The sequence below is a fragment of the Cibotium barometz genome, chromosome 3 (assembly GCF_041138505.1).
Source record: "Cibotium barometz isolate CiBa-2024 chromosome 3, ASM4113850v1, whole genome shotgun sequence".
NCBI lineage: Eukaryota > Viridiplantae > Streptophyta > Polypodiopsida > Cyatheales > Cibotiaceae > Cibotium > Cibotium barometz.
In genome coordinates, this window is record NC_141048.1 from 45,307,896 (window position 1) to 45,374,047 (window position 66,152).

At 41.1% G+C, this 66,152-nt stretch overlaps 1 protein-coding gene across 2 annotated transcripts; it reads left to right on the forward strand.

Annotated features, from left to right (window-relative positions):
• The first annotated feature begins 32,362 nt into the window (after positions 1–32,362).
• Positions 32,363–49,055, forward strand: LOC147640130 (putative pentatricopeptide repeat-containing protein At3g15130). Of its 2 annotated transcripts, none has more exons than XM_086777461.1 (3): positions 32,363–32,621; positions 32,721–32,854; positions 46,217–49,055. In XM_086777461.1, exons 1-3 carry the CDS (start codon positions 32,580–32,582, stop codon positions 48,183–48,185), a joined length of 2,145 nt encoding a protein of 714 aa, XP_086633587.1. In that variant the 5' UTR covers positions 32,363–32,579; the 3' UTR covers positions 48,186–49,055. The 2 variants fall into 2 exon arrangements, with proteins under 2 accessions (XP_086633587.1, XP_086633596.1); XM_086777470.1 differs by having other exon boundaries at positions 32,398–32,614; positions 32,720–32,854.
• The last annotated feature ends 17,097 nt before the right edge of the window (positions 49,056–66,152 follow it).

Genomic DNA, 66,152 nt, shown 5'->3' on the forward strand with positions numbered 1-66,152 from the left:
ACATATGTTATGGCTCACCCTAACCCCCCTTGAAACACATCCAACATGAGATTACTTGGTGAATCGCAATTGTCGTGAGAATCTTTCCAATGGGTTGTCACACCGCCGCGTTACACTACGGGTACTCGTACCTCCTCTCACCTCACTTCACTCACACACACTCACTAGCATGCATTAGGGAGGCAGATTAGCAAGAGAATTAGCAGGAGCGAGACTCAATTGCACAATGGGAGATTATCTTGTATTATGAGAGAAATTCACTTATATACATGGCCATGAGTGTTCACGCTCACTTAAACCGTGGCCGGTCAGGCACTTAATGCTATTACAATGACTACTCAAATAATATATCCATAAAGTACATCACTTGGGACTTCATCCTACATGCTACCACATGCTCTTGAAAGCAGGAATCACCATAAATACTCCTTCACACCATTACGGGCACCCGTCCAAGTTGTGGCTTTGAACACCATTGCTTCATATCTTAAATGTATGACCCTTTGGTGTATCTACCTTGACTCCTTGATGTAAGATAATGGTGGTAGTCCTTGTTAACCCTAGGAATGGGTTAACATTCTCCCCTTCCTAATGGCGATCGCGTCCTTGTGACCAGGTTGTTGAAGACGTTTGTGTGGGGAGAATTGACATGCTTCTAGATTGCTTTGATGTTGATTAGCGTTCAGTGGTCTTTTGTTCCTTCGGAAGGAATAAGAAAAGATAGTTAGTGAATGAAAAGGTTAGTGGTTTATTGGGAATTCCTAATGGGGTGGGGGGTGGGATTTTTTGTAAGTTATTGTATTTTTATATTTGTGTGAGCATGTTTTATTTTTTATTTTTTACTCACTTTATTTTTGGCAATCATAAGCAAGGTTACATATGATTTGTGTTAGTGGGGATGCTAAAAGATGTTAATAATGGGAGAGAAGATAGGGAAGGATCCGGAAGAAAGTAGACATAATCATCAGAATGAGATGGTGATTCTCAATTCCCCATTTGATTCATTGAAGCGACATTCATCATTTGAAGAAATTGGCCTTCGATGATGTCTCTTTGTGTGGCAGGGTTCTTGTCAAATGTTGTTGAGTAGGACCTTTTCCTGCATGCTTCTTCCCATGTACTTTTTATGCTTTTATGTATATTTAAGTGTTCAGATGTACATAAAGTACAAGAAGTGAGTCATATGGACTTTTATTAAGCTGCTGCTTTTGTCGTCGAAGTAGCCACTTGTTGGTGAGGATTGAAAGAATTACGTTGACTTGCGAGGCTAGGATATCTTCACTAAGGATTGGAGATTATTGATTTGTGAAGATGGTAGTATCGTTTGGAGAGGTTTTTAATTTGAAGGAAAATTCTAGGCGATGGGTTGGATGATGAGGCTTTGGTGCAAATGTCCTCCAGTGCATGAGTATGGATATATACTCATGGAGCAGCTGCTATATTAACATAGCTAAAAGAATAGAAAGCTATAAGCTTAACAAAATATAATGTCTATTGAAGATCCTTGGGAGCTGCTTGTGATATTCTACCACTTCTAGGTAGGCCATATGTGTGACTCCCTTGTGTTTGTGTTTTTTTTTTTGACTACTGCCTTGTGAGCAACAGGTTCTTGTGGCTACTCTCCTTTTTGAGAGGATAGGTTCTTATGACTTCCAAGTAGCTTTTGCACTTACGCTTCATATCAAGAGGGGTGAAAAGAGCATTGTGAGTTTGTCTTTGATGCAGTCATAAGTCTCTGTTTGCAGACGTGGGAATTGATTCTTGAACTTTTGGCTCAAATGTTGTTGAGTCGGTAGATAAGACTACTGGTTGGTTACCATTGGGGTTCCTTGAACACACAAGCTTTTGTGTAGGTGTTGAATGCATGAGAGTGGCTGAGTGACTTGCTTGGGTTTCTATTCTTGTCGAACTTTAGGTGAAGCTATTGGGGTTGAAGTCGATGGTGAGGCTTTCTTCACGTTGTTCAACTTTGGTAACCATATGATGGGATTACCATCATAGTATCCTTGTTGTTGGAGCACGTGTACAGGCACCCACCTTTGATTATAAATTGGTAAAGACTGATGCTTTTAGTGCTAAGGTTTGTTTCTTTGAACAGATTTAGGGGACGTTTTGATGCGCTTGGGAATTCAAGCTTCAGTATTATCTTGGTAGTACCCTTGTGCTAATAATATTTTTGGTATCCACACTTGTTGACTTGGTGGAGTTCTTTGAGGAACACACATAGGCTTTTGTGGAGTACTTTTCTTTTTCCTTGGCCTCTGAGTGATGTGTTGAGGAAGAGGCGTTGAATGTCGAGGCACCCAAATTTGATTAGCACCTTCATAGTAGCCTTAAGCTACAACTAGCTGCTTTTCAATCCACATTTTGATACCAGTTTGGAAACTTGTGAATCCTCATAGTCCTGTTCTATGGAGCTCTTTATGTCTTGGTATAACTCATGTTTAGTCTTTAAAGGTGCAAGTGTTGACGCTATGCTGGCTTCACCATGAGTGAAGAGCATTCCTCAAAATGATGTTTTAAGAGACTCCTTTAGTTTTTTAAGGGATTCATCAAATTCCTCACGTGCTTTCTCAACCACAGAATTCATGCAATCTGTCTCTAATGACTCTTCTGTAGAGAGTATGTCCTCCTCTTGAAAGGGAAAGAGGTATAAAAATATGGTATTAAAATAGACATAGGTTTATATATATTTTAAGTACAATAATAAACATAAGTATAAATTGCATCCATCCAACTTCACGAAACCCAAAGTCATGACCCACCACTACCTTCATTGAGTGCCATCACCATTGAAGGGGTGGAGTACCTCCTCATGCAGGATGTGTTGGAGCTCTTGGAGTTTTAAAGAAATAAATATTACTCCATTAAAATTTTAATAAAATATATATTACTTTATTAAAGTTTTAATGAAATAATATATAAATTTATATTTATATATTATTTATAAGTATATTTATAAGTATAAGTAAGGGTTATTTTCATTCACTTCTATTGCATTCTCTATCTCTCACTTTCTATCCACCTTGCTTGTTGCTCCCTTTTTACGCCTTCACCATGGCTTCTCATCACATGATGTGTTCACACATTGGATGAGTGAAACCCTACAGTCAGATGTGGGACCAAATTTACCCTAGGTTTTGTTATAGGGTTGAGCAAATGTAAAAATTGCATCATTGAGTGCCATCACTATAGATGGTGTTGAGTACTTGCTCATGCAGGATGTCCTTGAGGTCTTGGATTTGAGGGAGGAAGAGCTGTACTGCCACCTTGTCCGGGATGTTCATGAAGACCTCATTGACTTTGACACTGTGGATGTCCCTCCACAAGTAACTGAGATTGGCCGCCGATACAATGGCACAAGCATGGATGATGTCTCTACAATCATCCACATCCAAAGAAGTGCTACAGAAGTTGCTCCTCCTGACTATGATATCTCAGATGCAAAATTTGAGAGGTTGCAGGAGGAGCTCTTTGGACCTCGACCACGCATTGACCTCTCAGATCCTTTGCATGGTGATAGAGCGATCACTGGGGCAAATCTAGATGCACCGGTCGAGAAACAGAATGATGAGGCTGAGAAGGTACGTACATGTTTTTTTTAATCTTCCTGAAAATTTCGGTGCGGGGCCTCAGGGGCTTAGGGACCCCACACATGTAATTTGGCATGCGCATCAGGGCCCTCCAAGCATGCCAACCAAAGGCTAGCTAGGATGGCCCAGCCCTCCAAGCATGACAACCGAAGGCTGGCTAGGATGGCCCTGATTCTGCAAAATCAGGGCCATCCTAGCCAGCCTTTGGTTGGCATGCCTTGAGGGCCCCGATGCATGCCATATTACATGTGTGGGGTCCCTAGGCCCCTGAGGCCCCGCACAGACAACTTCAACTCATTTGAAAATATTTTTTTTCATGCAATTGTATTTTGGAATAATTTTTGATATTTTATTTTTGCATGCAAATATTTTCTTCACAGGAAATTGTCTATGTCAATGAGTTTGCATCAAGAGCTGGTGGAACAAGGGGTGGTAGAGGAAGAGTCTAGGATGCAGCTTTAAAGAAGTATAGAGGAAGAGTCTAGGATGCAGCTTTAAAGAAGTATATTGGCAAGATATTCCAAGACATCATTGTCTTTCACAAAGTATGCTCCCTTGATGGACAAGTCTCTCTCATGAAGATCAAGGCTTTAATAAAGGGTGCTGCATTCACGTCCATGCCTGTGAAATCAAACTTAGAGAAGGTGGTGCTTGTGAAGCGCTCCAAGCTCCTATATTGTTCGGAGCTCAACGTGGAGGAAAGATTCATTCACTTGTTGGCCTAGGCCTTACTACTGGGAAGATTGATCTTTATGCTATCCAACTCGATGGAAATTTTATTGTAATTCCTTTGCTTAAAGCTCCTACTGACTGCTGAGCCTAGTACTAAGAGGCGTAGAGTTTAGGGTTTTTGTACTTGCTTCTATGTCATGATGTAATAGTTTCTATATTAATAAAAATATATTTTTGAAGTTTTGTTGTATTTATGCGATCAACAAATAATATTTAATCATTAATTTGAAATTGAAATCACAATACAATTATGATTACTAGATATAATCAAATAGACATTTGGCAAGGATCAAAAAAAAAATCATTAAGTAAAGCATTTACATGATGATCACATGAGATTACATTGTGGCATATACATGAGATTACAAGATCTCCCTAAAACTGCGGCTCATCACACCATAATCTTCCCTCCACTTTCACATGCATAGAACTAGTCGCATATCTTTGTTAATGATGGTGACTCTCTTGGCATGGACTGCTGCGTAGATTGTGTCACCATACATGTCCACCAAAAGAGCTTCAGCAACCTCTTGAGAGCTTCCAAAGCTACTATTGTCCATCATGTGGGAGCCTCACTATTGTCAACCTGACGATGCCATTGAGATATCCGGCTCTTGTTCAAATCATCCATGATCTCCCTAACAAGGTGATGAAAAGGTCTCCTCGGGATCAGAAGGTCTGTTGTCTTCTAATACTTTCTTATTTCTCGAAGAGCGACGGTGCCAGGTCTCCACCGACATTTGCAATGTGTGGGGGTGCTGGGGGCTTGACCTTCACGGGATCAACCCTCCTGGCAGTTTGCTTGGTGAGCCATGTTCTTGAAGAAGATAAAACATGAACAGAATGAAAATAAAAGACTCTAAACTTATATTTATAACTTCAAAAACTGAAAATATAACTAATATTTATATTTTTATAGAATGAAAATAAATAACTCTTAAATTTTTTAGTAATTTTTATTATATTTAGTAATTTTCTTATTTATAAGACGCCCTCTGATGCAACATTTCACTAATTTTCTAGGGTTTCTAGAACTTCGTTCCATGTTTAAAATAATCCAATTTTTAGAGTAATTTTTACTATATTTTTTTTGTAAAGATAAATTTTTTAAATTTTCTAAATTCATTGAAATTTTATACACTATAGCCTTTCATGCATACATGTGTGAAAAATCCTAAATCCATATGAGGCCTGTTAACAAAAAAATAATGCTTTCAATAAACTTAAAATACTATACGAGAGAAAAGATAATAACATCCAAGATATTGAGAAAGAAACATCAAATTGTACTTGTATTAAAGACACTTCTCATAGATTACAAGTACATTGAAACACAGGTTTACAACGCATCGTATGATTTACTCAAATCATATTATCCATGTTCAAACTGAAGGCATTGCCATTATTATGAATCCTTCGTAGTACAAGTCTTAAATCCTTGTCCATAAGAGTGATGCGCTTCGCATGAATAGCTACCAACTGACCATCATGCATGAGGTCCACTGAATATGCCTCAACTGCTTCTTGAAGAGCTAGCAATGCTTGGGCTGACCATCGTTGCACATTGTTGACTGTAGAACTAAGTCTTGCATAGACCTATTACGAGACATTCGTTGGAGATCTTGTAATATCTCTCTCACCAGTCTTGCAAATGGCGCCCTCGATATGATGAAGTTTGTACTTTTATGATACTTCCTTATTTCTCGAAGAGCTGCAGTGCCTCGTCTCCTGATGAAGTCTCTCACCAGTCTTGCAAATGGCGCCCTCGATATGATGAAGTTTGTACTTTTCTAATACTTCCTTATTTCTCAAAGAGCAGCAGTGCCTCGTCTCCATCTACGCTTCTTGTGATGTGGTGGATGTGGATGCGTTGTACCTGTAGTAGTGCCTCCTGGATTGTCAGATTGAGTGCGCTCACTATCAGTCTCCATCTACGCTTCTTGTGATGTGGTGGATGTGGATGCGTTGTACCTGTAGTAGTGCCTCCTGGATTGTCAGATTGAGTGCACTCACTATCAGTCTCCATTGGTATATTGACCTGGGGCTGTGTTGGGTGAGTCTTAGTAGAGTTCCTCTTAGCACTTTGCTTGGTGTGTGCCATGCCTTAAAAGCTAGAAGACTATAAAATGTAAATGTCTCACCACTTATAAGTAATAGTTTAGTCAACTTTAAAAATAGCACAACTGTTCACACACAAGTATGCATATACTCACACATAAAATCATTTAATATGGTTATAGTTAGTGAGATTATGGGTGATATATCACATTGGTTTACAAGCTCTATGTGAAAGCCATTTTGGTTTAGTAGAGTAATACTTGCATCAACAAAAAATTACAGAGTTTCAACTTGCATTTGCTCATTTAAAACACTTAACTCTCAGGTTTTCCACTTGCTTCCCTCTCTTTCTTGAGTTCTCAACCATTCAGCATGTTTCTCTCTACCTGATGAATTCTCAAATCGTGCCTTTCAACCTCACATATGACTCTGTGTATTGCCTGTGATCCATTGGACATAGGTTTCTTCGCCTCTAACCTTATTACTATCTTTCTATACCACCATAGAAGTAATTGTTTCATTGGATTGACATCATAGATTCCACCTCCATGAGCAGTTATCTTTTGGAAAGCACATCGTGCTTGCCAATGAGATCGCTCCATGCCCTGTGTAGACCATATCGCTAAACTTCCTTCATTTGCAAAGTAAGGACCATGAGCATACAATATATGCTACATTAATAAACAACATAATCATAGTTAGTCTCTAAAACCATATAAATTAATTATAATGTCACACTTATTGTAATGCCACACTTACCATGTAATGTGTTTTCCCATTCTTACCTTTCTTTCTAGACTGTATACAATATATGCAAGGAAACTCTGCATTTTCTACATTTGTCACACCAAACATGCACTTCAAAGTTTTGAGATCTCCAGCAAGGTGCCATTCCACTTGATACTCACCATAACCTTCCACGTGGAAACTTTCACCATGATTTTGACATTGTATTATATTAGGTATTTTTGTCAAGTGAAAGAAAATCTTCAAAATCTCATGATCTTCCTTTGGTACTTCAAATGTAGCAAGCCACCAAATTTCATTCTCAGACTGTACACTAAAGTAATCAGGTTGACCAGGCAAGATGTTAGGATCCAATGCTTTATTCATCATGAGAGTTAGACTAACACATTCTAACTTCTGATCTTTGATAGCCTCACTTTTATCAAGCTTCAAAACAAATTTTAGCTTGCCTCCAAATTTTGCAACAAATATACTGTAAAATTTTACCATTAGAGATTGTAACTTGCATACATCTAATACAAAATTGTTATTTGTGTGCAAGAAAATAGCACTTCCTTTGACCCATACTTGCATACATGTCTGTGACATAAGTGCATTGGCTCACCAATTAATTGTTCCACCTTACTATTTAATGATTGTCGTGCTTACACTACATGAAATGGTTTAGGAAGATGCAATACCCTTTTCTTTTGCAACACTTTTTTAAACCTTGTATCTAAATGTTTGTATATCATGCCATAAGACTAAGAACTTATTCCTACCTTATCACATATTCCCTACATATCATTTGATGTGAAGGAATCACTTACCTCTTGTAAGCATTATATGATAACTTCATCACCACAACAACTGACTTAAACTTTGTGAAGCATGGACTTCACCATATCTTTAGTGAGTACCTTTTCAATTCCTTAATTCACTTCATTTTCTAGATTGCTAAACATCTTTTGCATGTGCATAGATCCTTCGCCTCCTGTATTGTCCACGTGTCTTTGCCAACATGTGCATAGGTTTATATGACCTTTGGCATTCACGTACCTCCGGTGTTGTTGTGCACCCATAAGTGACATTCTTCTCTAGCATTGTCTTCATCTTCTTATTACTAAGCCTGTAAATCATTAACCTGGTTAATCAAACTGGAATTTTGCATTACCATGTCATGCATAGCATCTTGCAAAACATTGTTCTCTTCTTGTTTTGCCAACAATGATCTATTAAGTTTCATGATCTGTTGTGCAGAAACATGGGCTTGGGTTGCAAGTCTCGAAGTATAACCCTGCATTACCCTCACAAACATACTTGACAAACGATGTTAGTCCTGAGAATTGGGGAGATTGTTGTTGTGTAATAGGATCAAGTGGATATATAGACCCATCAACCCAAAGATCTATATATTTTTTCCCTGCTATTCTATGTAATTGCATCACCGATGGATTCATCATTGTTGAAACCTCAATTCTCTTGTAGATTGGGGCATACTCTTCATCTAGTTGGAAGTGTATACTTCTCTTCTTAGAGCTTCTTTCTTCCTAAAACATCAAAAACTAGAAACACTTAGATACATCACTATCTCCGTTGAGTACAATCAATGCCTACAAGAAAACTCACACAAAATTTCATGATTATTAACACATATGTGTAACGTAACACCAACTTTAACACATTATTATTATTAACCAATAGTAATGTACATATTATTATTATTAACCAACAGTAAAACATATCTTACTATTAACTTTATTATTTACAAATAGTAATGCACATAACCAATAGGAAAACATAACTTATAGAACTCAATTGAGCATAACCAACATCAAAACATAACTTATAGAACTCAATTGAACATAACCAACATCAAAACATTGCTAACCTCCATTTTTGTTCTCTGTTGCTTCTCTATGTTGGCTCTGTGTTGTCTCTTTGTTGCTTCTTTCCTTGATAGCAAGATTAATAAAGAGGAAAATGGTTTGTTGGCTCTAAGAAAATGGCACCAAAAAATCAAATCACTCTTCATTCTCTAGCTTTATAGTGAACAAATGCAATAGAACAGGAGGGAAATACAAACTGTTTGGAGATGGAAACCACAAATTGTTTGGAGATGCAAATTTGAAAGTAGAAGAAGAAATGAGCTATGGAAAGAAGAAATGGCCTAAAGAGAAGAAGAAGCTCTATCATTAAAAAAAAGGAAAATTCATAATGCACTATTCTCTAAAATAATAAATCTAAACACATTCTTAAAATCTTAAAAAATGTCTATTCTCTTCAAATCTCTATAAAAAAACATAAAAGCGCACCAAAATGTAGATAAAGCATGGATCTACGTACTTGGAAAAAGATATTATGAAATACAAAGTACAAATCAAGATATTCCATTTTAAAGATAAAATCCTTCTAGAATCATGAAATGATTGTTTCTTTAGTCATAAATGAATCTGGGCATTTAAGAATGTCATCTTTTGAGATATTCGAAACCAGCTCAAATTAAAAATTTTTTTTTGAGAAATTCGAGTTTTGAGCAAGTCTGGTACAGTTCTTAACAGTCAATAAAATAATAAGTGAATCTATTATAAAATTAATATTTTGAGATGTACAAGATTCAAAAAGAGAAGAGAGAGGAGCAATATTATAACATTATTTTTGCACTTTTCCTTGATTCATGGAAGAGAGAGAAAGCCCTTAGAGGGTCAGTTTTTGTGAGTCCAAATTTTTCCTAATGAGAGAGAGAGAGAGAGAGAGAGAGAGAGAGAGAGAGATAGAGAGATGCAATCTCTTTGTTATATGCTCTCACCGTGTAAGAGAGAATAGTTTTGCCATTTTTTTAAAATATTTTATGGAATAAACCAAATAAGGCACCAAAACATTTCTTCATGTTGTATTAATTGAAAAGGGAGGGTTTTTTTGTATCATGCACTAATGTTGACAGTTGGGATTTTTGAAATGTCCCTTCTCGGCCAATCACCATCACCTTTAAAAACACCCTTTTCTGCACCCACAAATGATCGAGAGAGAGAGAGAGAGAGAGAGAGAGAGAGAGAGAGAGAGAGAGAGAGAGAGAGAGAGAGAGATGGCGTCTCCATATTTACCCACAAGAGATGTCCAATACACATATATGCATCTCATCAAGGGAGAGTGGAGAAAAGAAACCACTGCAGATTATGAAGGCAGGTACATATCATTACTGAAGCTAACATGCCTCTCTTCTTGACTGACATCACAAAGTCTCTCTCTCTCTCTCTCTCTTGTTAATCACGTAGGTAGTAAGAGGAGAGGTGATGTCAAGGAGGTGATGTAACAAGATGTTGTGGTGGAGAGGTTCACATTCACACATATAGATTTTCACATCTCTTGATTAACACAAGGCATTGAGATTCTGCCTCCATGGGAATTTTTGTTACATTGAGAAAACAAAACCTGTGGTGACGGATTGTCAATAGCCTTTGCCAATCAAAAGGAATGATTTTTTAAAGGTCCGGGAGCTAGCTAGGTTATTCTATGTGGCAATTAAAAAAAGCTTGTAGTTATGGTCCACCAAATCACAAATAAAATGGGACATGATCATTCTTGCCATTTGAGTGCCATAGCTATGATCTTTCAGGAAGCCATAACCAAGACCTTCAAAGCTTCAAAAGTCCTCATTTTGCTATGCTGCATGTCCATGTTAATTGGCTTAATCCTTCATCTTTCTTGCAGCATACTTCTTTGAGGTTTTCTCAATGGATCAAGCACTCTAATACCCTAGTTAGTACGGTGATTAGCTATGGATAATGATAAGACCAAAAAGGGGGAGTAATCTACATGTTGGTGTTAAAACACAGGAAGAAATGCTATTTTCTTGATAATAATTTGAACCTACTATCTTACTTTATTAAACTTTGAAAGAAAGTAATATCTAGGTTAGCCTTGGATTAGCCTAATTAGCCTACATTAGAGAAAACTTAAGAGATTGGCACTAAGGAATATGGAAAGTAAAGTGTAATGATAGTCCAAGGTTCAAAAGGGTATCAAAAGGTACAATAGTCCTAGAGCACATGTCTTTTATAGTCCCAAGGCCCACGTGCCTAGGCCCATCCCATGTGCATGTGCATCCTAAGAACACTTTGTTACAAACCAACCCCTCCTAACATGATTTCGTCCTCAAAATCTAAGGGTGGTCGTGCATGAAAAATACACATACAAGAGGCTATATACAAAAGACAAAAAAAAATGCACGATCAAAGACAGATCTCATGCCACCTGGGTCAAAAGGGTAGGTCATATCTCCCCTCACCACAAGTGTGCGGCCACCTGGATCAAACATGAAGTAATGCAGCTCCATCATTAAAAAGGTGATCTCTGACGATGCTTGGATTGAATGGAAAGGTCAGTGGACTCCTGTCGATGATGAGGCTAGATAAGCTTCCACCTGAATGAAACGAAAATCCAAGGCACTCTAGTGGTTCTGTGATGATCTGGTGTGAATGGAGAGGCTAAGGAACCACCGTCAATGGTGGCGAAGCTAGTCGTGTACCCTCCACGATCAGATGGATACATAAGGTACACATCAGGGATCCTCGATATCGATGTCGTGGTAGCATCAGGGTGAAGGGAGAACTTTTAGGCTCATCCACATGACCACGGTGTGAATCCAAAACCCGAGAATAGACTAACTCATCTAGCATTAGAAACATAGGTCTATGCTCCTCATTCACTATCGTATACTCATCAACAAGTGAAGTATCATCTAGCACAAGAAACTCAAGTCTATACACCTCATGCACTATCATATTCTTATCAACATGTGAAGTATCATCATCCCACATCCCACACACGCCAATGGATGCATCACTAATCAAGAGTTGATCCCCATGATAGTCTAATGCATCACTATCTCATGATGCATCACTATGATCTACTAGAAGAAGGTAAGTAGACATAAGCACATCACTAATCAAGAGTTGATCCCCATGATAGTCTAATGCATCACTATCTCATGATGCATCACTATGATCTACTAGAAGAAGGTAAGTAGACATAAGCACATCATAATGCTTAGATACTTGCTACCATCCCTCCCATCAAGATCATGCCCACATGATCTAACTCACACACATCACTCTCGCTATTATTATCACATACATCATCATCATGTTCATATGTGTTAGTGGCATCATATGCACGTGTATCACTATCATCATGTGTATGTGTGTGCGATACATCAATATCATCATGTGTATGTTTATGCAATACAACAATATCATCACATGTATGTGTGCATGATACATCATCATAGGTATGTGGGTGTCGATGTTGATGCGGTATACATCCTCAGGAACATAATAATGACTGCTCAAGAATTTAGGACACTCGAATAAGCGACCATACGAGGCATCCCAACTAAGAAAAACTAATCCATCTGCCTCCAAGAAATATCTCAATGACCAACAATCAAAGTTGTGCCTATCTCTCTCATCACATAGATGATGAACATGTATAGACAATAAACTCTACAACTCCATCCTCCATCTATGGCTTAATGGAAGATCTTCTCACCACGTGAAATAGATGATGAAGGATCCAATGGTCAAAGTCTAGATGTCCCAAATGTATGCACAAAATTGGCAAAAGTGATGTCTAATCTGATCATGTCACGGGTAACCCATGGTACTGCGTACAAAGAATCCTAACTAAGAATCTAGCATCACACATACATCCCCAATCATCAAGATTCACAAGATGATGTCATCTCCAAAGGAAGAAAGGACCATGGCAAGAAGCAGAGGGGTAATAGTAATAAACCATGGCTATGTGTGAACACTACTCAACACAACTCCAAGTGTGTGAGCAAAGTCTACAAAACCCAAAGTGTATGAATAAGACCAAAGTGCACTATGGCATGTGAACAAGGAATAGTAAAGCAAAATAAGCTTACACCACATGTGAATAAGCTCAAATGATGTGCCAATGCGTGTGATACACCTCTCACGCGACGTGAACAATCACTAATAAAGCCCAATGCATGTGAACAAAACCCACAATACCCCAATGCACGTGAACAACCCCCAAGGTGCCCAAATAAACACTAAATCACTCAATGTGTGAAGCGCGCGTGAACACCCTCCACCCACATCACAATGCATGTGAAATGACCCCAATGATAGGTGGTTGCATAACCATGTAAATGGAGTAAAGAAAGGAATGTGAAGAGGTGTGGGCAAAGAGTAAATGGGAAGAAAAGGGTAGGGGTGTTATGTGTAAATGGGCACAAAACTGGGTGTGGGATAAGTATGAAAAGGTCAAAGGAAAAACCCAGCTGGTGGATTGCTATAGCTCAATGAAGAAACTATGTGAGCTTGCTGCTGTTATCAAGAGCTGTTTGGTTATTTGTGATGATGTTAGGCTTTCCCTACTGTTGTCAAGACCCTTCAATGCTCCCTTGGCCAGTTAGGTTAGAAGACCCCTCCTATGCTGCCCCAGCTTGCAGTAAATCCTTGAAGGCTGCTAACCAATCAATGGTTGGTAGTCTCTCCCAATAACCAACACAACTCAAGCCTTATGGTGTATGGAGCATATTGGCTAGTCTCTCCCAATAACCAACACAACTCAAGCCTTATGGTGTATGGAGCATATTGGCTAGTGCCAATGGTCTGGATTTAACTCCCAATGAGGCTTTCTCGATTAACAATAAAGAGTTGCAGAGCAAGAATCCACCTCATAGGGCATACATTCATCAATCTTTGTTGTAAAAGTGTGTTTAGTATTAATATTTGAAAGATTAACACTAAACTATGATAAGACCTTGCTTTTGCACAAATCTAAAAAGATTTAACAATTTCTACAAACTTTCTTGCTCAAGAACTGCATCATTTCATTGTTATTTTCTGTAATTCACTGTTCTTAAAGCTTTCACAATTCCTTTACAATTGTTATGCAATCTTTATCAAAAGTTATCAAGATTCACTTAATCTTTCACCAAGTATCACTGTCTTTCAATTTGTTTCTTGTTGAGCAGTCCTTAGTTGCATAATATTCACCCAAAACACCTGTTCTCAATTCTAAGCTCATCCCTCTAAATCCTTGAAAGAGGTGGGGCTCCTGAGAAAGTGTTCTGAGGAAAGAGTCTTCCTTCACTTCTGAATTTCCCAGCATCTTGATTCTGAATAGGGCCTTGCTGCCTCTTTGGGGGTGGAAAGTTTGAAGCACTTCCTAGGGTTTGGAACCTTTTAAAGTTTGAGGGTGTAGGCTTCGGAGGGACCTTAACAACAAATGCTTTGGCAAAGCCCTTTTCCATTCTGACAGCTTCCGCAATTGAGACTGGTTTGGCATTTTTCACTAAAGTGTCCAATGGCTCGTTCATCCCTCGAATGAATCCGGTCATCAGCTGCTCTTCATCCAAAAGTGGAGAATATTTGAGGAGAAGGGCAAATGCCTGATGGTATTCTTCAATCATCCGGCTATCCTGCTTCAGTTCCAAGAACTCATTCATTTGGTTTCCAGGAAGCCCGGAGGACATAACCTCTTCCTGAGGTAAGCTTTAAGATCTGACCACCAGGTCTGGGTATTTCGGTCGAGACGATTTGTCTCGCAATGGTTACTCCATGCGACCCTGGCCGTTTCCATAATTTTTAATCAATTTAAATTATCATCAGATTTATGACTATTTAATTATTGAGATTTATTTCTTAAACAAATAAATATTCCATCATAATTCTTGAAAACAATATTCACAACCACGAAAATAATTTGGAATCTTTTGCAAAACATCATTTATTATCAAAAGTTTTTGATATATACATAGAGCGTCTCAGCTCCAAAAGTCACCGCCTCAATTGCGTACGCATAGAAAGGCAATACTGCTATGGAGACATGCTATGATATACACGATTCATCACTGATAATGGTGCTGTAATTCTGCTCCTAGGAATAAAGCAGCTAAGAAGTCTAAAAATACGACAAGAAATTCTAAAATTTCGGGGTGAGTGATTATAGAGTTGTACATAATGAACAACTCCTAGCCTTATCAAGATCATGGCTAGCGAGATATTCTGTCTGAGTCTCTATCGTTGATTGGTATTGACGCAAATACTTCGCCCTCCAGAGAACCACATATGCTGACGTCGCTATACTGGATCATCCTCAAAGTGACGAGCGAGTCTCACTCTGCTTTCTTGGATTGTAGCGGAGTTGATGAGATTATCGAAGGCAAAGGCGATGGGAGAGTCCAGGAATGCTAGATAGATTTGGGGTATCCATCTAAAAATCCAGTTCAATTTGGGGTATCCATCTAAAAATCCAGTTCAATTTATGAGTTTTCAATTTATGAAGTTCATTTCAAACATAATCTTAACAAGTGAAAACATTATTTTCCAGATTTACTTTAAAATTTTAGGCAGTTTCTGCTGCTATTTCGTAAGTTTACAACAGCGCTCTAATACCGGTTGTGAGACCCCTCTGCCCCCTCCGCGCACCGGATTCCTGGGTGATAGCAGCGGAAGTAGCTTCCTCTTGCGCAGGACAGGGTTTCCCACTCGGGCCTCGCCCTCGAATGTCTGGACACAAGACTCATCTAGTGGTCATTTCGAAACCAAAACCGGGAAAATTTCTCTTGCTCAAAAAACGGGGACGATTCTACCTTTTTTATTTTCTTAACGAATTTTCTAGCGGGGTCAAGAGACTAAACTATCCTTCACCTGATTAAACCAGATAGAAGGAAAACTATCACTGACTTATGTTTTAAGAAATCAATGCTTTTTTCCTAACGGAGATCAGGCACAGCCGTTTGAAAGAAAGTAACAGGGGTGGGTTAGTCCCTCACCAAGGGAGTGGCTCATGAAGGAGTCACCACTTAGCATCTCACGGGAGAAGCTCACCATTGATTCTTGGAACAAATAACATTATCATCAATGAGCCATAATCCCATTTACATTGGTATTTATACTCCACCCAAGAGTTCACACCTACTTACTAGTTGTCCATGGCCTTGGGCCCATAATGCTTTCTTACAAACCATCCCTTCCCCAATGGTTTCGTCCTCGAAACCTCAAATGAATACCCCAAATTCGGAGAAGAATGTTCCATGTGGCTGAATTTACACCAACCCGTATTGCTCTATCAATGCTTCATATCCCTCCAATGCTGAAATAGGTTGCCATGAAGCTTCTTCCTTAGGTAAACCTTTCCATTGAACAAGATACTCCACCAAGGTACGAGTGCGAAGTACCTTTTTCCTTGTACCCAAGATAGCTTCTGGAATGTATTCAATCATTCCCTCTTCATTCATTGGAGGTAACTCATCAACCATTTGATCGATCATACCCACATATCCTTTCAAGTGAGAGACATGAAACATATCATGAATCTTTGTTGTAGATGGAAGTAAGAGTTGATATGCAACCTCCCCAACTCTTCGTATCACTTGATAAGGACCATAATAGCGATGAGCTAGTTTGGTGTTGGTGCTTCCCTTCAAAGACGCATATCTTGACTTTGGTATTCTCAAAATAACCCAATCTCCCACTTTGAATTCCAATGGTCTTCGATGAACATTGGCATATTGTCTCATTTTCTCTTGTGCAACCTTCAAATTACTTTTGCATTGTTGCAACAAAGCTTGCATCCTTTCAGCTTCCTCCTTGGCATTATGGTTAGAAGTCTCATATGTACCCACCAACATAGGCAAATTGACCTTGTAACCATATAAAGCCTCAAAGGGTGACATGCCAATGCTCACATGATATGTTGAGTTGTAAGCAAACTCAGCCAAAGGTAACCAATCATCCCATGTGCTTTGAGTATCATGACAATAGTGGCGTAGATATGTTTCCACCCATTTGTTTACTCTTTCTGTTTGACCATCGGTTTCGGGATGATAGGCGGTGCTTGGAGTAAGCTTGGTTCCCATATATTCAAACAATGTTCTCCAAAAAGTGCTCATGAATTTGACATCGCGATCACTCACAATTTGTGATGGCATACCATGCAACTTGAAAACCCCATCAACAAATTGCTTGGCAACATTTTGGGCTGAATATGTGACCTTGGAAGGAATGAAATGGGCCACTTTGGTCAATCTATCCACCACAACATACAAGCTGTCCCACCCTTTCTTTGTGTGAGGAAGGTTAGTAATGAAATCCATTGATATATGACTCCATTTGCCTTCGGGAATGGGCAATGGCTGAAGCAAACCTCCCGGTTTATGTGTAGGATCCTTGTTCAATTGACATGACCGGCACCCACTTACATAAGCATGAATGCTCTTCCACATCCCCTTCCAAAAGAAACTTTTCCTTATTGCATCAAAGGTTTTGTAGACACCCAAATGACCAGCCATAGGAGTACAATGCATCTCTTCCATGATCTTCTTGATAAATGATGAAGTAGGAACCAAGTAGACTTTTCCTTTGTAGTAGAGGAGACCATTTTTCAGCTCATAATGGGGTAACTCTTCACATACACCTTGCTGTAATTTCTGCACTATTTGTGAGGTTTCTTCATCAAACAAGTACTCTTCTTGTATCTCCATGATCCAATCTTTATGCACCTCAGAAATAGTATACAATGAGCAGGCCCACATACGAGACAAGGAATCGGCAACCACATTTTCTTTGCCCTTTGTGTATGTGATTTCAAAATCATAGTTTTGTAGTGTTGCTACCCACCTTCTTTGCTTAGGAGACAAATTGGGTTGTGTGAGGAAATACTTCAGCACCCTATGATCACTTCTCACATAAAAATGACTCCCATATAAGTAATGGTGCCATTTCTTGATAGCATGGAGTATAGCAATAACATATAAAATAATCCATTGACAAACAGATATTGGTTACAGATGTCATAACTCAGAAAATTTTATCCAATCCCTTGTTTCGCAAAAAACTGTATCACTCTGGACTCTCCATTGAGACTAACTGGTCAGCAAAATGAGATCCAGTAACAAATTACAATAATCATTTCGTCCATCATACATATCTTCCATGACATACGCATGGGTGTCCTAGGCACCGCAAGCCCGTGCATCTCCTGGTCAGAACCCTCTAGGATCCTCCTTAGGTGTCCTGGCACTTCACTTAGGGACCACTTCCTCGGCCCTCACCCATCATACCGGCGGAAGCACACCATTTTTCAACCATATCGAGGCTGGTCAAGGCCTAGGCATGCTTTGCCGCGTGAGCCGTCCTTTGAATACTCCTTGCCAGCTGTTGCAACCGAACTTTCCTTAGAAAAACATATACCAAATGCTCCCTCCAGCATTGTGGCGTAAGACAGTCCTTTAAGAAAATAGGGTTTCTATGCAAGTTTTCAGTTTGATTTTCATTTGAATACAAGGAGTATTTCTTGAATCAATATCCCCAAAACTTCTTGATCGAAATTCAAAATTTCATACCAGAATTCCTCGAATTCTATAACCTTGATCCACATATCAATTCGAAGGGTCTCAAACTTAGTTTCAAATTTGGCGAGAGTTTTGAGTGTATTTTTCTAAACTGGGCGGCACACTTTCTTTCCTCGAAACTGACGAAAGAGTTTGGTCTTGGTCATAGCTTGATTCAAGGTTCGAGTCGGATAAGATTTTTCTCGAACTATCTTTCTCGAAAAGGTTTGATAATTCAGTTACTATTTTACTGAATTTCTTTCTTTGAATATTCACTTAACTGATTTCTAAACTAGTTACCAATTCCAATGAGGAATAAATTAATCATTTATCTGAATATTTCGATCTCGGTAGATTTCCTAAATTTTCTTTTTACAATCCGTGTGAATATTTATGCATAAAAATCAACTTCAATGAGAATAACACTTTTATAAAAAAATCCTTTTATGCATAAAATCAAATTTAATAGGAATAACACTTTTAAAATAAAAGAAATTTCTTTATGCATCTATTTATGCATAAAAATTAATTTTTATAAGAATAACGCTTTTATAATTTAAAAAATTTCTTTATGCATCTTTCTATGCATAAAAATCAAATTTAATAAGAATAACACTTTTATAATAATAAAAAATTCCTTTATGTATCTTTCTATGCATAGAAATCAATTTTAATAAGAATAACACTTTTATAATAAAAAAATTCCTTTATGCATCTTTCTATGCATAGAAATCAATTTTAATAAGAATAACACTTTTATAATAAAAAATTTCCTTTATGCATCTTTCTATGTGCATAGAAATCAATTTTAATAAGAAGAAGACTTTTATAATTAAAAAAACTCCTTTATGCATCTCTCTATGCATAGAAATCAAATTTAATAAGAATAACACTTTTATAATTAAAAAAATTCCTTTATGCATCTTTCTATGCTTAGAAATCAAATTTAATAAGAATAACACTTTTATAATTTAAAAAATTTCTTTATGCATCTTTCTATGCATAGAAATCAAATTTAATAATTAATATCAGTGATATCCATGCATATTCATAGGTGAATATGTTTAGAATTATAGAACTCTAATCTACACAATTTTCTAAATTCAAGAGAGTAAATAATAAAGAAGAGTTTAATTAATCACTTAGTTAATCTTTCTAGGATTAAGAAAGGTTGGAATGTAAAGAAGAGAAGGGGGTGCTCTTTTTATCAAAGGCATAACATTTGAATTTAATTCAATCATTTGTAAAACATAAAAATTAAGAAAACCATAGATTTTTCATTAAAATTCATAAACAAAGTAAGAAAATTAGCTTACATGGAGCTTGTAAACTCTCCTTTGGGTGGAGGGATTGAGGGTTCTACTCTTGTTTGAAGCAAGAGTGGCTTCTATTTATAAGAAAAAGTGAGCCTCTAACCAAGCAAACTGATTCTAGAATTTTTCAGATCAGTTTGGTCAATTTTTTACCATTTTTGGGTCAGTTCAGCTTACTTTTTGGATCTAGTTTTAAAACAGGAGAGAGGAGAGATGAAAATATCTCATTTTATTGATTAAAAATTGAGGGTAATAATGAGAGAAAAGGTGCCTACTTCATGAGGGGAGATCCCCACTCTGAGGTATCAAAATTCAGTTTTTTAATTGTTTTCTTTGGTCCTTAGTCCACTCTTCATCTTATGTGAGCATTTACTCATTTTTGAGGGGTTTTTCTTTTATTCTTCAATTTATCTCCTTCCTACATTTGGATTAATCTTATTGGTCCACACGAACCTTAATTGGACCATAATCCATACTTTTTTAGAAAATCTGGACCCTTAGGCTAAGGTCTTTTGTGCACATTATAATTTATTTCTAATGCACCTTATGAATTTCTTTTTAAACTTCTATTTTGGGAAAATTTATTTTAATAAGAAGGGATATTTTCCATCCAAAGATATCTAAAAACTAAATTATCTCTCTCTAGAATATTTTCTCTCTCTAGGTCAAAATAGGTAAAAATAAGATCTTTTATTATTCTGAAAAGGGGGATTGATTATAGGGGAAGAAACTGGACATCTTGAGGGGCTGGGGAGGAATCTTACAAAACTAGGGAGCCCCTTTTACATATATGCTTTGTTATCCTCATTTGCAAGGTTAGAAGAGTTAGAGAGAAGAGGAAGAAGAAAACTTTTGGCCTCCATCTCTATTTGTTAAAGAAGCCCTTCTCTATTCTTGCTTAGTTTGTGTGTGGTGAGAAGGTTGGTTTCAAGTACACATACTCCCATACCTTTTGGTATGGCAAAGTTCAACTTAATTTTTCAATCTCCCGTAGGTCTCTCTGTACAACCAATTTTTCCCTTTGCCATGTTTATCACTATTATTGGTGGGTGTAATTGCGATGTTTTTTTTTACGAAAATGAACATGCAAAAAAAAATCCGCAAGCGTCAATATGAAACCATCGAAATACTCGCCGAAAATAACAAATAAATAAACGTCAAAATATGTGTCGTTCAAGTAGTTAAAATAATATAGTATCTTGTGTGATAGTTTTTTTGACGCTTTAATTTGACGCGTATTTTGATCACTATATTGACGTGTATTTCAACGCATATATCGACGACGACTATTTTAACTAATACTTCGCCAGATGCAGGTTCTAAATTTTTTTTGCATAATGGTACATCCAGGTGTAGTCTTGCTTGTTGAATGCAAGTTTTAAATTTTTTTGGCATAATGGTGCATCCAAGTGCAACCCTACCAACTAAATGCACCACTATGCCAATATTAAAGACTGCTTACATCTGTACTCAAACGTCACAAAACATGAATTTTTATTACTAAGAAGAAGTTGCATAGTGTCTATTTATATATGTTTACAAAATATGCTCATGGAGCCGACAAAAAAGTATTTAAAGGCATTGCTCTTGTACATAGTTCCTTGGATGCAAGGCTGAACCTAATCATCGGTGGCCTCAGGGTTTGGCGTTGGTCCATACAAAGAATGATTATGTAAAGGCGCCAGTGTTTAGGGTTTAGGTTTGTAGCACATAAGCATGGGGCATCAACTTGGCCATGCTTATGCCACGACTCTAATAAGGAGAGGAGCATGGGCAACATCAAAATCAAGAAGATGCTTGTAAAAAAACCCAAAGACAATGACATTAGGGCACTTACCGGAGAGATTGTAAGCTAATTGGAGTCTTGAGGGAGGGCTTGAGTGGGAGAGACCAAGAGAGAGCTTGTGCCTCAAGAGAAAATGATTCATAAACACAAACAAGACATATAATCAAAAGTAAAGGCAAAGAAATCTTGCGTCTTAAGGGTTTAGGGTTCACAACATTATAGACCAAGGAGAACTTGTAAGCCTTCAAAACAAACAAAACACAACATGCTAGATATTTTGAAAGACCCATACACACCCCACACCACACACACATATAATCAAAAGCAAGGGAAAAGGAGAAGGGCTACCTACTACTTGGAGTCTCAAGGGTTTAGGGTTTACAACATGACACCAAGAAGCTACAAAACAAACAAAACATAGCATGTTAGCAATGAAGAAAGACCACACACACACACACACACACACACACACACACACACACACACACACACACACACAAAATCAGAAGCAAGAGTTGAGGAAAGGGCTTAGGTTTCAGTTTTAGGGATGGGGGAGGTGAGAGAAGAGAATACATGAAAAATTGGGACTTCCTCTGCAACTTGCAAAAAACAGCGAAAACGCTATAAGTGAGATGGCATGGTTTTACTAAAAATTTCCCAGAGTAAAAATAGGAGTTAAAAAATCTGTACTTCTATCAAAATTCGTGTTGATAATAGCGTCGAAATTGAAAATTGTGTTTGCGATGCTTATTTCAATGCCCGCTTCAGCTCACTTTTACATGCAAATTCTCATTCAAAATTTAATTTTTTTTGCGGCCCGACACCTTTCCATTTTAAATTAGAATATACCGACTAGGTCATGTATGAACTATAAAAGAAGCCCCACTTTCCCCTCATTTAAACCCAAATTTGCATACATATTCAACATACATGGAGCCCGTGAGTGTTATGAACATTTCAATTTTTATCAATTTAGAGGAGAAAACGTTGTGCCCATGCAAGTACCAAGTCACCTAACATTGAAGAATTTGCACAATGAGCATTTCAAAAAACTTATGAGGTATGTGATACGAGCGTTTCAAAACTTATAGGGCATGTGTCCCTTCCCCTCTCTATGTTTCACATGCTTGAATGCATGTCTTGTCTTTCTCCTTTACTATTCATTATGTTATATCATATAATTTATTGAAGGATCAAATTCTACCACAAGACAATGAGATGCCTTCGGACCATGCACGAGCAAAATAAATGTTGCACTCCATAGGGATGGACTATAACACACACTATACTTGTCCGAAGAATTGTATTCTCTTTCGGGCAAGAGTACACCACTCTTCACGATTGTCCACAGTGTGGTTCATCGACATATAGGCAAGATGTCCAAGGACAAAGAGTCCCTACTAAATTCTTATGACCCTTCCCCATCATTCCATGTATTGCCCGAATTCAAAAAACAACTCTTACTCCTTGTTCCAATCTCTTCCCCGACGCACGCGTGGGTATCATCGGTAACCCAGAGCCCGAGCACCATATGGTCAACACCCTCTAAGATCCTTGTAGAGGTGACCTAGCACTTCACTCATAGGCCGCTTCCTTGGTCCCTCATCCACCATATCGGAAGCTCACCATTTTAATCGAACCGAGACTAGTCTTTGGCAAGGTTGAGGACCCTAGCTCTCCAGAAGAGAGACTTACTTTACCAAAAGTGACTTAAGGTGCAAACTAGTAAGGCCCTTGCATTCTCCTCTCCTTCTCTCTATCTTGCAAAGCTCAGCTATTCTCTACCATGAACCATGAAACGATTTAACAATTCTTAGCCAACTCATCCATCCTCATGTCCTAAAGTAGGACTCTAGCTAGTGCTATGGTTGGGCATCGTTAGTGGCCGATACACCCCTTATCTCTTGGTTTGTGTGGATGACTTCTACATCCTTGTCTTGTAGGTTGTCTACTAGGTCTATTGCCTAACAGTAGTCATCAAAGACATAGTGCCTAGCCCTATAGAGATGGTCATGCGGCCTCTTTCTCTTAAGTCCAATCATAAATTGATCGATGAGTGATAAGTCATCCAATCTTTTACGATTGTTGCATCTCATGTGGAGATACTTGGTTCTAGTAAAATAGTCCCACATCATTTCTCCCTCCTCCTCCTGCATGAGGTTATATATCTATGCAATAGGGCTCCATTTGGCTCCATTGTGGGTGTGAAAGTGTGTCTCAAGACTTCATAGTTGGCCTTTTTAAGTGGGTTTAATGAGACCTAAACCACTTGCCTACCTTACCTTCAAGGTAAAAATCCAAATGAGTAGATCTTGGTGGCATTATCAATCTGTCTCACTAGCCTCACAAATTTGACCGAACTTCTCTAGGTATTGAATGGGATTTCCAGTTCCATCACGCTTAGTCATCATTCTTGAGTTGTGTGGATTCGCTGGTTTTACCCAACTCTGAGCCTTTAGGTTCTGTGTTGTTTACAAAACCCCTTCCCATTTCAAATGCCATCCTCAAAATGTCTTCTGCATATTCATGTGGCAGCAGAATGTAAATGAGTGGTGACACGAAGCCCTCTATTTCAGGGCACGAGATCTCTTGCCCTATGGGGCTAGGTTGTGTGGTCTCCAAGATCTCTTGCCCTATGGGGCTAGGTTGTGTGGTCTCCAAGGGCACTTGTCCTCCATCAACTTGGCTTTGCGGTTGTTTTGTGAATGCCCTTATGGTTCCCTTGACATTGGTTCCTTACCCCTTCCCATGTTCCCTATTTCTATAGTGGGCTCCTATGGAGAGTGGAACTCTTGCTTCTTAAGCTATATACGCTTACTGTTGGGTGTATTTTGGAACATTTATCCTAGGTAGTATGGCAAAAGAGACATGTCTCGATGATTGATGTACAAGAGTTGTTGGATTGTTTGCTAGTCATGGTCGGCTTAGGATAGATCCAACCGTAGATTGAAACCAATGTTGAGATTGTGGCACTTGACATGGTTTGATTCCTATCGGAGTAAACCTTAAGGTTCCTAGTCTTGCTTATGCTCCTTCACTAGACCTACACCAAAAGATAGGGCAATTGAATGCCTTCTTCATAAAATTTAAGGTGTTATTATAGAGCTAGTTGGTGAATTTAGAATTTGGAGGACTGTGGCGGCTCTTGTTTCTAGATGTTCCACTGTTCCTCCACTTATGTCTATGTTTGTTGGCTCATTTCTTCCAAAGCTCCTCGCTTAAGGTTGATCCAAAGGTGTCTAGCCTTCTTCACTCAAGATCACTCTAATGAGTGCTAGTCATTTGGTGGGATCAATTGAGGAGGTCTCATTTGATGTGCTACAACTGATTGTATTCTCGTTTCCAACAATTAGTCTAGATTGGGTTTTTATCAAAGGTCCCTGGGGTTTCTGAATCAGGTCTGAGAATTGTTTTAGACAAGTTTTTTTTTTTAATTTGGGTGGTTCTAAGCTCATGTGTCCAAGTTCATGCCTCTAGACTCATGTCTCTAGGCTCACGTCTATATAGGTTTACATGTCTGGACTCACGTATGCAGGTTCACTTCTCTAGGCTCATGTCTATTTGCTCACATATGCAGGTTGATGTCTCCAAGTTCTCGTGTCTCCAGGTTCATACCTTCTAGCTTAAGTCTATTAGCTCATGTGTCTAGGTTCGTGTTTACAAGCTCATGTATGTAGGATCATGCCTTTTTTCTATGAACTCAGCTCACGTACTTGCGTAGTGAAAATAGGCCTATCTAGGGCACAAAAATCTAGGAACGGGACATATGGCAAGGTTGTTGTGCACTTATTGGGTGGGTAATAAGTGTACATAATTCGCTAATAATTATGAAGACCAAGAATTTTCCTTGGAATTTATAGCTAATACAGATTACATGATAAGAATATCTTCCAAGGACATGGGTAGGTGTGTCCATGCAGGTCTTCATAGCTATAATAATTGATCTGTACTATATTAGCTATACCTACCTTTAGACTCACCAATGTAGGTTCATGTGTCCAGGCTAATAGCTCACGTGTCCAGGCTCACGACTTATATGTCCAAGCTCACAACTCACGTCTACAAGCTCACATGTCCAAGTTCACGTCTTTTTGTCCGTGGACTCGACCCTAGTTTTTAGTGGTTTTTATAATTCTTTGGACTTGATGGGATGTGATTAAGGGTGTTAATCATAGTTACTGGTTGTAATGTAGCTAATTAAGTGTTTTTTCATTGCTTTTAGATGATTTTGTATGCTTTTGCTCTACCAATTTAATAATGCATGAATAAACTATGAAAAATTATGAAATGTATGAATAAAAATTGATAATTACACTCCAACCTTATGGTGTTCAATGCTCATGTTTTTAGAGTGGACTCCACTCCTATTCACAATTGCTAAGCTAATTCTTGGATCAAAGCAATGAAATCTAAGCCTCTTGGGCTCCAATTTCATGCAAATCACCAAAAATTAGGATTTTGCCCTACCAATGGATGAAATAGAATGTCTTAATGCAAAATAAACTCAATTAAAATCAAACACAAAAAAAAACACATCCAATGCTCCAAAACTATATGTTTTTTAGAGTGTAACCTTCTCATCTCAACATCGGGAAATATTAGGTGTTTCCAATAGCTGGAATGGACAAAAAATGAAGCTAAGTCCTAGGCTTATCCCTGGTAGCAAATATGTTCTTCAAGTCAAGACTTACCTTAGCCTTACTGAAGCATTTGTTATTAGGTTTTACCTTAGAGGTGCAATATGTAACTTTCTAATATGGGTGCACTAGCTAGTGTTACATCATCACTCCATTGTTACACTAGAATGCTCCTTGCCAAAGGAGCGAAGGGAGATTTCTCAATGCCTAGATGAAGGTAAGAAGAGATTGTCCTTCACGATGGTTCTTTCTCATAAAAAGTAGGGGAAGAAGAATCTAATTGAAGAGGGAAGCCTACAGTCAAATCTATTTAAGTATGCATCAAAAAGCAAGCAAAAATCATCGTGGGAAACTTACCTTGTCTCTGAGCTTGTGTCTCTTGAAGCCATCCAAACTCGACTAGAAGTTGCTAATTCCTCTCTCTTCCAAGCTGTCACCAAGGAATCACCTCCTATGCAGAGATGCACTCTCCTCTTTCTCTCTCACACTAAGCATAGATAGGAACATGTACTAGAATTAATCTAGCTTCGACCCTTAACTCTCTCTCTCTCTTTCTCTCTCTCACACACACACACACACACACACACAAACAAACAAAAGTAAAGAGCAAATAATTAACTAGAGAACTCAATTAGCCCAAAGGGGTATTGTATCCTTTCATTATGAGAAAATGGTTTATTTACAAGTGGCCCTTATTCACACTTGGTTTCCCAAACTCATAAGTTAACTAATTGAGCTAGGTCATGCCCAGCTTTCTCATAAACATTACAAATTTTAGAGTGCCTTTTCATGACACTTATTACTACTCTCACGTGTAGTGGAGAGCATCTACCTTTCCCTCCTACGTCTTTTTAAAACTAGAGTCTATACCCTCCATATCTCTTAGATGTTATAAAAAAAAACATCACAAATTTCAAATATTATCTTTTTGGCCTCTCTTATTTTGTATCCAACCAACCGTGCTACAATGACTATTACCAAAGCTTTAGCTTCAAAAGTACTGCAGTGACTCCTTCTACATAGTCTATGTCATAGTTAAATATCTATTGCATATGAACTCAAAAAATGATGCCCAATAGCTCATTATAAATATCCTCATTACAAGGCATTCTAAAATACTTATTTAGCTTATAAAGGTTCAAATTCTAAGATATATTAATTTTATTTCCTTCTAATTTTGATTAAAAGGACTTTTCATTGGTTTATGATGACAATTAACAACAACCTTTCTTATTATACATGAAAAAGATCATCTTAAAGAAGCACATGATAAACAAAGATGATATGATCAATCTATTCAAAATATACACAAGTTAACTAATTGAGCTAGATCATGGTAAGCTTTCTCATCATAAATGTCACAAATTTTAGAGTGCCTTTTCATGACACTTATTACTACTGTCACGAGTGGTTGAAAATATCTAGCTAACCCAAAATGGACTTTACACACCTTTCACTCCTATGTTCTAGAGTCCATACCGTCCATATCTATTTAATTTTGTTAAAAAACACCACACAACTTTCAAATCTTATCTTTTTGGCATCTCTTCTTTTATACCCAACCAACTACACTATAGTGTCTATTAACAAAGTATTAGCTCCAAAAATACTATAGTGACTCCTTCTACATATTCAGTCTTATATTTAAACATCTATTGCATATGAACTCAAAAAATGATGCCCGATAGCTCATTACAAATATCCTCATTTAGAAGGCATTCTAAAATGCTTTTTTGGCTGATAGAGGTTCAAATTCTAAAACATAAATGTTCTTTCCTTCTAATTTCAACTAAAAGGACTTTTTATTGGTTTATGTCAATGATAATTAAACAACAACCTTGCTTATTATATATGAAAAATATCATCTTAAAGAAGCACATGACAAACAAAGATGATGTGATCAATCTATTCAAAATATTACAATGACTCCAAGGGTATGTAGAGTTATTTTTAAAATCTATTAGCAGTAATTTGAACTCTAACTCACTACTTATTGAAAACTTTTTGCCCCATCATACTTTGAGAAGGGCCTTAAAAAGTTTAAGAAGGGATTAACGTCTTTAATACCTTAACCAAACTTTAAAATTAAATGATCATAGTTTTACATTGGTTAGGGTGCTAATAAGAAGGAAAAGATAAAAGAGGAAAAGAATTGATAGTATAAGAAACAATAAAAGTCATATTTTGTCAATATTTAGTGGTGTACATATTGTATGAATGAAGAGCATGTATAGCATTATTATTTGAATCAACAATGTTGACATCATCAATCACAACACATATGAATATTTCTACACAAAAGGTGAACAACATGGAAAAAGAGGAGCATCATCAATCATCATAACACATGATGTTTTCTATAAAAGAGAAGCAAGATGGCAAAAAGTGGTCCAAGGCTAGTTACAATAGTGAACCATACCACTAATTGGTCCAAGTAGTCCTTGACCATGTAGTAATCAAGGATAATTTAATAAAAAAATGAATGTTATTACCAAGGAGGAACATATATAAAACTTTAGAAAAACATGTCCAATGAAGCGTTGTTATTTTGTAAGCAAGGAGAGCATAGGAGAATTAAATGTCCAAGCATTATGAGGCATTAATGTGAGATCCAAAATCCCACAAGTGCAGAGCCTACCAAAAAACATGTTATTAGAAGTTATATTATTCACCTTATCACAAAAAACAAGCAATAACCATATGAATTTGGATAGGAAGAAATGAAGTGAGAGTGAAAAATGGAGGAAAAAATAATGTCTCAAAGATAATGAAAAAAGAGGACAAAAAGAATAGAAAAAGCAATGAAGAAGTAGAGTAAGATAATTAAAAAGGGTCTAAAAGATAATAAAAGAGGATAAAATAATAGAAAAATCAATGAAGAAGTAGAATGAGATAATAAACAAGTACAAAAAAGTGAAAGTAGAAAAAGCAAAGTCCCCAAAAAGGGCTTAAACTAAAACAAACGGCACCACTGTCCAGGAAAAGGAGTCCGAAGGGCTAAATAATATGTAATGTATAGCATGAGCTCAAGAGAAAGGGTTTTCTTTTCTTATGGGTTTCTTATGGAGTTATAAAAATTACATACATAGGGGTATTTTTTTTTCAGACACCCCTTAAATGCACATCATCATGCTATAGTGGGTTTTTACATAGAGATCCTCCAAACAAACCCAAAACAAAACTTTGGAAGTAGAAATACAATTATGCAATTAAAAAAATCTAAAAATGGTTTCATTTTGTCCCTTTAATTTTATTTCTTTGAAATAGATTTGGTATATTGAGAGTTTGTGTTGATTATAAAAGATTGAATTTAAACAAAAGAGGATTATTTATTAATGAAGCAATCTTGAATGTAATCATAGCCCATAAATTGCATCCCTTTATAGATAGATTTAGTAGATACAACCAAGTGTTATTCTCTTCTATTATGTAAGTTATGTGTTAATCTACATTTATGAGTGTGAGTTATTTAATGCCACAATGCGTGTTTTCTTATGCAGTATAGCAGAGATTAAGCTTTGAACCAAATTACTTTACAAGTTAACTTTGACAAATTTGAAGAAAGGGCACATCCAAATCCACCAATGAATGATCCAACCAATGGTCTTGTAAAATTATAATCTAGTTTCATTTGGCATGGAACGAAGACTTGATAGCTTGAATTACCCATAATGGAAGTACAAACCTATTAAGTCTTTTGAGGTCTTAAAGCTAGTTAACCTCACACTTGGAGTTGAAATTAAGTTGACCATAGTAAAGGATCCCAATTGCCCCAACACATTTCACTTTATCTCATTAAGGTGGCAAGAAATATGAATATCATGTATACTATGATCGTTAGCTTTATAAATAATTTCTTAATCGTGATGCAACACACTAGACATGACATAAACATTTACTATATCACTACGCTCACTTTGAGACCCCCAAAGCCACCAAGGTTTAGAATCTACACACACATGTTTTTAGAAAAAGAAGATGTTTAAGGGATAAATAGCAAATGTTTTTCTCACAAGTAAGAAAGCCATGGTAGTACTAGGGATAGAAATGAGGTCCTTTGAGTACTTATCAATTGGGAAATCAATGCTCCCCCCTCTATGTGCAAGTACTTAGGTATTTATGACTAGCTATGTTTTCAAAGCCCCCCTTTATGAGAAGGTTGTCATGTCTTAGTAGATGAAATACCCAACAAGACCTAGTATAGACACCATATGGTTGTAGGTCATTAGAGGTTGTCATGTCTTCGTAACTCAAACCCCCACAACAAGACCTGGCATAGACACCATATGTTCTCTTTATGTGAACAACCTCATCTTCATGGATAAATCATTTTGAAAATCTCACAAAAGCATCGAGATTTGGGCTCATGCATTTTTGTTTGGTTATCTAAGTCTAGTAACAACTAGATAACATCTCTATCTCTTAGGAAAATATGCTAGGAGGTGTTGAAGACATTCCGCATGATTGAATGCAAGGTAATTGGTACCCCAATGGAGGCTGATGGGAGAGTTGACACTTCTCCATATATGGATGAGTTACCATATATGAGGTTGGTATGGAGTATTACCATCTTGTGTAACACATGGCTGGACATCCTGTTAGTTAGTGAGTTTAGTAGGTTTTAAATAAGTAACACATGGCTGGACATCCTGCTAGTTAGTGAGTTTAGTAGGTTTTAAATAAGCCCTAAGAGACCCCTTAGAAGACACGGATACGGTTGTTAAAAGACATCAAAGATACAATGTTATACAACATTACCTATACTTTAAGAAAGACCTTGACTAGCTACTATGACTTATGGTAATTTTTAGACACTATAATGGTTGGTCTTTTGGTTTGGGATATGTGTTTGGATTAACAAAAAGCAACTAGTTATGGCCCTTTCATACATGGAGGTTAAGTACAAGGTGGCTTGCTTCGATTCATGCAAGGTAATGTGGTTGATGATAACTTTGGGAGACATGGGAATAGTGCAAGGGTAGCCAACAAAGTTGCAACAACCATAAATTCACGACAATTGCAAAAAATCTTGTGTTCCATGCTCATACAAAGCACAATAAGAGAAGTTGAGATGGTATATCACTTTGTGCATGAGCTTATCTTGGATAGAGAAGGTTAAGATTGTATATTGCCCAACAACTAATAATTGTGTAGACATCTTCACAAAGAGAAATTTTGCAATAATATCTTTAACAAGTTAGCATTGGATTAAAGAGGTAGTTCACCGGTGGACATTGAGGGAGAGTGTTGGAAATCATTGCTTCCCCCTCTTTGTAACTACATGAGTACTGAGGCTAGCTCTCTTTTACGAGGCTTAGTTGATAAGGAGTTGCCATGGCTAAGTAATGCCTGATAGGATCTGATTTAGGCATCAGCAAATGGTGGCCATGGCTAAGTAGGCAAGATGCTTCACAAGACCTGATCTAGACATTAGATGGTGACCATTTGGGGCCACATAAATGGTTCATAGACGGCTTAGATAGGTTTGGCTCATTGCCAAAAGGGTTACACATATGTGCACCCTAATATTCCCATATTTAACCACACTAAGGGTTGAAAGAATTATTCTCAGGACATGTCATGGTTTGGTTGCATAAGCTTAACATTATCCATACAAGTCTAAATGAGTCTAGGAGCCCGGGTGGTATGGTAAGCTAGGTGAAGTTAGACTTGACCATGAGTGCTTGGCTTGCTTAGAAAACCCTTAAGAGTCTATATATGCAACTGTTCATTGTTCATTCATCTACCTTCATTGTTTGTGCATCCATCTTATTACTTTTTTTCCATACCATCAAAAGCTCCTTTCTTTGGAGCACATGAGTGGAAAATAGGAACCATATATAATAATCAACTTTTTATAGTTGTAATTCACTATTATTCTCCATCTCTGTTCGTTTGCAAGTCGTGCTTAGTTTTGCTTGCATTTGTAAATGCACCAAAATTCATAATTTCTTATATGCAAAGTTAAAAGTAATTCTTGTGGAAGAAGAGAGAGTGCTAGAATTTGACTTGTGCATGTGCCTCCATGGAGAGGGAGGGTGTTACCATTTGGGGTAGAGCCTGTTGGCAAGATTATTAAAGACTTTACTTCCCCAGTCTATCATTTTAATTTTTAATATATATAATAGAATATAAAGACTCTTCTCAAGACATTCTACTCCCAGCATAAACATAGATAATGGAGAGAGAGAGAGAGGTATTAATGTCAGTAGAATGCAACACTAGGGCATATACGACCAACGGTGGGACTTAGAACTCGGGTGGATCATGGCCTTTATAAGGAGAGAGAGATAGAGGGCTCTTCTCAAGAAATATAAGGTCGTTGTAAGGCTTTTGTTGCCTTGAAGCAACCATCATGCTCTTATGTCACGGCGGCATGCAGTTGCTGAGAAGCTAGTGCATAAGGTACGTGGGTTTTTTTCCCCTTTGTGTGATGACACTTCCTATGTCTCTGCCATGTCCATAATTGCCACTTCATTTGATGCTAGTGTGGTCATGTTGCAGAGATCTAACGATTTTTGCCCCAAGTACCTGGACTCTTGGCTCGAGGGAGAATCAGAGCCGTCAAATAAGGCTGTTGATGCATCATACCATCCTGCTTTGCACCATGTCGTCAGTATCGAAGACTCTTCACGGAGGTGCACACTCCTCTCATCCACACCCATCTCTTGTTGCTTTACGCCTCATGCTACCCACTGTAGAGGCACTCCAAAGACATCTTATCTTTGTGTGTTCGGTCCCATTTCACGCTCTTGGATGCCATGTATATATGAAATCATCATTTTTTTGTATGATTGATTGTATGCATCTGGATGTGTGTGTGTATGCTTGTGCACACATTTACATGAACGGGCATACCGTTTATAAAGGCATATACAATGTACATATTATACATGTAGCACACATCTATGGATGGTATACACATTTATGCTTATGTTCATAAAGATGCATTGACATATACATATGTATAGAATGTATGAATCACACACGTTTATAACATGTTCATATTTATGCCTCTTTATTTATGGTGTGTGTGTCTATTTAGGGGTAGTACAATCAGTTAAATGGTTTAAAGCGTCTAAGGTAAACGCTTTAAAAAAAACATTATAGTTAACAACAGGAGAATCTTTTTTTTTTTCAGGGAAGAGATTTCTATTAAGTATGAAAAAAGCATACAAGCATGGCTATAAGCCGGAATAGAATAGAATCACCCCAATATGTAAGGTGATCTCAACCATTGAGGAGCATCATGGTGCCATGAAAGATCTGTGGGACTAGCGGAAAAGAAAATGCCATGGTTCCACTCCCGCATAAATACAACGCGCTTTGCTTGCACGGAATGAGAGGACCCCTAAATACGAGCCCAAGTAGCCATGAGAGTATGGATGATATCACCCCATATAGTGCTAATGTGCTGAGACTAAAAAATCTCGTCACCCTCAATAGCCTATGTGCATGTAGCTCTCCAAATTTGCCATGCTGTAATACTGGCAACAATCTCCCAACTGATATCTAGGGGGTGTATAATGTGAGTGAGGGACATCTTGCAACAAACCATGCTGTGCAATACCTCTATGAATGAAAATGGCAATGTCTGTATCACTTTTTTCATAGAAAAGTTACGACTATTGCTTTTGAAGAACTCCATAAGCATAAACTCTTCATAAATGCAAAGAAGAGTGAGTTCTTCTTGTCAGAGATACACTATCTTGGACATATAGTGGTCAAAGACGGAGTGCGGATGAATCTTGCAAAGATTGATGTGATTAGAATTGGCCTAAATTGAAATCGGTGCATGAGATCCGTAGTTTTCTTGGATTATGCTCTTACTATCGGAGGTTCATTTGGCACTTTGCATGGATTGCTTCTCCTTTGTATGACTTGACAAAGAAGAAGGCTATATTTAAATGGATTGATGTAGAGAGAGATGCATTCCTCAAATTGAAAGATGTAACTACACATGGTCTAGTGTTGATCATTCCAGGTTTACAAAAGCCATTCAATGTGGAATGTGATGCATCTGGAAACTGCATAGGAGCTGTCCTAAATCAAGAGGAACATGCTGTGGCTTATGAGAACCATAGACTGCATGATGTAGAGCTCTCTCTTGGCATTTATGAGAAAGGGCTCCTGGTTGTAATTCATGCACTAACCAGATGGAAACATTACCTTCTTGGGGCTGATTTCACTGTGAAGCCAGATCACTAGAGTTTGAGGTATTTTCTTACTCAAATTAAATTGTTAGAGAAGCATAAAAGGATGGCTAATTTTCTCTATGTTTAATTTTTAGATCTTGTAAACCCTAGGAAAGAAGAATGTAGTGGCAGATGCATTGTCATGAAATCCGTATGTAGCGGCTATCTCGGTTGCCTCTCATGGAGACTTTTTGCATTTGTATATGGATGTTGATTTTGCTACTATTTGGTTTGATTTGATGGCATGCGGACTAGATTGGAAAAGCCAAGCAACTGCCCCCTAAGTAACATGCATAGCACGGCTACTTAATTTGCCCATAAGTTGGGCTATAGAACTCGAAATACGTTGTGCAGTGTTGCATCTCCATAAACAATGCTATATATGTATATATATGTATATATGTATATATATGTATATATGTATATATATGTATATATGTATATATATGTATATATGTATATATATGTATATATGTATATATATGTATATATATATATATATATAGTGTGTCAAAATTTGCCGCACATCTTGGGTAAGCAGGTGCTACACTGAAAACCGATCTCCACTGATTGGTGATTGGTGGGGAGATCACTATGTAAAAATAATCAAAAGATGTGGCTCCTTTTGAATGAATGTCAAAGCCTATGCCAATATCTGCGTTGTATGTATCACTGGAGAGATGTCATAACTCTCCCAATGAGGCCTGAGAGTAGGGATCCTATGCATTTGTCGAGTGATGAGAAGCTTGGCATTCAGACCGTGAAACTGAAAAAGGGAAGGCTTTTGAATGGGTCAGAGGCATTAATCCACTCCCACTCACCTGGATTCCACTGAAGATATCTGATAGGACTGCCACCATACAGCCACATACACCAAGAGCCATGAGTCACTATATGAGGAGAAGGATCAATGAATCAGTGCTTCCCCGAACGACCAACAATTCTCACTGGACTAAGCTTGGTATTTGGGATGATCCCCTCCATGCTACATCTCCTCAATCTCCCTCTAGGCATGATAGAATAGATAATATAATTTGCAGTCTCCTAGCTTGGGAGAGCAATGACTTGCAGAGGTATGCCTATCCTAATAAAAACTCCCAGCCATCTCTGATGATAATCTCCATGAAAGGTCCCAGAGAGCCACTCATGTGGTAGAACTGCATCAAACTGATTAATACGTATGTGAGAGTCCCTAAGATGTTGAATGGATGCAGCTCTCGGCTCTCCGATCCACCGGAAGAGTCTTAAAGGTCTTCCAAGCAAGAACTATGTATGCACATCTCTCCCATCTTGACCACTGCATGTAACAAGACGCACCAAGTGGCTGACCGGCCTCATATCTAATGAGCTCGTTCCACATAATAGGTTGTCGGTCAGCCTCATCCAAAGACCTAGGAAGTCTCTGTCGCAAGAATGGTCTCATGCTTCTCCATGCTTTGACAATGGCTACAATAAGAGGGGAAGATGGTGCCGTGATATCTGCCTCCATGAACAAAAACCGTGTGCTAGGCAGCCAATCTCTCCCAACACGGGGTGTACATTCGAAAATCCGAAATAAGAAAAAATCCTTCCAAGGCTCAGTGCTTGGTAGAAAACCTCTGACCACAAGTTTGCAAAGCAATGCCGTGCACTAAACATCCGGATCAATAATATTCAGCCTCCCCTCATCTGGGCTAAATGATTGTGAGCCAAGCTACCTTGGCACGTGTGTCTGTGGTGCCATCCAAACCCGGCCAAAGAACATTGCAGATCAACCTACGTAATTGACCAATGCACGCACGAGAGAAGCACCAACAAGAGGCAATAAACCAAGCCATGCAAGCCTTGATTAGCCACCAATGCTCTAGACACTAATGCCAATCTCTTGGAGCTCCAATGAAGAAGCTTTCCTGAATACTCATGAGTATTGGAGCAAACTGCTGTGCAAGAGAAATATCAACCCCAACCTTATTTCTCCCCCAACTTGGCATCCCAAATATCTAGTAGTGCATCCTACTGATCCAAGTATGTAACATGCAACGGAAGTATTCGTAACTATGGATCCTGTCACACAAATGCTCACATCGTCTTCTGTATCTTGAGTTTCGCGAGTTTAGCAATCCACTTTATGACTTCAAACTTTAAGAGATTTGAGAGAGAGAGAGAGAGAGAGAGAGAGAGAGAGAGAGAGAGAGAGAGAGAAACTGTACACCGTATGGGGTCCCGAATTACCCATTGAAGGGCTTCCTATCCCGTTACTGGAATAGTATTTGCTTTATTACTTTGAAGAGACTGACTTTGGATTGACGATAAGCCAAACGCAAGATCTCGGAGGACCAAGAGTAAGGCTGAACTGTACACGGCTGTAGAAGCACCAATGATGACCAATCTCGAGCCTATGCACTCTTCCCAATGGATGTAGGAAGGCTGCAAATTTGAGGCTGAGAGAAGGGGTTGATTGGGACTATTCTAGGTTATGTATGAATGCCGAAAATGAGTATGAATGCTGAGTTATACCTTCACCAAGTGGCTGTAGCAAAATGATGCAATCAAGGATGCTGAAAACTGTATGAATGCTGAAAACGCAAGGTACTCTGTAGGGCTGAATGCTGTAGACGCTGCGTTTTGCGGAATGCAGGCTAAATGCTCAAGCGTTGATGCTTCTATATGCTGATGGATGAAACGCTGATGGATGATGTGCTGAATTCTCCAATCGCTTATGCTCCTTGTGCTGAAGGCTCCAAGCGTTGAGGTCTTCAAGGTTGAATATGATATGAATGATATGCTCAACTATTTATATGGAGACTTGATGCTGGTCGGCTGGCTACAGAGCTGGCCGACTGCATCCTGTCTTGCATAAATGGATAAATAATGTAAAAATGCCCATTAAATGCTATAAATGATGGGAAAAATAATGGATAAATCCTAATAAATGCTAGATGTTATCTGTAGGCTTCTACAATGGTTTATATGCAATGGATGAATGCTATGCATTATGCAGAGTGCTTTCTAATGCAAACCCTAAGGCTTCTATTGACTCTACATGCATGAATGCATCTCTTCAAGTGGGTTAAGGGACTTGGACTGACTGACTAATTGTCTAAGGTTGAGAAATGACCTACGTAGCTCGTGTCTTACTTATCTTGGACTGAGGATTACAATGGGGTCACGGCGTACGATAATTATCATCCTAAAGGATACTAATAATGTACAATGTTGCACTGATGATGATGAGTCATCTTGTCACTATGCACTACAGTGCAGAGTGCATGTGACAAAGTAAAACCAAGGTCTACACCCCAAGCAACTCTCGGTGAGTCGCTAATCCAAAAACCAACAGATTTGTGCCAATTAATGAGGGGCCCCTGTTGCCAAACAAAACTCTTCCAGACTCTAGTGCTACCCGGAAGGACATAGAGAACATGGTTGTGTCATCAGCTAACTCAGAGTCAACTAGCTCCTCCTGACTACAAAGAGGCAACCTTAATCCAAAAATACCAGCAGTGGAGCGGAGGAAGATGCTCATGGTCTCTGCGACTATGATATATAATAATGGGGCTAAAGGGGACCTAGAGGTTCCAATCCCTTAGACTTTGTTTCCTTGTAGATCTAAGAAGGAGATAGTTCTCTTATGGCAATGGATATCAGCTTAATTTTTTGTACTGAGCGAGAGATCTGAAACCGCTCTCCTCTATCTCTGCAAGCTAGCACACTACTATGGGCATCACGATATATACATAAAACTCCCCTGATCCATTTTTGAGAGAAACCCATATGGCTAAGAGCACCCTCAAGGAAGTCCCAATCCACTCTATCATCATAAGCCTTCTCAAAATCCAAAAGCAGAACGGCTAAAGGCTGATTACTCGCTTTGGCCGATTCCATGGCTTCCCAGAATGAGAAAATGTTATCAAAGATGCTCCTTCCGTGTAAGAATCCATCCTGAGTATCATGAATGACATCCTGCAAAATTGGCTGCAGTCTAATGCTCATTGCCTTAGCAGTCCCAAGTAAGGTGATAGGTCTCCACTATCTAATCAAGGTCTTATCCCCACTCTTAGGGAGAAGGAAGATAAGCCCCTCAGTGAGAGAAGAAGGCATAGAACTTGTGTCCCACATCTCTTGGAGGGCCGATGTGATCTCTGCCCCAATCTCATCCCAAAAAGTAATGAAAAAATCAGGGGAGAGACCATCCTCCCTTGGACACTTACCATGAGGTAAGGCATGAAGAGCATGACTGAAATCCTCCATAGAGAAAGGGGCATCCAGAACGGCACACACCTCCTTAGTAATCCAAACCTTCCTTCGTGCGCTGTGTCTCAAGTCAGAATGAGGCTCGGCGCCAAGAAGCTGGTGATAGAAATCAGTGGCAATTTGTCTAACCCCATAAGAGGATAGGAATGAAGAGTGCCATGTGAATCCTGCAACTGCGTGACACTAACTCTGGCATGAGATGGGCCGTGAGTAGCAAAGAAATGTTTGTTGCATTCGCCACCCATCTGGGTCCAAAAAGATTCTTGGGCATGGTAGCAGTACTGCGTACGTTGCTCAAGAGTGTGATGAAGCTCTGCCCTAACAGTACATAAAGAGTCTGCAACCCAGTGAGCATGAGGATGTTTCTTGTGCTCTCTTTGTAAGGCAACTAGTCTACGTCTAATAGCCCTTTCTAAATCCAAGGCCTCTTGGCATCAAACTAGAATTTGGGGGTTTTGCCCAAACCCTCAAATTGGTAGAATTGGGCGACCAATTTGGGATTGCTTGAATTGGGCAACCAATTAGGGGATTTTGTTCCAAATTGGACAAAATCCCCAAATTTGGAATCAAATTGAATGCCCATTTTTGAATTTTCTAAAATGGGCATTCAATTCGATACCCAAATTTGGGGGTTTTTCCCATTTTACCAAATTTTGGTAGCCATAAAAAAAAAATCAATTTCTGCCAAAAAAAGCTACAGGGAGAACCCTTTGTTTTAATTTCAATTTCTGCAAAAAAAAACAAGAGAAAGAGTTCACTGTATTCATGAATAGAGAGAGAGAGAGAGAGAGAGAGAGAGAGAGAGAGAGAGGGGTGAGAAATGAAACGAAATGTTATATTAATGTCTTCAAAAGGCCAAAGTGACCTATGAGACCAAAGTTACAACCATGTGACATCTGATACATTGTCTGAAAAAGAAAAGAAAGAACTGAAGGTAAGTATCTAGCCCTACAATACATCAGTAGGGAGCATCCGGAAGGAGCAACTAGGGAGAGTGGGAAGCTAATGCTACTAGTGTACATGAGTACATGGATATATGAATACATGAATATGGGGGAGTACAAAAGTGGCAGTGAGTACAACAGTATATGGGTGGAGTGGTAATCATCCTAGGAGCTCTAGCACGGGTCTTTGCCGGATGGCCTTGATATCTGCCATAGTGAGATGCCTGGTCGGACGAGCCTGATGCCTTGCAATGATGCCCTGAATCCTCCGGTGTAGGCACCGTCTCCGATGTGAGGATCCGTGAACCCTCGGGCGTCTGGATCTGTCCAACTGGATAGCTCTCTCAACTAGAGTCCCATAGGGTGCCCACTGCTGGGCTGTCGGCTGTGTGTCCTCCCGGGTAGTCCCTCTAAAGAAGTCAGTAATCTGTCTCTGTGTGGAGTGGGCATCTGCTCCTGATAATGGACTCTCTGAGCCTGCGGATCTCCAGGAGATAAAAACCCAAGCATCGCTGATCACAATAGTCCATGACTCTAGCCAGTGGTCCAAATCCCTCTCTGAAAAGGCAATGGTAGCGCCCTCGAATCTCATAATATGTGCAGCGACAGATGTAGTGCTCCTCCGTCTCTGGCTTTATCCAACAAATCTGACAAATCCTATCCCTTGGAGGTATGCCTCTAAATTTGCTTGTCTCTATCTCTAACTGATGTGAAGAGGTGCGGATCTGCCCAATGGCGCACCTCAATCCATGAGACAGATGGGCATCCATGTAGCTCGGTCTAAGTATAAAGCCATCCTCAGTGGTGCAGAGAAGATGGTCTCTATAGAAAGCCATCTTCGTCCCCAACTCCTGTGAGGGCTCTAGCCATGTCCTCCTAGTTTCCAACTGAATGAGGTCCTGTCTGATGACTCTACTAATCTCAGAATGTGTCAAGGTGAGAGAAGGTGCCTCCAGAGAGTACTGGAAGGGTGGAAGTCTGTCTAAACTGAACCCATGGAGCTCAAACCAGGATGCTATTTGCGCATACCAACATGAAGTGTCTCCCTCCATGGCTAGCTGATGAGAGGACTCTAAAGCAAGTCGTGCATACCGGTGTCGGGGAAGCTCCCAGGTGCTATGAATGAAGGACACTGATCTGGCAAGAGCCTCGACTACGATCAGTGGTGCTCCCATCTCGGCTCTGATAATCTCATGAGAGAGAGAGAGGGTTACCTTGCTGCTGCAGACGAGAGAGAAGACATGATAGAAGCAGGTTGAGTGGCGCCCTTGAAATTTGGTTCGCAGCAACTTTTTTTTTTCCTCTCAATTTTAACGCTATGTTGCCCTGAAACATTGCACGTTTCAATCCACGACTGAAACGTTTGGGTCACATTTCACGTTTCGCGTTTTAGGGGAAGTGAAACGCGTTTCGCCGCCGTGACCCTGCGCTAACCACAACACAACGTTGTGTGGTCTGTTGGGGCACATGGGCAACTGGAGTTTGGGTAGTTGTTGGAGGCATCTGTTGGGTAGGACCACGCCGCCTCCTAGCGTGTCCTCTCGATCTAGGACAATCTCTAGCAATGTGGCCTTGTTGACGACAAATCCGACATTGGTCAGGTTTGCCTGCAATCTCCATCCTTCGGTGAAAGTGAGAGCTGTTAGGTCTAAAGCATGATATGATCCTGAGTAATCAATGCATCAGGAACAAGCCCAAAAACTTGGGGTACTCCATTAAGTGGCGGTAATAGCCGCGGAACCTGAGGTGGGAGAGCCCGGAAGGGCCGGTACCTCTAAAACTTGACCAAAGGATGCCCCTATGGAAGCTAAGAGCTTCCAATAAGACCGAGGAAGTGCAGGGAACCACAATGAGACTGGGGTAAGGCGTCGATCCTCCACCATTGAATCAAAGCGCACCTGGTATTGAAAGAAGAAGATCTTCCTAGGGAGAAGTAGTTTCCGGAGAGAGAAAGGTGAGAGGGGTGGGAGGCATGAACCCTCGTGATAAGGGTGGTTTGGACCTCGATGTCAATGTCATGTTGGAGAGAGGTGAGCTCGTCTTGCAGGAAATTGACGATTCTCCCCGCTTGTGGGGGTGAAGAGGGATTGGCTGTGGCGAAAGCCATAAGGCCAATCAATGGTGGGCGGCTGACTTGAATCCGATAAAAAAACAGCTGCTGAAGGAATAACAAAGTGGAGGGAACAGGGAAAGAAGCAGGAGGCAGAGGTGGGGTGCAGCAAGGGAAGCAGGGGGCAACAGGGCTGAGGCGGGGGCAGTAGGAAGTGAAGGTGGCAGAGGGGCAGCAGGGAGAAGCGGGGGTAGTGGGCGGCAGCTGGGCAGAGGCGGGGGCCCAAAAGGGAGGGTTAGCAGTAGTGCGAGCTCAACCAGTCTCCAGCGCGCTGCGGACCTCCGAGCCAGACGGAGACCGAGAGCACCAAGCTACCAGACTCCCAGACTACATCAGAGGGAGATCACAGAGATACGGGCTCGACATGAGCACCATATCCAGGAGCGGCTAGCTCACTTACACTCACACCCGGAGACCATGCTCCGAGGTATTTTTGCCTCGCCATCGCCTATGTATCACATATTACACCCCCATTATGGTACTGGTTGGAGCTAGACAGATCTGCATTGCAATCTTGTATACCCTACACATATAGGTTGCATACTGAGCCTCTAGCAGTAGTGCTCCATCCATCACACCCCCCCACTAGCTCAGTACTTTCATACTTTATTTCATGTTCATTTTGTCCTTTTTTTTTGGACATTCAGAAGACATTGATGTCAGAATATGCAGCGGAGATGATGACCAAATCTGGGAACACGAGCAAAAACGCAGGCAGAAAAACAGCACAAGAGAGAGACAGATGTAGGCGTGTAACTCTGCTCTATATACACAAGAAGATCCCGAATATGATACAAATGAGGTATGGGGGCTGGGGTCCTATAAATACCCCCCTAGAGGGCAGTCGGCCAGCTGAAGAGAAGCCCACGACTGATAAATATGTCCCACGACTGCATACAGGCAGTCGGCCAGCATACAGATGCCTCCGCCTACACAGAACAAGTCGGCCAGCACTCTGACAGCCCACGACTGATGTAGATCCAGTCGGCCAGCTTCAGAGTGCTCCTGGCATCACCTGGCAGCCCTCCCAAGCCTCAGAAAAAATGGGAAAAAATAGGGGAAAAATACGGAGTGTGGGGAAAAATGGGAAAACACCTCATAAGGGCGGGCACACCCACAACAAAGGCCCTGGTGTATAAAACTGGACAGGAGATGACTTCTAACACCCCCTCTCAGCTCCTGGCTGTGTGACCAACCACTGGGAGCTGGGGTGCCGCCTGAGCAAATCCTGAGAGCGACTTCGTGAAGAGGTCCACCGTACTGTCCTCCGTCGAACAGAACTCCAGCAAGATGTCATCAGCAACAATCTGTTCACGAACAAAGTGCCTCTGGATGACCATGGGTTCCTCCAGTGGAAGCCCAAACCTGCAATGAAACCTCCTCCTGCTCCGTAAAACTGCTCCTGGGCCATAAGTAGATCTCCTCGTGTCCGGATCTCCTCCCCAAACCGAGTCACTCCAACCGTGGAGTCGAACTCCATCCAACAATCCCCCTCCTGTGTACAAGAGTCCATGATCCTTCGCATGCCGCAGAAACCACAGGAAACGCAATCCTGCCTCCCAAAGAGACATCTGCAACCAAGAGCTCAACTGCCTCATCAGGAAGCTCCCGTCCAATCCGGTGTCCATCAACCAGATCCATGAACCATACAGCTTCTGAATCACTGAGACATCACACTGCTCACAAGGATCAACACCTGTTACGGTGCACAAGCAAGTCCTGGAAACCTGATGAAACCTGTCAACAACCCCCTCTGAATCCGGAACCACAAAGCCTGGAGAAACCACCTCCTTCTGCAAGTAAGCACCTGTCACCTGCCTGGCTTTCCGAAAGGTCCCCGTGGAAAGAACATCCTCAACTACTGGAAGTTCTATGTCCCGAACACGACGAGACATCAGAGCATAAGTGACCTGTTCAGCTTCCTCTGACTCACGAACACAAGAACTACCAACCTCAGTACTGGAAAGTTCCTGCCAACTGCTGCCATCTACTGGTATGCTATCCACCATCTGGTCCCGGAAAGCCCGTACCTGCAGCGTATCCACACCTGAGTAGCTATTACCACACTGCCACTCATCACAATCTTGAGGACCTGGGAGAGAGAGTGCTGAAAGCCTGTAGACTCCATTCTCCACTCCCCCTTCCCAAACCACTTGGCCTGTTGCTTTGTCCCGGAGAGCAACAAAATGCTCATCAAACTCCACCCGTACGCCAGTCTTGCAAACCTGATGCACTGACAACAGATGAAAACCAAGTGCCGGAACATACAACACCTGGGAGGAATGCTTCCCCCCTCTGCCATCGGGAACTATCTCCATCCTGCCCTCACTGTGAACTGGGATAGTGGACGTATCCCCAGTAAGAATATGACCAGAAAGCCTGCAGAGATCCTGTAAACCGGAACGGGAAGGAGTCATGTGCCTGGAAGCACCACTATCGAGAATCCACTCCCGAGTATCCGTTGCGGAGAGTCCTCCAATCTCCTCCCTGCCTGAAGAAAATGAAGCATCGGTGTCCATCACCTCTAGGTGCACAAAAGCCGGAGTCTTCATGATTGCTGAGGAGTCTTCACCCTTCTCGGTCTTCCGCTTGGGACACTGCCTCCAGTAGTGGCCTTTCTCGCCACAATCATTACAGGTCCTCTCTGCCTTTAGCTTCTTGCGGTCAGCGTCGGACATCTTCTCAGAAGACTTCTCCGATGAAGCCTTCTCCTTGCCCGAGTTACGGCCTTTCGACCGTTGGCCAGTAAAGGCCTCCGAACCTCCACCCTGAGGAGGGTTCGTGAATCGTTCCTCCTGGTCCAGGACCATGGGCACAAGCTCCTCCCATGTGATGGTGCTGAGCCTGCCACTGGTAATCAACGACGAATAAAATGCTGAGTACGAAGAGGGCAAATGTGACAGCAACGTTATGGCCATGTCCTCTGACGATATCTCCTTCCCAGCCTGGAGAACTTCCTGCTGAAGAGCCTGCAGCTTGTTAATATGCTCCCGCATCGTCGACGACTTTGCAGGGCTCATAACCCGCATCTGTACTTCCAAAGAAATCCTCTTCATGGGTGATACCCTGTTGTACAGAGAAGCCAAATGCTGCCATATACCTCTGGCCAGCGTCATGTGCTTTACATGATTGATTACCTGTGGTGTGCAGTTGAGGAAGATAAATGAACGGACCCTGGCGTTGACGCGATCCCACATCTGCGTCTGGGCCTCCCGGTCCTTTCGGGTTGACGGTAACTCCCCTTCCTCTACTTCCGGCCGTGGAACACCAACAACGACGAAATCGGCGAGATCGTAGGACTCCAGAACGGATTCCATCATCACCTTCCATATGCCGTAGTTGCTCCCGTCCAACTGACGGTCCACCGGAAACGTGGGGAGTGTCGGGATCTTCACATGTCTCTCGGCCATCTCAAACAGATCTGCCATAGCGGGGATGTACTCTGAAAAGGGTGGGTGGGTGGGAACAAAGAAGAAATAATACCTGCAAGTGGCTGTCCAGCAAATCAGCCCGCCTTCCTCTTGCTTCTCCTCTTCCCGATCAGCCCAAAACAGTCCACCAATCAGCCACAAAGCAGCCCCCTCTTGCTCACACAAATCCCAAGACCTATCTAGAGCCTAGGGCTCTGATACCATGTCAGAATATGCAGCGGAGATGATGACCAAATCTGGGAACACGAGCAAAAACGCAGGCAGAAAAACAGCACAAGAGAGAGACAGATGTAGGCGTGTAACTCTGCTCTATATACACAAGAAGATCCCGAATATGATACAAATGAGGTATGGGGGCTGGGGTCCTATAAATACCCCCCTAGAGGGCAGTCGGCCAGCTGAAGAGAAGCCCACGACTGATAAATATGTCCCACGACTGCATACAGGCAGTCGGCCAGCATACAGATGCCTCCGCCTACACAGAACAAGTCGGCCAGCACTCTGACAGCCCACGACTGATGTAGATCCAGTCGGCCAGCTTCAGAGTGCTCCTGGCATCACCTGGCAGCCCTCCCAAGCCTCAGAAAAAATGGGAAAAAATAGGGGAAAAATACGGAGTGTGGGGAAAAATGGGAAAACACCTCATAAGGGCGGGCACACCCACAACAAAGGCCCTGGTGTATAAAACTGGACAGGAGATGACTTCTAACATGACAGTTGTACATTGATTTCTCTCATAGGTCGAGTTCGGCCTCTAGTAGACGTTAAGACAGCTTTCTTTCTTTCTTTATTTCTCTCTCTCTCTATTCTCTTCCTCTTCTCTGTAACATCCTCCTCTTCTCTCTCTCTCTATTCTCTTCCTCTTCTCTGTAACATCCTCCTCCTTGTTTGTAACTAATTTAAAACCATAGGAATATTTCCTCAGCCCATTTAAACTAGTTTAATTGAAATTAGAGTTTCCCTTGAGTTGCTAGGAATTTTGGAACCAGATATTGTGATAGGTGAAGACAAAAGGTTCTATGAATTTTGTAGACTGGCAAGGCATGAGGAGGAAAGATACAAATTCATCTTTGTTACTACCTTGCAGAGTGGTGAGGCATGAAGAGGATCGACAGTTCGGGACTGGGAACAAAGTATTTAAGGAATTACGGCTCAATGAGGCCATTGAAGCTTTAGACTTGCTAGTGCTGCAAGGGTCCTTTATTCCGAGAAATCTCTTGTACAGTATTCTCCAAAGATGCATTGCAAAGAAGGATCTCATCCAAGGCAGACGTGTACATGCCCTTGCACTCAAGACTGGGAATGAGTCGCACACATTTTTGGCCAATCACATCTTGCGCATGTATGCCTCCTATGGAGAATTGCAAGAAGCACTGCTTGTGTTCACCGCTGTGGATGCACCAGACACCTATATGTGGTACTCCATCATTTCTGCACATGCTGAACATGGGCTGCCTAAGCAGGCAATACAACTGTATCAACAAATGCAATGGGCAAGGATGACAAAGCCCAACAACTATGTGTATGTGGCAGCCCTCAAAGCTTGTGTTAGTGCAGCAGACATGGAATCTGGCATGCAGGTCCACGTGGATGCTGTACAGACTGAGGTTGAGTCTGATGTATACATAGGAAATTGCCTCGTGGATTTGTACTCTAAATGTGGCAGCATAGGGGATTCTCGTAGGGTATTCGACAAGTTACCCATTAGAGATGTGGTGACGTGGAACTCCATGATCACTGGATATGCCCAACATGGACTTGGTCAGGAAGCCCTTACCCTCTATGCAAGCATGCAACAAGAGGGTATAAGCCCAGCTGATCACTTTACATTTGCCTGCCTCCTAAAAGCATGCGCAAGTGTCGGAGATCTACAGCAGGGAAAGCAGCTTCATCTGCAGGTTCAGGAAAGAGATCTTGAAGCTGAAATAGTTGTTGGCAACTGCTTGGTGGATATGTTTGTAAAATGTGGTAGCTTAGAGGATGCTTGCAGTGTTTTTCAGAAATTAGAGACAAGAGATGTTCTCTCATGGAATTCTATGATTACAGGATATGTACAGTATGGGCTTGGCCAAGAAGCGCTCGTCATGTATTCGAGTATGCAACAGGAGGGCGTGATTACAGCTGATCCTTTTACGTTTGCGTGCCTCCTAAAGGCATGTACGAGTGTTGGGGCTTTGCATCAGGGAAAGCAGCTGCATTTGCAGATTCAGGAAAGAGGTCTAGAAGCAGCTGATGCGGTTGTTGGCACATGCTTGGTGGATATGTATTCTAAATGCGGTAGTCTTGGTGATGCTCACAGAGCGTTTGCCAGTTTACATAAAAGAGACGTTGTAACATGGAATGCCATGATTGATGGGTACGGCCAGCGAAATAATGCTCAAAAAGCAATGCAATGCTTTCAAGAGATGCAGCGGCATGGTGTGGAACCTAACAAGGCCACCTTTGCTTCTCTTCTTGTTGCATGCAGTCGTGAGGGCCTAGTGAATGAGGGTAGGCAATATTTCAAGTCGATGTTGGAAGACTACAGCATCATTCCCACAGTGGAGCTTTCCACCTGCATGGTTGATCTTCTTGGGAGGATGGGGCATCTAGATGAGGCAGAAAATATGTTGCTGAGAATGCCTTTTGAAAGCAATGTTGGCTGGACGTCTTTGCTAAATGCCTGCAGAAGCCACGGTGACATAATGCGTGGAAAGCGATGCTTTGATAGTCTTATGAGAATGGAGCCCAATGATGCTTCTGCATATGTGCTCATGGAAAATATTTATGCAGATATTGGTGAATGGAAAGATGTGTCCAGGATTGAGAACTTCAGAATGTCGGCAGGTGTTTGTAAAAAACCTGCAAGGGCTTGGATTGAAGTAAGCAGCCGGATACACGCATTTGCTGTGGGAGAGATGAGCGATGGTGTTGCTTCCAAGTTGAAAAGTGTGAATGCTTGCTTGAAGGAGGAAGGAGGCCATATCCCACATACAGAGTCGATATTGAAGCCCTTATTTGTTTGTGAAGAAGAAGATGCCATTTGTGGACATGGTTACATACATATGGTCTTTTGAACACATCAGGCGTTATATCTGTGCACAAATTTATTTCAAGACTCAACAAGTGTGATTTTCATTGACTAACACTGGGATCGTGGGTCTTGTTGATCATGAGTTGTTTTTTAGCTGCACATCGTGTGGGCCATTGACTTGGATCAGCTGCAAATTTAGACTTGAACACTGCCTCAGTCATCATGAAGTGGATGCATAGCTTACAGGCACTGGTCATCATTTTACATTCATGTTCATGCATCAATTCGACCTGGTCATCAGTTGGAAGCACCACACCATCACTATCAGTAAAGGATTCGGAGAGCTGGTGGTTATCCATGGCGTGAAAGGGTTGATTGTTCAGACAAGGTGACTTGTCTGTCAGAAGGCTCATCAGGAACAGTTCTCAATATCTAAGAGGTTACCTGTTTCATTGGATGGGACATTTTCTTGGGTAACTTGAAGACTGATGTTGTTTGAAAACACTTGGCTCAAAAGGTTTTGCATGTCGAACGGAGGATCCATTCAGACAATCTTCCTCCAGCCATCCCCACTCAGGTGAGTTCTGTTCAAAGAATGCAGTTCATAAAAGTTTTTTTCTTGCAAGAAAAGATCCTTCTATTAGTCAAAAGAAAACATCTGTATGAAGCGAACCACATTTCAACCCTCTGTAGGGACTGAAGCAGTGGAAAAAAAACCCCATGAGAGGGATGCAAGGTTTTGTATGTTTCGTACCTCTTTTTTCAGCTCCATTTTTTTCCGTTGCTATCAAATAGCAACATGTCTTATACAGGAAACAAGGAAAACCACCTCGGAGGCACTAAATAGTGAAGTTTGGTCTGTGGACTCTCTATTTGTAAATCTATTCAAATCTTAATGAGAGTTAAAAATTAGGGATCAGGTTTGCCAATGCAAAATGTTATTTTCATGACGGACAATCACAAAGATAGGAAAATTTTGCACGTACTATACATTAACAAGGATTTTATCATGTTTCTAGACCAACTTTGGGATATTTTTGGGCACTTTTGCCCCCCCTATATGTACGAAACGTTTTCAAAATGTAAAAGTACAAAATGTTTTTAAAACGCGTGCCAACTATACTTTCTAGATGGAGCAGATTGCCTTCATGGGAGCCATCAGTGGTCTCTTTGCATCTAGCCCACCAAATATGGCAAGTAGCAATGCTATTGATGAGCTCCCATCTCTGGCTTACTCCATCTTTGGTGTCTGCTAGATGACCAAGAGCGAGGAAGTGGGAAAAACCGAGATCTGAAAGTGTGAGAGGAAAGGCTTGTGCCATCCTTCTTGCAGAGTAGAACAGTGCTCACCTTTGTGGCCCAAGAAATTGCACCCCATGTAATGTAGTGGAGAGCGTTGGGCTCGGTTGTGAATAGTCGGAGAATCCTCCACCAAACTTGTTGGGCCTTTTGGCAATCTCAAAGGCAATGTCCTTGGAGCGCCACATCGGCTGCACAGGGATGGGCATTCTGCGATGACTAGCCATGTGCTGAGTCTAAGGTTGCGATGCGCCAACAACCATAGGAAAAGAGAAATTTTTCGAGACTGGAAGCTGCTACAAAATGGGTCTAGTAGCCTGTGAGAAAACTAGTGGATAGGCCTAGGCCTATGAGTAGGCAGTTGCCGTTGGGTACTATCAAGCTCTTGTGAAAGAATGTGTCGACCTTAGGCAGGGCAAGTACAAGAAAGGAGTTACCGGGAGCCTCTGGACGGCTGACTGGGTTTCTCCAATGCCACTCTCATTGGAGATGGACCAGGGGGTAGTCTCCTAGAGCTGGTTGCCGCGCCTGACCATTTGCCACCTCCAATGGAGAGGGGTCGATGTGCCACCTGCAGTCATGGAAACCCACTATCCTTACCCGCTGGGGCTATGGAGGAGGGATAATCCTCCTCCATGAGGTCTGGGCTAGCTATTAGTTAAGGCCTTGGTCCCCAACCACAAAGGCCAAAGGGGGAAGTCCTCTTGGATGCTGAAAATCGCTAGGGGTATGTTGTGTTTGGAGGAAGAGGCCACCCGCATCAAGTCAGGAGGCAAGGCCATGGGAGTGTACACTCTAGAGTAATGGCAGAGTCGATGTCGAGGCTAAGGCGGGACCCCTACAGGCCTCTCTTGCCGCAGAAGGGGAGGAAGGGTGTTGAATCGAAGAGTGGAGTAGACGTGGCCTGCTATAGGCACAGAAGAGACGTGTGCAAGGGACTTCTCCCAAGGACCACCTAATACACATGTATAATAACGATTAGTACAAACAAAGAAGGGTGCATGCAAGCTCACCACCCAACAGCATGGTGCCAGGATCACAGGGTGAGAGGGGAGATGGACATGAAAGCTCAAGCCATGGTGATAGTGACCGGGGCGAGAGAGAGAGAGAGAGAGAGAGAGAGAGAGAGAGAGAGAGAAAGATATATTAACGTCTGCAAAAGGACAAAATTGGCCTATGAGACAAACAAGTAGTACAATGATGTTCCTCCAGTCATCAAGAGGAAAATGTGGAGTGAGAATAAAATGTACAAGTATGACAACACGACCATAGGGGACTCAATGATGGTGTACAAACGAGAGGGTGTGGATGGAGTACTAGGGCTACTAATGCATCTCTATATGCTGAAGGGGTGATACAAGTATGATATGTTATCTACTCCTAACTCCATCCAGTCCCATAGTCTGGGTACAATATGTCATACATCCGATCTGAGGATGCCGTAAATGTCTGGAACATGCGCCCTGGATCAGAGCGAAAATGTGCCAGCTGCTCCTCGACCTCCGGCTGGTGTCGAGACTGGATGGCCACGATCTCTCTATGGTGTAGCCGTGGTGTCTGGTAGCCGGCTAGTCTAGGTCGTCGCCTGGCTTGAATCTCCTCCGCTCGCTGAGATGTCACTCCCAATGTATGTGGCTGGGCTACTGGTGCCAATCTTTGGAAGAAGTCAGTCAACTGGGACTGTCTTCCTCCGCTATGATGTGCGGGTGTCTGAAGTAAGATCTCCCTGTGTCTCTGTAGTGCTAGTAGTAGTCTGCCTAGCTGTCTTTGGTCCGATCTCTCCCAGATCTGTCTAAGTGATGTGGTCCCTCTAAAAACCCTCAGGATAGCATGCCTTGATCTCCTGCAAAGCACCACACTGGCAAACAAAATGCTCCTTTGTCTCTACCCCCGTCTGGCATAATCTGCAAATGCGCTCTGCTCGAGGGATGCGTGCTGCTCTCCCAGTCTCGATCTCTAGTTGGTGTGATGAGACCCTTAGTCGCCCAATGGCTACTCTAGCTCCATGTGATAAGTGGACCTCCAAGTATCGTGGTCGCTGGATGAAGCCGTCTGTGGAGGTGCTCAAGAAGTGGTCTCTGTAGTAGAGCATCTTCGTTGGGAGTGGCTGATTGGGAGATAGCCAAGTCTCCTGTATGTGGCCCTGCCAAATGTCATGTCTCATGACTCTATTCCTTTCTGTCTGAGAGAGGCGTCTGTGTGGTGCAGCTAGGTCATACTGTAAGGGTGGCAATCTGTCAATATCAATCCTGTGTGATGATATCCACTGTACCACCTGGGAGTACCATGACCAGGTATGTCCCTCCTCAGCAAGCTGTCTGGATGCCTCAAAAGCAGCCTGAGATACCCGAGTTAGTGAGAGCTCCCGCATCCTGTGTATAAAAGATATAGTCTGGAACATGGCCTCTACTAACATAGGTGGTACAGCAAACTCCGCTCGAAGGATATCATGTGGTACTGAAGGTTTGCTGCGGATCATCCGTGAGAGCATCAAAATCTGAGTGCGCTCTATCTGTGTCCATGAGGATGTAGCCAAACCTGGTGCCCATACTGTTGCTGCATACATCAATACTGGAGTAACTAGTGTATCAAATAGCCACCCCTTAGTACGGGGCTCCTGGAAGTGTGCCTGGTGACATTGGCGTTCCAAAATTGCTAATGTTGCGTACCCCCGTGTCACTCCGTCTCTGGCTGCCTGTGCCATAGAGAATCTCCCTGATGAGCTGGTAAATGTGACCCCAAGGTATACATATGAGCCCACCACCTCTACCTGTCCGCGGGCTAGTGTAAGGATAGTCTGGCATCTGACTGCTGCTGATGTATGAAAGACCATAACCTTGGTTTTCCAAGGTTCACTGTGAGTCCTCGCTCCGCATAGAAAGTATCCAGAGCCTGTAGATGCCTTAGTAGCCCTGTCCGAGTATCCGACACAAGAATGATATCATCAGCATATAATAGAATGTGTACAGTCGTACCTGAGATGTCAATCCCAGAGCCTCCTCCGTGTATGTAGTCTGCTACCTCGTCGATGTATAAGCCAAAGAGTGTCGGGGAGAGAGGGCAGCCCTGCTTCACACCAATGGTGCTGGCAATCATATCTGATAGTCCTCCTGGGCATCTAACTCATCCAAACACTTGCTCATATAATCTGTAAATCCCCCACATCATGTCGGGGGGTATGCCCAGTGTCTGTAAGCGGTGGAAGAGGCGCTTTCTGGGGACTATGTCGAAGGCTTTGTGGAAGTCCACAAAACAGCAATAGTCTCTGTCTCCGTGCTCAATCAGGCATCTCAAGGTGAAAATGTGATCAATAGTAGAGAAGGCTCGCCGAAAACCTACTTGACCAAGGGCACGAAACCCCTCCCTCTTAGCGTGTGTGCTCAATTCTGCCTCCAGGATAGCCCCATAGAGTTTGGCCAAGGTATGACCAATCATGATATTAAGCGTTGTTACCATTTTTTTTGTTGGGTTATTGTACATTAAATTCTATGTTTCTACTTATCAAGGGTGGCTATTTATACCTATGTACATATTTATTCGTGTTCCTAATGAACATCATGGGGGAATACCGAAAGGTCTTGCAAGGAAGTCAAGAACAAAGGTGGGAACCATACCTTAAGCTTTGATTTATTATTATTATGAAGTGAATGGTAAAGAGATACTTTCCATAAAAGTAGCATTATTGGTAAGGAGAGAGGTACATGCATCTTTGGTGTGAATGGAGTGTAAAGGGGATGAGGACATAGTCTCACAGGGTGGGACTACATTGACCAAGCATCAAAGTGCTAAGTCCATATACCACATGTATACTCATATGCAATTGCCTTCTTTTCCTTAGGCAAAGGCACCAACTTCCATGTTGCATTTGTATCCATTGCTGCCATCTCCTCATTCATTGCATCTTCCCATTTCTTATTTCCAAGTGCCTGCTCAAAATAAGTGGACTTTAATTCCTGTATTTCTTTAACCATGTAAGCATAATGATAGGCTATATATCCATCATATCTCAACCTGTCAACAGGGTACCTAACCCTCGTAGACCTGCGTACACTTGGATCACTACCAGGTGCCCTCAAAACAGCCCTCGTTCTCCTTACACCAAGAGTAACCACAGATGGAATATCAAGCTCCTTATCAAGGCTCTGCTCAGAGCCACTAGAGTCACCATTCACATATGAGTGACCTGTTGACAGATTAGGCACAAAAGGTTGATCTACCTTTTCCTTTCCTTTGGGTGATACATGTGCACCTACATCTGTCCTCAACTTGCCTGCTGACCATGGGCTAACATTGGATCCACTGCTAGAGGACTCTCCAGGTCCACTAAGCACATGTGATTGTTGCTCTACATGTGGTGTAGCATCTGTCCTCAACTTGCCTGCTGACCATGGGCTAACATTGGATCCACTGCTAGAGGACTCTCTAGGTCCACTAAGCACATGTGATTGCTGCTCTACATGTGGTGTAGCATCAACACTTCTTACATCTGCATCTTTTATTGCCTTCACTACTACTGATGCATACTAGCTACTCATCTCATCAAAGACAACATCTTTGCTTACTCGCATCTCACGAGCAGTAGGATTATAACATCTATAACCTTTCTGCTCTATAGCATAATCAATAAAGATGCATTTATCTACCTTTGGATCCAACTTTGTTCTCACTTCATCAGGAACATACACATATGCAATACACCTAAACACTTTCAAGTGAGACATCCGGGTCTTATGCATGTAAACTTCTATTCAGACGTCATACCATGAACAGCTATACAGTGGGTGTCATGTTCATAATGTACACAGCAATTGCTACTACTTCTGTCCAAAAATAATGTGGCATATTCTTTTCAGTCATCAAGGCACGTGTCCTCCTACAATTTGCTTGCTTTTTCTTTTTGCAATACCATTCTGTTGTGGAGTGTACTTGCATGTAAATTGTCTCTTGATTCCCTGCTTCCTTAGGAAATCGCTGAACTCATTGGAGAAATATTCTTCCCCACCATATGATCTCATGCATTTTATTTGCATGCCTTTTTCCTTCTCGACCAAGGCTTTAAATCTCTGGAAGTGAGCAAACACCTCACTTTTCTCCTTCATCATGACGTAAACTCATACTTTACCTGCAACCTACAATTGTTGCAGTCATGGTCGGTCTCCATACATCTGAATGTATGACATCTAATTGCCTTGCACTGACATGCTTTTCATGTGGAAAAGCATGTTTGGCCTGCTTACCAAGCTGGCATGCTTGACATACTTTGTGCATATACCATCATTAACCTTAAACTTTGGCAAACCTGCAGTAATATTTTGGGCCTGCATAGACTTTGGTCGTTATACATTCACATGACCAATGTACTTGTGCCATATGTCAATATATGCAATTTCATCTCTTCCATGCGCAAACATGGCTGGCTTTACTTCAGGCATGTTCACATCCAAAGTAAACATCCTGCCATTTCTGTTACCCTTTGCAACCAAGCAACACTGATTTTTGAAGTCTTTCACAAAACATCCTTGAGGATTAAACCTCACTTGTAGACCTACTCAACTATCTGTCCAACAGAAACCAGGTTCTTTGTAATATTTGGAACATGAAGTATATATGTTAATTACTTCATTTTTTCATCCTGTATAGACAATGGCACTTTACTAACCTGCGCAATGGAATGCGCAATATTATCACCTGTTTCTACATAACCTAGTTTTTTCATTTTCTGCATGTCTTTAAACCACTTAGCATGACTAGTCATGTGGTTAGAGGCACCAGAATCCACATACCATGTATCTTGAGATCTTGACATATCTCCTGTTATGGAGTTGAGCATGTGCTGCATCACAAACAATTGCTCACTTCTGTCATCACCTCCATGTTTACTAGATGATGCATAGTTGCCTTCTTGTAGAAACTTTTCACTTTTAATGTCATTCTGCTTTTTATAGTAGTCCTTTGCCGTGTGCCTTGGTTTGCCACAATAATAGCACTATGCTATTTGCATTTTGATTTCCTTGCCAACCACCTCGGCCTCTTTTACTCCCCCTGCCTCTAGGCTGGCCTCTTCCACCTTTACTCATAAGGAAATTGGTCATTCTGAACTTCCACGCATGGAAGTTGTTCTTGTCCAGCTTCTCACTGATAATCTGATTGATTCCGTCACTAGACATGTTTTCTTGTAATAATAAAAAACTACAACGGATAATTTCTGTGTATGAAACCTGTAACACAGCAGTATCTTCTGTGACTACTGCATAGCAGTATCTTCTGTGACTACTGCATAGCAGTACTTTAGCATAACCCTGTAGGTCATCAGATCTGACCAAAGTACATGTACATACACCCAATGTCAACAATACATGTACAAACACTATCTGAACTCCCAAAATGCACTGCTGTATTGCAATAATCAGATTTCGACCAGAGACAGTTCTCAACCAGAACTTCTCGAAACTGTCAAAAATACCTTGCAGGACAGAACGGAGATCGAGATGCGTCGGCAATGCGATTTTGGTTGGAAAAGTCAGTACAAAGTGCTGTGTATCACATAGGCACCTCCTCAATCAGAGATGTGTATCGGAGCTACCTAGGGGTGTTGTACCTAAACCAAGAAGAGAAAGAGATGGCGATGCTCTTACCCATGTATAGCTTCCTTGCTTGCTTGTCTCCTTAGCTCTCAGATGATTGCTTGCTTGTTCTTGCTTGTCTCCTTAACTCTCACAAGAACCAAAGCTCTGATACCATAAAGAGAACGTGGGGGAGAGAGAGAGCTTGAGTTGCTTGCAAGCAAAACACACACACACACACACACACACACGAGTGCAAGACACAAGAGGGAGATGGATGGCTGAATTTTCTTCTATCTTCTTCTCTTCTCTATAACCATATAGCTCAAATATAAGAGTACATACATAAAAGAAAATTACTCTCCTACTACAACATACAAAGTAGTAGGTCTATAGTGTGAACCTGACTATATGAGCTAGCACTATAACTATGCCATAACTCTAGTGCTCCAAAGTGGTTGTCACACAGCCTATCATCCACTAGCGGCATATCAATCATAATCGCACCAACCGTGCCAATGGCGTAAGTGTGGAAGCTATCACCCAGGGGTCATCAATGTTTGCCATAACACTAGTTGAGCTCAATATATCAACACATCAAACCATATGACCAGCCATGTTGAATGGTTCAAGGAGTTGGATGAGCTGGATAAGCCAGTCTATGTTGAGACGGGTGATGACTAATGCCACCCTAGTGCACATGTTGGAAAGGTTCCATTTTCTATGCATGATGGAAAAATAAAGTACTTGTTTAATGTACTACATGTGCCAAGTATCACAAAGAAATTTGTTTTCATTGGTCAGATGGTTGAGAAAGGATTGCAAGTGAGGTTTAATTCGAGGTTTAATCTTTAAGGATGTTATGTCGAAGACTTTAATGACAAGTGCCGCTTGATTGCAAAAGGAAGTAGATTAGGAGGATATTTACTTTGGATGCCAGCATGCCTAATATGAAGGTTGCCATGCTTGCATGTGGTAGAGGTGTAATTATAGATATGAACATATGGCATAAATGGCATTGGTCATGTGAATGCACGACGGCTAAAATCCATGCAGTCTCAGGGTATTGTGAGATGAGACTACTTTTAAGGTTGATTGTATGCATGAAATATATGAGGTATGTCAATTTGAAAAGCAATTAAGTCATTGGTTTCAGCAAGATAAAAATGTAAGTGGAAGGCCATTGGATCTTATCCATTCAGATGTTTGAGGGCCTACACAAAATGCATCACAATAAATGGAAACAAGTATTATGTGACGTTCATTGATGACCACTTGAGGAAACTATGGGTCTACTCCATGAAGGAGAAGAGTGAGGTATTCACTCACTTCAAAAATTTCAAAGCTATAGTTGAGAACATTAGGGGAAATTTGGACTCAAATTGGACCCTTTAAGGATTGCTGTGCATTCTCTCTACAAAAATGCACGCATTGTGAAATTTTTACAAATCAACTTAGAAGTGAGTGGATTTTAGACATTTGGAATCTAATCTTCGAGCCCTTTCTAATGATATATAGCATGATGGGAAATTATGCATATTCAAGAAGTCTCCAAATTTGATGATGACATGGTACGTTACATGCCACATCATCACCAAATTTGGGACTTCTTGAATATGCAAAATTTCCCATCATGCTATATGTCATTGGAAGGTTCTTAAAGAGTAGATTCCAAATATCCAAACTCCGCTCACTTCTGAATTGATTTGCAAAAATTTTACCATGCGACCATTTTTGTAGAGAGAGAATGTGTAGCAATCCGTAAAGGGTCCAATTTGAGTCCAAATTTTCCCTAATAAGGAGAAACATGTATGTATCAAAGGTATAAGGTCATATGGAGGGGGAGAGTACTTCTCCAAGTTATTCTATAATTTCTTTAAAGAGCATGGAATTTGAAGGTAGTTTACATGTAGGTATACCCTGTAGCAAAATGAGGTTGCCGAAAGGAAAAACATGCATATTGTAGAAATTGCACATGCTATGATGAGCACAACGATTATGCCATTACACTTTTGGATTGAAGTAATATATATTCTTGTTTACATTATGAACAGGACAACTACTGTAGCTATATATGGTATGATACGTGAGAAGAATTTTATGGGTAGGAAGATTGATTTATCTCACTTGGAAGTGTTTGGGTGTAATGCATATGTACACATCTCAGATGAGCTGAGAACAAAGATGGACTCGAAGGCAGAGAAGTGCATTTTCATTAGGTACTCACTTGAGAAAAAAGTGTATCGTTGTTATAACCTTGTCATGCATGCAATAAGAGTGAGTAGCGATGTTGTCTTTGATGAGATGAGTAGTTGGTATGCATCTACAAAGAGTGCTATGGTAGATGATGAACACGGGGAAAGTTCTATCCAAAATGAGAAGCAAGAATCACGTGTGCTGAGTGGACCTGAAGAGTCCTCAAATAGTGGGTCTAATGCTAGAGCTTGGTCAGGGAGATTACAGACACATGGTAATATCCCAAATGCATTAGTTGGAAGTGTTGAAAGCTCTTAAAATTCAGCAAGGAAGAACAAAGGAAAGCAAAAGATGGATACAGGTTAGACTTGAATAGAATACATTTGGTCTTTGATGGAGATTCTAGTGGCTCAAAACGCCTTGACTCGAGGAGTTCAGAAAACCAGTAGTGAGAACACTTGGAGTGCAGAGAACACAGGCTACAGTAGTGAAGACATATGCCATCGTCTAGTGATCCTAGTGCACACAGGTCTACGAGAGTTAGATACCCCATGCAGAGATTGGGGTTTGAAACGTATGTAGCTCACCATTATGCATATATGGTGAAGGTGATACATGATGAGGATCCCACATGCTTTGAAGAGGCAATTGGTCATGGGCATTGGGAAGCAGCTATGGGATGAGGAGATGGATGCATTAGACGCTAACAAGACATGTGACTTTGCACCTTTGCCTGAGAAAAAGAAGGCAATAAGATGGAAGTGGATTTTTAAAGTGAAGAAAAATTCAGATGGGTCAATCAACGATACAAAGCAAGGTCAATCAATAGGTACAAAGCAAGGTTGGTAGCAAAAGGCTATGCACATACCTATGAGATTGACTATGAATAGACATTTAGTTCATTTGTAAGGATGGCAATTGTGAGATGTGTGATTGCTGTGGTTGTAGAAAAGGACGGTATTTACATTAGGTGAATGTAAAGAATGCTTTATTTGATGGAGATCTACAAGAAGAGGTGCAGATTTAAGTCACCCTATGCATGTTTGTAGATTGCACAAAGCCTTGTATGGCCTAAAACAAGCACCCAAGGCAGGGTCGGACAAGATTGCAGAATAGCTTTTCACTATTGGATTCCACATTTCTCATGATGCGGATCACTCTCTTTTTGTGAACAAGACAAAGAATGGGATTTTTCTCATAGTCATCTATGTGGATGACTTGATTATTACGAGTGATAGTAACGGTGACATTGATGAGGTCAAAAGGCTTCTCAAGAAGAAGTTTGAGATGAAGGATTTGGGGAAGCTATGATATTTCCTTAGTATTGAGATTGTGAGTGGAGAAGACAAGATTTGGCTATTGCAGAGGCAATATTGCAAGGGTGCCCACATGGGCTATCCACCAAGATGCCCACATGGTGAACTATTCCCGCAACAGTGTGAATGTGTGGCAGTCATAGTGAGTCAATTGCATTGGGACCATCAAGTGGAGATGCACCACCACAACCAACACAAGGAGGTGCATTGAAGGCTCCAATGGCATTGATAGTACCGAACTAACACTCTACTAGCATCTCCAGAGATAGAAGATTCCACCAAAGGCTACGCTACCACCCAAGGTATCCACCAAAGATAGAAGATTCCACAGACTCAACCTCAGTCATATATGGCCCCTCGTCCCATCTTGGAGGGCATCCTTATTTGACATCCTTATCTCACTTGGAGGACACCCTTATGCTCATCCTTCATGCCACTTGTACCCTATGTTCTGTCATTAGCTTGAGCCGTGTTGTCCTCTTCACTGTGACCTTTGCTGAGTGTGCACGATACAGTAAAGGACCTATATCAGTGTTCTCTGAGTAGTGTAAGTGTTCTCGTTCCTTCTGCAGTATCGTCTCTCCTTGTGTTGTGTTCCGCTACATAGTGTCTTCTGTGTTGTGTCGTGAGCATCGAGGACTCCAGACATAATGTCTAGAGAAGAGCCACCACATAGTGTGCCGGGGGCAGCCAACCCTACTTACACTACAGGTACACTAAAGTTTGGCACACCCGTAGAGGGACTCTTGAAACTAGGAGTCTTGACAGCTCACGCTTTCCTCTGCGTTGCGTCCTCTATTTGTGTTGCATCATTCATGAATCGAGACTTAGAGGATGTGGTCGGGCATGCCCTCTATAGCTTTATGGATGGGTTTAGTGGATATAACCAAGTCGCCATCCACTCGAATGACCGTACCAAGATCGCTTTTGTCACCTAATGGGGTACCTACGTCTACAACTAGTTGCCCTTCGGGATATGTAACACTTCGACCACTTTTCAGTGGCTTGTCACCAATATCTTAAGGGAGTACCTCCTCAGCTTTCTCTGTACTTTCGTTGATGATTTTTCTAATTTCATAGGCACTCAACTCTTTTCTAGACTAGAGGCCTTTTCAAAACATCTCTCTCAGTTAGATTTGGTCTTTGCCAAGTGTCGCTCCTCCGAGCTCCGCCTTAACCCCTTTAAATGTCATTTCTTAGTCGTCTAAGGCACCCTCCTAGGTCACATCATCTCTTTCGACAGCTTGGCTCCTGACCCTGACAAAATAGTTTCCATCCTTCGCCTTCCTCCTCTAATCATCCCCAAAGGCATCCATGTTTTTGTCGAACACACCGGCTACCATCCTCGTTTCATCATCGACGTGTATGCCGATGTGGCCCTTCCCCTCACACTCGCCTAGTCAAGCCCTCCACCATCTTCCAGTTGTCCGACCCAGCCTCTACTAAATCTCATATCTTAAAAAGCGCCTGACCGAAGCCCCCATTCTCATCCCACCCAATTGGACAACCCAACCTCTATACATTCTCATATCTTTAAAAACGCCTGATTGAAGCCCCATTCTCATCCCACCCGATTGGACGATCATCTTTCATGTCTATATATAACCCCTTGGCTCTTACTCTCACCCTCTCATTGTATCCCTCTCTCTCACTATTATTCTCTCTCTCTCTCTCTCTCTCTCTCTCTCCCTATTTCTTCCTCTTTCCTTCTCTCTCTCACACCATCATTCTCTACGTCACCCGCCCTCATTCTCTATATTTCTCTTACTCGTTATCCTTTACGCTCACTTATCATGTCTTCATCAAAATGCCTCAAACTCTACTTTTAAGGATACCCTTAAAGCTATGTGTAAGGATTTATGCAAGAAGTCAGGTAAAGATGTACAATAGCATCTCAAAATTACAATAGAGGCTCATAATCTTAGGACAAGCTTCTAGCGCATGAGCCCATCGACTCAAGAGATCTATATATGTGGAACATGAAGATTAGAGCCGACATCTGTACTCAGGAGAGTTACGGCTACATTGATGAAGAAAAGGAAGAGCCCCTTCGAGAGGAGATGAAGAATAGAGTAACCCTTAAAAGCACTTATTAGGTGTAGGAACCCTTAGAACTCTCTCTTGCTTGTTTGCATCTACTTATATAGTTATGTAGTTATGTCATGTTGTTTTTAGGAAACAATTTGTCAAGCTGGTGTAATAAATTTTTTGGAATAAAATCGTCTTTTAATTATAATTATGAATGTTATTCACCTTTTCAATTGTATATAGTTAATTGTTCATTATTATTGGAAAGTGAAATTTTTAAATTTGAGTTTCATGAACCTTTAATGACATGAAGCGCATGCAACTATAAGTAAAAGCGTGCAAAGAGTAAGAAAGGCATACAATCACATGCAAAGGTATGCAATCACATGCAAGGGCATATACTATCATTTAAAGAGTCCTGAAATAATCATGGAATCACTTACGTAGGCATGTAATGACATGCAATCGCATGCAATGACATCCAACACTTGCCAAGTGCACACACAAAGGCATGTATTGACATGTAATCACATGAAAAGGCATGCAATGATATGCAACACTATGAAAATGCATGCAAAAATTATTAAAGTACATGTAACATTAAATGACATGCAAGGCTAAGAAAGCGTATGCAACGATTAAAAAAAAGGACAGTCATACAAGGACATGAAAGTTCATCCAAGGGATAATAAAGTGCAAGTAGTACCATGCAACATAATGCAATGACATGCATAAGTAATAACATGCAAATGCAATGCCATGTAATGGCATGGACATGCTTTGACATGCGAAAGGATAATAAAGGGTAGGCAATGTCATGCAAATGCAAAGAGTACTGAGACAGGCTAAGGCATTATGCAATGACATGCAATCGCATGTAAAGATGAGGTAAGAGAGAGAGAGAGAGAGAGAGAGAGAGAGAGAGAGGGTTGAAGATGAGGTGAGAGGTAATGAGAGATAATGACATGCCAGCACATGCAAAAGGATAATAAAAGCAAACATATTAAGAGAGGGAGAGAGAGATGGTAGACAAGGAGGGAAGAGAGAGAGAGAGAGAGAGAGAGAGAGAGAGAGAGATGCAAACGTATTAAGAAAGGGAGGAGAGAGGGAAGAGGGTGGGAGAGTGAGAGAGAGGGAGAGGGAGAGAGAGGGAAGAAGAGAGTGAGAAGAAGGGTGGGAGGATGAGAGGGAGGGTGGGAGGGAGAGAGAGGGTGAGGGTGAGGGTGAGGGAGAGGGAGAGGGAGAGGGAGGGACAAAGAGTGAGAGGGAGAACAGGAGGGACAGGAAAAGGAAGGAGAGACGGAAGAGGGTGGGAGAGAGAGAGACTAAGGGAAGAGGGTGGCAAAGGGGGAGAGGGAGAAGGGGAAGGGGAAGGGGAAGGGGAGGGGGAGGGGGAGGGAAGGTGGGAAAGGGAAAACAGTGAGAGAGAGAGGGAAAAAGAGATTATACATAGGGAGGGTGGAAGAGGGAGAGGGAGAGGGAGAGGGAGAGGGAGAGGGAAAGGAAGGAGAGAGGGAAGAGAGTGGGAGAGTCATAGAGGAAAAAGGGTGGGTGAGGAGGGGGGGGAAGAGAAGGAGAGAGAGACTGAGAGGGAAGGTTGGAGGCTAGGGGGGGAGAGAGAGAGAGAGAGAGAGAGAGAGGGTGAGAGAGGAAGAGAGAGGGAGAGGAAAAGGAAGGAGAGAGGGAAGAGGGTGGACAGTGGGAAAGGGAGAAAGAGTGAGAGAGAGGGAAGGAGAGATCATGCATAGGGAGGGTGGGAGAGGGATACGACAAGGAAGGAGAGAGGGAAGAGGCTGGGAGAAGGAGAGAGAGAGAGAGAGAGAGAGGAGATAGGTTGGGTTGGAGGGGAGAAAGTGGGCTAGCCTGAGAGGTGGTGGTGGAGGTAGTTAGAGGAGATGGGAGGAGGTAGTAGAGGAGGGATTGGATAGAGCATGTCCATATTTTTAAGAGAGAAGAGTTGCTAGCAAAATCTCTTTCAAAAACAACACTCTGTAAGGAGCACAGTATCTGAAAAAGTCTTTGAAATGGATCTGGACCAAAGATCAAGAAATCAACACAAAGTCCAAATCTAGCATCCATTTAATGAGCATCAAACACACATGAGAAATACACATGAAAATAGAAGAAATCCATATACACATGTAGTAAAGGAGGTATGTGCATAAGGCCTAAGTGATTTACCCTCTCACCATGAGGATGTCTATCAAGCTTGCCATGAGCCCTAGACCATGAAAGATCATCTCCAAGAAAGGAGCCAAGAGTACATGTAAGTGTCCAAGATATGAATGACCAAAAGATCCCTACAATGAACCCAAGGCCCTATTTATAGTACCCTTACCCATGGCCCATTATTTACATGTTTTGGACCTTTGCTTATGCTTCATTAAAAACCATACCTTCCCAAAGATTTTGTTCTCAAAATCATACGAGATATCTATAATTCAACATATCTTGAAATGAAATCAATGGGAAGTGGTGAAGGCCCCAAATATGCTCTCTAAATGTAAGAAAGTCCATGAGTCTTCATCTCCAATGCATGTGTGGAACTGTTATACAGTCCTTGTTGTAGATGAAATTCTTTGAAAGATTGTTCATGAAAACTCCATGAAATAGGCTGCAAATGATGCATACACTTAGCCAATCATGTCCTGCATCATATTCTTCCATTGTAAAACCAATGAAGCTTGTTAGAGTAGAGCATCGACCCCAACAATGGACCTCACCAAAACTGTCCAGAAATTACAGCATGCATATAATCCTAAGTATTGCCGATTTTTTCCATACAAATCATGCCACTTGGTCAAGCAACACCTTCGTCAAGTAGGCCATGTTGTTGCGCATACTCCAAAGATTGCCAAGTAGCCTCATCCATGGGGGCAGTTGCTTCCACTGAACAAGGAATTCTTCAATGTTCCTATTCCTCAACCCCCTTGTTCTCTTGTCCACAATCATTTCCAGCTCATATACGATCTCCCCTTCTTCACGCATGGGTGGTAGCTCTTCACAATCTCTTATGGAAGAGATCCCACAAACCATTCCCAAGATGATTTTTGAGATGCATTCTTCACCACTTTCGGGCCATCTTGGTGTACTTAAAACTTTTGACAAAGTGAGCAAGAGCTTCTATTAGAAAGGCATGTGGAGAGATGTCACGAAGTTTGTGTTAGAATGTGTCTTGCCAAAAGAATAAGGATAGTCATAAACTTCCAAGTTGATTGCTTCATCCTTTGCCTATTTACAGATGGGAAATGGACTCATATTTCTTTGGACTTCATTACGAGGACAAAGCATGGATGGAATCAAATATTTGTGGTAGTGGATAGACTCACCAAATAAGCCCATTTCATATCTTCAAAGATCACTTATGGGGCCTCTCACATTGCCAAGCAATTCATGGAACATGTATTCACGATACATGGTTTGCCACTTAACATAGTTTGTGATAGGGACACCAAGTTCATGGGTACTTTTTAGAGGACATTATATGAGAACATGGGAACCCAAATCACTCTATCTATAGCCTATCACCGCCAAACATAGTTTGTGATAGGGACACCAAGTTCATGGGTACTTTTTAGAGGACATTATATGAGAACATGGGAACCCAAATCACTCTATCTATAGCCTATCACCGCCAAACGGAGTGCACAAACAAATTTCTTGAGTGTACTTGAGACACTATTATCATGATATGCAAACATTTTGGGATGAGTGGATGAATTTTTTCACAATTCAAGCAAGCACTTGAGTATTGGGATGTCACCTTTCGAGGCTCTTTATGGGTATCAAGTGCATGTGCCATCTATTGCCTTTCATGAGGACAAAAGGGTTAATCCTTTGGCCAAGGAAGAGTTAGAAAAGGTGACATAGTTTCTTCAACTTTGCAAGGACAACATGAAGGCTCAAGAGGTCATGAAGGCAAATGCGGATGAGCATAGGTGTAAGATGGAGTTTGAAGAAGGTGACTATGTGCTACTAAAGCTCCCTAAGAGTCGTCATAACATCCTCAAAGGAATTTCTAATCCAAAATTGGCTCATAGATAGTATGGTCCATACATGGTAGTCAAGAAGGTGGGTGACTTGGCTTACAAGCTTGATTTTCCTTCTTCTATAAGAATTCATAATGTATTTCATGTGTTCAACCTTAAGAAGCCAAGTACACCTTATCCTTGTGCCATAGGACACCATTATGAAGATTATAATGAGGAAATTCTCCATCATCTCCTTGCTGTAATCTCCTGTAAATATGGGCAGCACCTTCATTGATAAGATATTCCTCTTGAATCCCTTTGATCCATTCACTATACACTTCCATAATTGAAGTCATAGTGCAAGCCCACATTCTTGACAATGCATCCACAACTACATTGTCCTTCTCAGGTGTGTAAGATATCTCAAAATCATATCCTTGATGAAGGGTAGCCAACCATCTCTTTTGTTTGGGAGAAAGATTAGGTTAGGAGAGGAAAAATTTCAGCACCCTATGATCACTTCTCACCTTGAAATATGCACCATAAAGATAGTGATGCCATTTCTTGAATGATTACATGAAGTATGGCCAGCATTTCTTGCTGATAAATATGTGATCCCATATCCTTCTTGGAAAGC

Bases quoted from the DNA above. Each gene is read 5' to 3' on its own strand.
- LOC147640130 (XM_086777461.1), top strand. From the start codon at position 32,580: ATGTCACGGCGGCATGCAGTTGCTGAGAAGCTAGTGCATAAG. The intron at 32,622-32,720 runs GTACGTGGGTTT...GTCATGTTGCAG, and splicing joins CTGAGAAGCTAGTGCATAAG to AGATCTAACGATTTTTGCCC. The intron at 32,855-46,216 runs GTGCACACTCCT...ACTACCTTGCAG, and splicing joins ATCGAAGACTCTTCACGGAG to AGTGGTGAGGCATGAAGAGG.